The sequence below is a fragment of the Moschus berezovskii genome, chromosome 3 (genome assembly GCF_049115385.1).
Source record: "Moschus berezovskii isolate FMDL1 chromosome 3, NW_MosBer_1.0, whole genome shotgun sequence".
Lineage (NCBI taxonomy): Eukaryota > Metazoa > Chordata > Mammalia > Artiodactyla > Moschidae > Moschus > Moschus berezovskii.
The window spans coordinates 72,730,194-72,791,141 of NC_142462.1; the positions used below are offsets into that span (position 1 = coordinate 72,730,194).

The window sequence follows — 60,948 nt, forward strand, 5'->3', positions numbered from 1 at the left end:
GGTACTTTGTAAGGAACCTTGGTTTTAGCTCTCTCACAGTTACCTGAAGGAAGAAGTGATTCATACATTAAATAATCCAAGAGGCTTCAAAGCCAAAAGAAAAAAACAATTCAAAAACACATCTTTCAAGAAAGTGACCTATTTTTCATGATAAAATTCTATGCTGTTCTGTTGTTCCTGGTGGTAGAAATGATCACTTGGCAAAAACAGACAGTCCAGAAGAGAGCCTTCATTAGGAAAATTAAAATCTTGGCTGTGTAACCTGGGGTAAACTAAGGTTCCCATTAACTTTTTCACAGGAGGACTCAGTGAGACCTTCTTTCAGCTATGGCCAAAGGAGAAAGTGCTAAAAACTACTAAACTATATAGTACTGGGTCACAGTGAGGAGTTAATTTGTAACCAATGGTATTTCCCAAGACAGAAAAAAGATTCATACACACTCTGATGGGCAATGACATGACATGGGAATACAAAGGCAAATAAGACTGGGAAGACCAATGGTACCATAGTCGGTGTTTTAATTTAACTATTAATTTCAGTGTTACATATCACGAACAAGAGCTCACATTCTGGAGTTCACAAGATGCTGTCAGATGCGCATGAGGGGGTCCCTAAGCACAGTGGCCCAGGTCATTTCCTGCCACTTTATAAGCAAGGACTAACATCAAAGCCAGAAAACCCTGCACATATTGTAAAGGAACTCTGTTTTAAAAAAAATTTCCTCCAAATGATTAAGCATGAATCAAGTCAAGACAATAGCCAAGAATTTAAAACCTAACAATATACCCTGATTTGTAAATGGAAGTGGTAGGCTTAAATATTTCTTCAATCTAAAGGTTTGGGATTAAGCCTGGAATTTTGTAAACTTCCCTGGGGCCCTTATGCATTAAATTCTTCACTTACCTGCTTTGCTTCATTCTTTGCACCCCAGATGTAATCATCTCCCAAAGTGGTCCTTAGGGTCCTCCCCCGTCCCTACTCCTGCCACCTGTGCCCTCACCAGTCCTAGGACGGTTCAGACTCAAGCTTCAACCAGGTGTGGATGGGCTGCTAGTCCAGTCCCTCAATCTCACCATTTTACACTCCTTCCACCCACAACACACAGCAAAGCAAAACAACTTCTCTTCCCAAGGTTACTTTTCCATGGATTACCATTTTTTCCCCTATGTACTCATGGTCAAACTCCAACCTTTTAAAATTCAACTGTTAGTCCTCTCACCCATCTCTAATTACTCCCGTGTGAGTTAGGACCCTCACCACTTTGATTTTTTGAATTACGATACTTTTTATTGAATAAAACTGACTTTATACAAGGCTTTTATCCATACAGGTGTTCTCCAATCTAATTCCTACTATAAAATACTACTGGTTGAAGACAAAGATTTGTCTCATTTCTCTACTCAAGCTGAATTAGCCATTTATTGCCTGCAGGATAAAAATCTGTAAGTGAAGAGAAACACTCGGACTGTACCACATTCCCAGCCTCTTTCCCAATTCCTCACAATCCTCCATTCTGGCAAGAAGGTCTCAAGCAGAATCCTGCCCTGACTGCCTGTTTGAGCTCAGCCTGCTGTCTCCATTTCCCACTCCAAACTTTGTCCTCTTTTGTCTCCAAACCACAGAACATAAATCAGTGTGAAATCCTCTGCCTCCACCTATACTGCCTGTTTTCAGCCATCCATCTAGACCATGTCCTTCGGACTATCTCAGCCCACCACCACCCCGCTCTCCAGAGCACTTTGTTTCACATTACACTGAAATTTCCTAGAGTGCAGGAACTCTGACTTGGGATTCCCTTTGAACATGAATACCTGAAGCGAAAACACATTTTCAAAATAGAGAAATACTGATTTATGGCTGCCTTTATATCCTGGACCCAGTAGGAAACCAGCACAAACCACCAAACAGTATATGAATCCATTAGTCACTTACATTCCATTGATCTGTAAGAGGCTCTCCTGGACTGCAGTCCCTCCTTGTTGGCCATGGTGGGTCTGCTGCGGGGCCTGACACCAGTGCTTTCACAGCCATCCTGTCGTTTCCACTGATAAACTGCAGGGACACACTCACATTCACCATAAGCTTGTAATAACTTGCACTTATTTCTGGTGGGCCACACTGTAAGTTGGGGAGGGACAGAGCTCTCAGGTGGCACCCTGGTTATCCTTCCAGCCTCATGATAAGACCTTCCTTTGGAAGATGTCAGAGGACTCTGTGGACTCACTTCTTCAAGGAGGCATTCCACCTCATCCATGTCACCTTCCTCTTCCAACTCAGAGTCTTCTGAATCCTCAGGAAGCACAATGGTCAAGACGGCACTTTTCTTCAACAGATAGGCTGTCTTAACATTTGAGAAGCTGCTCAGCTCTCTCAGCTTCCTGCCTTTCACGGTCTTTTTAATCTTCACACATGTTTTCAAGTTCTCATTATACACCTCCCCAGTCTCATCGTTCATGAGCATGTCCTCTTTATCCGCACTTAATTTCCTATTGGTGATCGGCTGTTTCCACGATCCCTTGGTTTTGCTGTCTGATGCTGTCTCTTCACCCCTGGAGGGCATTTGCTGGGGGGATTTCTCTACCTGAGCTTCAGAGCAACCCATGTCGCACTGGATGCCCTCATCCACTTTGTTGACTTGGTCCAACCAGGTAGGGGAGGGAACGCAGCCGTTGTTCTCCACCTCATAGACTTCATCCCGGTTCCTGCTCCCCACTGACACCTGCTCTGCTCCCTTCCTAGCACTTCCTGGTGAAGACTCAGGGGAATTCCCAGACTGTACATCAGTCCACCAAGTCAAATCGCACTGGATGCCCTCATCTTCTTTGCTGACCTGAGCCAAGCAGGGAGGGGACGGGACAGCCCTCTCAGGGTAGCTGTTGCTCTCTAGCGCTTCATCCACAGACTCAGGGGAGCCATGGCTCCCACTGCTGTTGTCTGGCATACTTTCCCCTGCAGTAAAGCGCTTCTGAGATGATTCTGAACATAGGCTCAGGTCTTTACCTGCTTCCACGCTGGCGCAGAGCGCCCGTTTCTGATGAAGCTTGTTCATGTCTCCAGCAGACTGGTACAATTTTGAGTTCCGGGTATTCTGGATCTCATCTCCACCATTCGGAGATGGTGGGTTTGGGGAAAGAGCTGCATATCTCTTCTTTTCTTCATCCAAGTTCATGCAGTCTCTACTGTCATAAGAGTTACAAAGCATTTCTCTACTTTCACAGAAACTTTGTGAAATCCCATTTTGTGGCACCTCCTTCTGTGGCATATCTTTACCATAAACCACATCATACGATGGCATCATTTCGTTTGATGTACTTGCAGGAATACTGGTCACCTTTCCTACCTCAGGGCTGTGACCTTCTGAGTGCATGTCTTGTTTCTCATTCAAGTTTTCAGCCTGTTGAGGTTCAGCTTCTGTTTGCGTGTCCTTTGTTTTCATTTTTTCCCAATAGCCACCATACTGTCGGAACTGTGCCGTGTTATTAAACATAGGGACTATGGATCTTCGGTTGACAGTAGTGGGCAATGGGGATTGAGGGACGAGGAAGGCAGGATACTCACTGAGCACCACTGGAAAATACAGACTTCCATTTGTGAAAGCTAGAAGGAGAAGGGGATAGTTAGCCATTCTGTGTTCTGCCGCCAGTCACAACATTCAACCAGCACACACTGCACAGCACAGCTGCTCACACCCACCACGGGACTCCCATCTAGTCTTCTGTTACCAAAGCAAAGGACACAAAGTCCTCCCCCCGTTTTTACATGAGTAACTCCTAACGACTTTCTTAACCCATCTCCCACACTTCTCACAAGTCTGTAATCCTTTTTGCTTCCAGAACAATCTGTGATCCTCACTCCAGTTACAGTATTTGAATGGCTCATCATGGCCTATCAGATATGAGGGATAGTGACCACATTCCCTAGGGTGGCATAAAACACTTCGTTATGTAGTTTCTCACTGTATCATCTCATTGAGTCCTTCAAGATTACAGAGGCTCTAGCCATAGGTGAATTCCTTCACCAAGACAGCTTTGAAAACTTCTTTTTTCCTTTTCTGAAACACCCTCCTTCCCCTAATCATTTTAAAACATTTTCAGCAACTGCTGGAACTTGAGGCATTTTGCCAAATCAGTTGAACAGGGAAAGGCAAATACTATACGATCACTTTTATGTAAAATCTAGAAAAAAAATGGTATTAGATACAGTGCAATAGTGGTTGCCATGTGGTTGCTGAATGATGGCGAAATGGAGAGATGCTGGCCAATGGCAAAAAGAAACCTCTAATTCAGCTTATTATACAAGAGACAAAAATGGAGAAGTGAAACATTTACTCAAAATCAGCCTATTTATAAAAGCATAAATCAGCTATTTTAACTCTATAGCACTGCATATTGCATGTCCAATTAATATTGAAAAAATGATAGACTACATGATTATGGATATTCTATAGGCTTGGAAGCCACGCAATCCTACCCAAGTGAAAAAGCTGAACAAGAATCAAGAATTCTCAGGTCATTCACAGTAATGTTTGGTTACTGGGAAAAGTGCTACCACCAGTACTGGAAAGCCATGTGAATGCAATCACAACTTACAGCAGCACAGACCCAGGAGATCAAAACTCAATGGGAACTCACAGTGGGGTAGGAAAACCTGAACTGCTATTGACAGACTGCAAGATTAGGATGGAGAAGTCTGAGTTCAAATCCTCAGAGAAAACTCATCCATAAGGGAACCATCCCACACACTTTTTTAAGTTTTCCATGCAGTAGCTCAACCAGTTTCTCACAGTAAATTTAAGAGAAAAATCTGAGCTTCCCACAGGGAAAGAGGAAAAGGAATCACACATACCAGAAGCACTGTTCTAAACAAGGTTCATCCTCAGAAGACACTAAACAGAGCTTAACTGATGGACAGGAATGGAAATACTTTTCTCCAGTCCACTCTAGCCACCCTTCCCAACCCAATGGGAGAGGGAGGCGGAAGCATGTGTAGTTTTTTGTCCAAAGGCAAAACCACACTAAAAGACTAAAACCTAATCATAGTCCTTTCACAAACAGAACTGTGATCCCTTCTCTACCTCTACAAGGTAACACTCCATTACTAATGGCCTATTCAGATCAGTTCCTTTTATCCAGTACAAAATGGCTGACAAAAAAATTACAAGGCATAATAAAAAGTAAAAACCACTATTACAAAAAAACAAAACTCAGTTTAAATACAAAAACAGGGATTAAATGCAAACAGGAGAAAGACATACCATGCTAATCAGCTAATGCTAAGGTTGGCTTGAAGCTCAACATTCAGAAAACTAAGATCATGGCATCTGGTCCCATCACTTCATGGGAAATAGATGGGGAAACAGTGGAAGCAGTGTCAGACTTTATTTTGGGGGGCTCCAAAATCAATGCAGATGCTGACTGCAGCCATGAAATTAAAAGACGCTTGCTCCTTGGAAAGAAAGTTATGACCAACCTAGATAGCATATTAAAAAGCAGAGACATTACTTTGCCAACAAAGGTCCGTCTAGTCAAGGCTATGGTTTTTCCAGTGGTCATGTATGGATGTGAGAGTTGGACTGTGAAGAAAGCTGATCGCCGAAGAACTGATGCTTTTGAACTGTGGTGCTGGAGAAGACTCTTGAGAGTCCCTTGTACTGCAAGGAGATCCAACCAGTCCATTCTAAAGGAGACCAGTCCTGGGTGTTCATTGGAAGGACTGATGCTAAAGCTGAAACTCCAATACTTTGGCCACCTCACGTGATGAGTTCACTCACTGGAAAAGACTCTGATGCTGGGAGGGTTTGGGGGCGGGAGGAGACGGGGATGACAGAGGATGAGATGGCTGGATGGCATCACCGACTCTGTGGACGTGAGTTTGAGTGAACTCCAGGAGTTGGTGATGGACAGGGAGGCCTGGCGTGCTGTGATTCATGGGGTCGCAAAGAGTCGGACACGACTGAGCGACTGAACTGAACTGAATCATCAAAAGAAAGTGGGAGAAGCTGTATTTATTTCAGACATATTTCAGAGAAAGGAAAATAATCAGGGACATAAAGTGGAGCATCACAAGAAAAAGTCACTTCTTCATTGAGACACAACAATCCCTAATGTGTATGCCCTTAACAGCGGGTGAACTGCAAGGAAAACTAGATGAACCCATTGTCTGAAATTTTAACACGCCTACAGCAGACATGGATAGATGCAGTCAATATTAAAAAATCAATAAGAACCGATGAACTCCACAGCACTAACCAATTGTACATAACTAACCTCTACAGACCCCCTCAATCAACAGAATATTTTTCTCACACTCATATAGAACATTCACAAAGACAGACCACGTTGTGGGCCATAAAACACACTTACAAATTAAAAGGTATACTAATTATAAAATGTCTGCTTAGACCATAATTGAATGAACATAGAAAACAAAAAGATAAATGCCTAATATCAGAAATGAAAGAGGGTACATTACTACAGATCCCATGGGCATAAAAATATAAATGATTAATATGAACCCTATTTCCACAATATTTATTACATAGATTAAAAAAGGACAAGTTCCTTAAGAGACAATTTCCCAAAACTCAAGTAGAAACTGACAATCTGAATGGACCTCCATCTATTAGGTCCAAGATGTCTACCTTCCAAATATTTTCACATCTTGCTTGTCACCTTCCTCCAACATACTTTTCTGATGTCCCCATTATAGCTTTGAGAATCTTTAGACTCTGTAGAAAAATTACAAGAACTAGGAGCTCTAAGGTACCTCATCCAACAAGACTGGTCTCACAACATGAGACTTCGATTGTATTACGCTGTGAGCCTGGGCCAGTCACTGGGAGCCTCAGTTCCCTCACTTGGGAAACAAGGACAGCAACAACTTGGTCAAATGAATAGAGAATCCATTTCTAGTATTTGGGCTTTCCTGATGGCTCAGATGGTAAAGAATCCACCTGAAATGCGGGAGACCTAGGTTCAAACCCTGGGTTGGGAAGATCCCCTGGAAGAGGGCATGGCAACCCATTCCTATATTCTTGCCTGGAGAATTCCCATGGACAGAGGAGCCTGGCGGGCTACAGTCCATGGAGTCACAAAGAGTTGGAGATGACCAAGTGACTAAACACAGCAAACAACTTATATATAGCTAGAATTTGAATATTTTCTATTAACCTGAACCACAAACACTGCCCCATGGTTTGCCTCAATCTGTCTAGTGTGAGCACAGGGTGAGGAAAAGGAAGTCATGGACAAAGGAGTTAGAAAACCTTCAGGCTTTGGTTTGCAGGGAGGGCCCCTGATTCCACTGAACCTCCTTGGGGATTCAGATTCCTCACCTGCCCCAGAAATGGAGAGTGGATTACAGGCAGGATTCTGGTACCAGGGACCCAGGTGAGGCTGCTGGGCCATGGGGTGCACATAGAAGAAAGGTCTGGAGTTACTGCCCTCAAAATTTTCACTGTTTCCTGAAGAGTTCATTTTCCACTGAAAAACAGGTGTTCATAGTTAAGAAAGGACAGCTGTGCTTCACCCTGTAAAGTGCTGTAAAGGTAGAAAACCTCCTTGTCCCCCATCATGAATGGGATCCTGAGTGGCAGGTCCCTTACCTTGTCTTCTCACTTGCCTGGGATGCAGACATGGGGTACTGCCCTGCATGCATTAGGACCAGGGGAGCAGCGCCCAGAGGCCCAGCCCACGTCATACTGAGTGAGTCCGGCTTCCCAGGCAGCAGCACCTTGGGGAGATGAGGCCTTGGAGGCGTGGGGGGACTCAGTGCCCAGCACCAAATGCCAGGGCGCCCAGCCGCTGCACTGGAAAAGGGGTCTTAGGCCTAGATGCACCACCCTTGTCTGCAGCCTCTCCACCATGCTCCCTAGCCTCTGCCCCAGACTGAATCCCTGCCCAGCCCTGGACTCCAGGCCCCGGGCTCCGTCTCCTAACATCCCGCTTCCCGTAGGCCAGTCTATTCCCCACGACCCCCAAACCCTGTGCCCTCGCGCCCTGCACAACCCACGTTCCCATTAGGGACACTGACCTGCTCTAGCTCGACATCCGCGACCGACTGGGAATTTCTGAGGGGCACACACAACCCACACAGGGCCGACCTCGCCGTCAAGAGCCCCTACAGTGCCGGCTGCAGTGGCTCCTTTTTATGCTTGACTGGGCAGCACGTGCAGCTCTTCAGCAGGCCCCGCCCCCTGCACATGCGCCCTGTCGAAGCTCCCAGGCCAGACTGCCTGACAGAAGGCGCTGGAAGAAGCCGGTGCTGAGACGAGATGGAGGAGAGTGGCCATCTCCACCCACTCCCGCGTGAACCCCAGTCCTCCCTTTTTCACATTCTTGTGTGTGTGGGCATCCTGGCCTTGGTTTTTCTAGAGGACAGAGCCCTTCTGTCCCCCTCGGTTTCCCCGACTGTCCCTCTCTGAGTGTGTTGAGTTAGGATGGGTCACGGCCGCCCCTCTGAGCTCCTGGTCTCTCCTTCCTTCCTTGGGCCCAAAGGCGCTAACACTTAAGGAAGAGGAGCCTACCGAGAAGCAAGAGAGGAAGGAGGCCAACTTGCACGGAGGACAGACCTAAGAGGAGGAAGATTCCCACAGGTGGGGTGAGCAAGAGTGCTTCATGCTGCGGAGACCAACATCTCGGGGGAAGGGGCTCCGGCTAAGAGGACCCCAGTGATCGGGGGAAGTGGTGATACAGGAAGGTGTGGGCAATCGTCTCTGAGGTGATAGGTGGGCAGTGAGAAGGGGAAGCTGGCACGTACAGTATTCTTTGTACATGAGAGAAAGGAAAGACATAGGATAGTAGTGAAGGGGGCAGAAATAGTACTTCTAGGGCGCATCGACAGTTTGGAATGACTGCGTTATTGCACAGAAATTGGGTTTTTCCAGAAACTGCAGAGTTATAAAAAGTTATAATAGAAAACATGTGCAGCTTCAGGGTCTATCTCCTTGTTTACCCCTAACTGAAAGGATGTGTGTGAGCTCTTTGAGCTGGACATATTGCCACTTGGAAGAAACTGGGTTGCTGTGACTGAGAGTGGAGAATAGATATTAATTGGGCAGTTAACAGTTTCTCTTATAAGGGTTCAGGGTCATGAAAGAAACATTATTCTCCCACTTCCCATTGCTCTGTATTGTCCCCAGTCGTCATTCTCCTTTCCTCCCTTCACAGCTCTTTCCCTATAGAGGATCATAAGCACTCAGCCTTCTCCACCTCCTATTCCTTCACTCACTGCAAATCCAGATTCTCTTACCATTATGCCCACTCATCCACCCTCACCAAGGACACTAATGAACTACTTGCTGCTAAATGGCATGGGAACTTTTCAGTTCATATCACTAAACCTCATCTCCCAGGTACCAGCCTAACTGGGTGCCTCTGTACTGGCCCTTAAAGTCTTTTACTGTCTCCCAAACTTCTCTCTTTAATGTTCATATTCTCCAGGTTAGATTTTCTTTATCTTATTCCACTCTTTCTCTCTGCATTTTCACACATTCTCAGGACTTCCAGTATAACCAGCATACTGCTCACACCCAAATCTCTATGTCCAATCTCTCAACTGGATATTTATATATCAGCAGAATTGTGCTGTTGTTAGGACATGCTCAAATGATGTCATCTGTTATTCATAATAAGCCTCTTTCTACCACTGCAGAATTTGTACTAATAAGGTGACTAGGTGGATTCCCTGGATAACTCAAGGAAGGAAGTTAATTACCAGAAAAACCAAACTTGTGCTTGAAGGGTGGAAATTTTCAGTACCACACCTGAACCTGGGAGGGTGGGGAGACGGGGCGGGAGCTGAAGATTGAGTTCAATAAAACTCTTGAACCTGGCACTGTTTATTAAGTTTCCAAGAAATGTTAGTCATTGATGCTGTTTCCTTTTCATGCTTTTTCAAAAAGCAACATTCAAGGAAAAAATCAAATGTTCTTTAATGTATAATTGTAAAATGATTAAACAAACTGTTATATCCATATCATGGGAAACAATTCAGCAGTAGAAAAAATGAAGTATTGATGCACAAAATAACTTACATAAATCTCAAGGACATTATGTTGACTAGGTCAGTGGTTTCCAGTGGTTAAGTCTGGGGTGAGACTGTGACCATAAAGTGATCACACAAGGGAATTCCCTGGCAGTCCAGTGCTTAGAACTCTGCGCTTTCACTGCCGAAGGCATCAGTTCAGTCTCTGGTCAAGGAACTAAGATCTCACAAGTGGCATGGTCTGAATGTGTGTGTGTGTGTGTTTATGTGTGTATAAGGGCTTCCTTGGTGGCTCAGTCGGTAAAGAATCTGCCTGTAATGCAGGAGACCGGAGTTCTATCCGTGGGTTGTGAAGATCCCCTGGAGAAGGAAATGGCAACCCACTCCAGTATTCTTGCCTGGAAAATTCCATGGATTGAAGAGCCTGGTGGGCTACAAGAGCCATGGGGTCACAAGAGTCAGACACGATTTAGCGACTGAACCACTAGTATGTATATAATATCATTGTGACCTATTTTTTAAAAAAGTGTATCTAGAAAGAGGGAGTAACCTGCTATATCAAATGCTACTGACCCATCATAAAGAATGAAGACTTAGTGGCACAAGCTCCATTTGGAGACACAGCCAAGGACAGAAATCAGTAGGCTAACAACAAGTAAGTGATCCTTTGCACACAGTGTACATCAACCAAAAAGAGTTCATAAAGAGTCTCAAGGAGAGAAAAAGAAAGGGAATATTTGCTCAACATTTGAAGAGGTCTTATTGTCTCCTCAAGTAGACAGAAGAGAAAACCTCATGGGTTCTGCCTAGAGGACATATTAGACACCCAAGCAGTGGTGAAAGAGAATTTTTCTTCTTTAATCACTGCTATTGAATGATACATACAAAATCAAAATGCTTAAATAGGAGATATGGCATCTGTTTGAATTTAAACAACTTCAAACAAGAAGTAATTGAATCAGGTAAAAATAGGTGTAATGTGACAAAGGCCTTGATTACCTTTGTTAGTGAAAAAATTCTGTCAGATTGCTAAAATGAAGAGAAAAATATCACCAGTAAGCAAAACTAACCTTCCAAAATTATCTAGAAATGTTCTATACCAAACAATAATTTCCATGGACTTCAAACATAAAATTGAAGATCTACTTCTGTTGACAAAATAACATTGGCAAACTTTAATTCCTTCTTGTTTCTCCTGTTCTATCAATTCTATTTATCCACCCCTCCCTCCAATTGTTAACTCCTTAAAGAACTTCCCAGATGGCTCATTGGGTAAAGAATCTGCCTGCAGTGCAGGAAACACAGGAGATGTGGGTTTGATCCCTGGATTGGGACGATCCCCTAGAGAAGGAAGTGGCAGCTCACTCCAGTATTTTTTGCCTGGAAAATCCCATGGACAGAGGAGGGTGATGAGCTATAGTCCACAGTCACAAAGAGACTAAGAACAATAAAGTCTCTTACCCTCAGTCACCATTTAGTTCCTTTCTATTCAAAGTGTAGTTGTCTAGACCAGCAGCATCAGCAACACCTAAGAGTTTGTTAGAAATATGAACTCTTGGGACTTCCCTGATGGTCCAGTGGTTAAGGGGCTTGGGGAACTAGATCCCATATACCACAACAAAGATCAAAGATCCCGAGTGCCGCAACAAGACCTGGTGCAACCAAATAAATAAATATCTTTCAAAAAGAAATGTGGAGTCTTGGCCTCCCCCCAGACAACATCCCCAGGTGGTTCACATTCACCCTAACGTTTGAGAAGCACTGATTGAACTAACACTTGATTTCCTCAGTGGATGTTTCTTTATAGCAGGACTTCCCTCTTCTTTTTCCTAGGACCTCTGCCAAGTTATCTTCCAGGGCATGAAAAAGACCATTACTCTCTAATCAAAGAGCTTTAATAGCTAACTTTTTCCTAGGACCTCTGCCAAGTTATCTTCCAGGGCATGAAAAAGACCATTACTCTCTAATCAAAGAGCTTTAATAGATAAAAGGTGTCCAGAATCATTTGGCTTTTTCCTTTTGCAGGATAAGAAAGCAAAGCCCAGAGATATTACATGACTCCTCTAAGTCACAGCTAACGATAGAACCTTTCTTCTGCATACTTTCTTCCTGCTCTTTAGGTTCTTGCATACTGTCACTATCCCACGCCTTAATATGCAAAGAGATGAGAAAGCAAGTCTCAGTGGTGTGTTTTTAGTTTTGCTTTGCATTGTTTTAATTTTTAACAGCGTTAGTGGGCGAAGATCTTAAACCTACATCCACCAAATAGTTCTTCCTCACAAGAATACTACTTAACTACTTCAAGCCAAGACTATGCCAGACTATCAGAGCAGAGTGTAACATTGTGCATAGCAAAAATTCATAAATTTACATCAAATTCCTTCATGTATTCTTACCAACCCAAGTAACATCATATATCATATGGACAATAATTTACAGAAAAACAAAGATTTACGTACTTAAAGAGTTAAAAACAACAACAGAGAAATCAAACATATGGACTGATAGTAGCCAACATGTGTTTCCCAGTTCTACAAAAGGCATTCACACACCCAGTGGTTAATTCCAGACTTGTTTGCTCACCAGATGCCTGCTCGGCTAAGCTCTATCCCACCTTTCTAAGAACTCTCTTTCCACAAATTTCCCTTCAAGCAGAACAACTGCCAGGGTCCCAGCACTGGAATGACTAGAGCAAGAGTGGAGAGTGCAGAGAAAAGCAACCCTTACTGCTCCCTCTTGTTCTCCTGTTCCAACTTTTGCCATGTCCTGGGCAAAGAGAGAGCCTCACCGAGTAGCACCACCAGCTCCACAGAGATGGTGTGATTCCCCCAAGTAGCCCGTAGCCCCCGTGTATCCCCTTCCAGTAATCCCCAGAGCCAAGCAGGGGAAACTGCAGAAAGAGACCTTGAAAGAGACCAGGCAGGTGAGAACAAGTCATGCTACTCAGAAAGGAAAATGATGGAGGAGGCGATGATTGATTGGAATGCAGCAGAAAAGGAAAAAACACCTACCCGCTCCTGCCTAACTTCAAGCTGTCTCTGCTCTGTTGCCATAGCAACTTTTTTTAATGTGTGTGGTATAAAACATATAACATAAAATTTACCAATGTAATTTTTAAAGGTATAGTACAGTAGTGTTAACTGTAGGCACACAGTTCTGCAACAGATCTCTGGAATTTTTCATCTTGCAAAACTGACCCCATCATTTCCTCTTCCTCACACCCCACAACCACTATTATACTTTCTGTTTCTTAGAGTCTGACTACTCATATAAGTAGAATAATGCAGCACTTGTCTTTTTTATGTCTGGCTTATTTCACATATATGAGGTCTTCAAGATTCATTTGTGTTGTCAAATACTGCAGAATTTGCCTCTGTCTAAAGGTTGAATAGTATTACATTTGATGTATTTCCACATTTTCTTATCAGTTCATCTTTTGATGGACATTTCGGTGGCTTCCACATCTTGGCTATTGTGAATAGTGCTCCAGTGAATATGGGAGGGCTAAAATTGCTATCCTTTTCATTATAGGGGACTGGAATGCAAAAGTAGGAAGTCAAGAAACACCTGGAGTAACTGGCAAATTTGGCCTTGGAGCACGGAATGAAGCAGGGCAAAGGCTAATAGAGTTTTGTCAAGAGAATGCACTGGTCATAGCAAACACCCTCTTCCAACAACACAAGAGAAGACTCTACACATGGACATCACCAGATGGTCAACACCGAAATCAGATTGATTATATTCTTTGCAACCAAAGATGGAGAAGCTGTATACAGTTAGCGAAAACAAGACCAGGAGCTGACTGTGGCTCAGATCATGAACTCCTTATTGCGAAGTTCAGACTTAAATTGAAGAAAGTAGGGAAAACCACTAGACCATTCAGATATGACCTCAATCAAATTCCTTATGATTATACAGTGGAAGTGAGAAATAGATTTAAGGGACTAGATCTGATAGATAGAGTGCCTGATGAACTCTGGACGGAGGTTTGTGACATTGTACAGGAGACAGGGATCAAGACCATCCCCATGGAAAAGAAATGCAAAAGAGCGAAATGGCTGTCTGAGGAGGCCTTACAAATAGCTGTGAAAAGAAGAGAGGCGAAAAGCAAAGGAGAAAAGGAAAGATATAAGCATCTGAATGCAGAGTTCCAAAGAATAGCAAGGAGAGATAAGAAAGCCTTCCTCAGTGATCAATGCAAAGAAATAGAGGAAAACAACAGAATAGGAAAAACAAGAGACCTCTTCAAGAAAATTAGAGATTCCAAGGGAACATTTCATGCAAAGATGGGCTCGATAAAGGACAGAAATGGTATGGACCTAACAGAAGCAGAAGATATTAAAAAGAGGTGGCAGGAATACACAGAAGAACTGTACAAAAAAGATCTTCACGACCAAGATAGTCACGATAACGTGATCACTGACCTAGAGCCAGACATCTTGGAATGTGAAGTCAAGTGGGCCTTAGAAAGCATCACTAGGAACAAAGCTAGTGGAGGTGATGGAATTCCAGTTGAGCTATTTCAAGTCTTGAAAGATGATGCTGTGAAAGTGCTGCACTCAATATGCCAGCAGATTTGGAAAACTCAGCAGTGGCCTCAGGACTGGAAGAGGTCAGTCTTCATTCCAATCCCAAAGAAAGGCAATGCCAAAGAATGCTCAAACTACCGCACAATTGCACTCATCTCACACGCTAGTAAAGTCATGCTCAAAATTCTCCAAGCCAGGCTTCAGCAGTATATAAACCGTGAACTCCCAGATGTTCAAGCAGGTTTTAGAAAAGGCAGAGGCACCAGAGATCAAATTGCCAACATCCGCTGGATCATGGAGAAAGCAAGAGAGTTTGCAGCCATGAAATTAAAAGACGCTTGCTCCTTGGAAGGAAAGTTATGACCAACCTTGATAGTATATTAAAAAGCAGAGACATTACTTTGCCAACCAAGGTCCGTCTAGTCAAGGCAATGGTTTTTCCCGTGGTCATGTATGGATGTGAGAGTTGGACTGTGAAGAAGGCTGACCGCCGAAGAATCGATGCTTTTGAACTGTGGTGTTGGAGAAGACTCTTGAGAGTCCCTTATACTGCAAGGAGATCCAACCAGTCCATTCTAGAGGAGATCAATCCTGGATGTTCATTGGAGGGACTGATGCTAAAGCTGAAACTGCAATACTTTGGCCACCTCATGCGACGAGTTGACTCACTGGAAAAGACTCTGATGCTGGGAAAGGTTGGGGGCGGGAGGAGAAGGGGACGACCGAGAATGAGATGGCTGGATGGCATCACCGACTCTGTGGACATGAGTTTGAGTGTACTCCGGGAGTTGGTGATGGACAGGGAGGCCTGGCGTGCTGTGATTCATGGGGTCGCGGAGAGTCGGACACGACTGAGCGACTGAACTGAACTGAACTGAACTGAAAATTGCTATGAACGTCTACTTTCACTTCTTTTGGATATAGACTCTGACATAGGATTGCTGGATAATATGGTAATTCTATTTTTAATGTCTTGAGGAACTTCCACACTTTTCCCACAGTGGCTGCATAAATTTACATTTCCACTAACTGCACAAGGGTTCCAATTCTTCACATCCTCATCAACATTTTTAACTTTCTGGTCTTTTTGACAGTGGTTGCCTAACTTGTGTGAAGTGATATCTCATTGTAGTTTTTATTTTCATTTTCCTGATGATTAATGATATTGATAAGCTTTATAAGCTGCTTTACCAATTGTCTATTCAAGTCTTTTGTCTAATTTTTAATGGGTTTTGTTGTTGTTGACATTTTTAACATAAACTGGATATTAACCCCTTGTCAATTAAACGGTTTGCAAGTATTTTCTCATATTCTGTAGATGGCCTTTTACTCCCTTGTTTGCTTTGCTGCACCCTGCAGCTTGTCATAGCACTTTACAGCCAAGCTACTGCGCAAGTTAGATAGCAACGCCCCAGATGCCTTCTGGGGGTTGTAGTCCTGAGTATCAGACGAGGGTGGAAGGCCGAGGATTATTCTTGAGTGATGGTAGGCATCAGATTTCCAGTGGGCGGGGCTATAATGAACCACTGCCTGGTCCTCATTAGCAGAGAGAGAGATTTGGTTCAGTTCCCTTTTCCGTCTTTGAGCAGTTCCTCGGACCCGGGTTCTGAGAACACCCTCTTCCCCACCTGGGCCTCGGGTGCAAGTGAGCTCCTCCCGCTCCCTCCGGCTTCCCGCCGCTGGGCCCTGGTGGGTGGGGCCTCCCTGGGGGTGGGGCCTCCATGGGGGCGGGGCTCGTGGGGAAGGGGCGGGGCGTCCGGGCTGGTCCGCCGGCCGGCGTTTCTGAGGCCGGTGGCCATCCAGCGACCTCTTCCCGAACCGCGAGGCCAAGGAGGCCAGGTCCATGGATCGAGCGGCGGTGGCGAGGGTGGGCGCGGTAGCGAGCGCCAGCGTGTGCGCCCTGGTGGCGGGGGTGGTGCTGGCCCAGTACATATTCACCTTGAAGAGAAAGACAGGCCGGAAGACCAAGATCATCGAAATGGTGAGTGTGGGGGCTCGTCGTGCCGGGGCGCCTGAGGGGTCGGGGCGGTCCGTCCGGCCTCGCCTTCCCGCGCCGACCGCCGCTGCAATGCTGGGGGCCCACTGGGGACCCGTTCGTCCCGCCTGGGGCGACCCCGCGGGCCCGATGACCTGGTCTGGACCCTTGACGGCAGCGCTCGGCTTCCCGTGGGCTTAGTTATCTCTCTATTTGAAACAAGAAAGGCAGCAAATAGGTAATTCGGAAAAAAACTACCTCCCGCAGCAACACCCGTTTTATCAAGAAATGGAACTTCCTGGAGATGTTTCGCCCTCCTCCTGGCATCCCGGGTCAAACCGTTGTAACAGTCCAGTTCTGATGGTGCTTTTTGCATCATGGTTAGGATGAGCTCGGTTATGACAAGGTGTAACTTGTCAGTGGTTAATTAAAGAAATGACAGTTAACCCAGTTGGAGTTCAGAATAGTTTATTTTGTATTTGAAATGTTTCTCGTTCCTGTCTCAAACTGCTGGGAAGTATCTTTGTGTTCATTTCCCCCACCACCACCAAACCTCTTACATAACGTTTTAGAAATTTATTTCCAATTTTATTGTAAGACAGTATTTGAAGAATTCCATTCGAGGTGCCTTATAGGCAATATTTGCTCCAAAGTTGGGGATGTTTTATGTTTTCGTTAGATCCCACTCATCAAGACAATTTTCTCAGTGAGTTGCATTCTTTGGTACTTACTGGAGTGAATAATCCTGTGTATACTCCCAATAATGTACTACACAGGTGAACTTCTAGGACCTAGTATTGACAGATCAGTTGACAGTTTACCACTGTACTAAATAATATAGTTTTAGGTTCATGTACTGACTGAGAATACTTATCTTCAACTATATGTTCTAATTGAGCACAGAAACTATTTGTCCCAATCTTTGCTCTTGGGCCTGGGTTGAATACAAAAATATTCTTTCATAAATAAAAGTTTAAAAAACGTTAATTCCCCACGTGTTTCTTATGCCAATAGTTTTGCTTATTGCCAAGATTAAATTAGTCTTGGATTATTATTGCATAGTCTTTTCTCCATTTCTGTATTCATAAGAGCAAATGTTGTTAACCTCAAAATTTTCATTTTGTTTGTGTTGCTATCCTGCATAAGAAAACATTGGTGGCTTCCTTTTGTTCCAAACCAAAAATGTATAATCTATGTGTGGGGGAAAAAAAAACCCCACACTTCCATACCTTCTTGTATGTACTTGAACTGTGCATTGGTCTATCACTTCTCTTCTAAACCGAGTAGAGGTAAAAAAGTCAATGCTTTCACAAAATCCACAATGAAGCCACAATCTTTAAATATATATAATATGTAATATTAATTCAGGCATAAGGACAAGTAGTATTGTGGCTGCAGCATAATATACAGATGTGTATTTGGAAGTAAGAAATAGGGAATGTGGACAGGGAGACAAAATTGTAAAGGAATGTTATAAAGCCATTCCAGTTTGCCCTTTATTTTTTAGGCAATGGGGAGCCATGAAAGGTAGTTGGACAGGATAATTGCATGTTCAAAAGTTTATTTTATAAAGATCACTTAGGATAAGGTGAAAGGGGAGTGCCTGGAAAGAAGGAAATAATTTAGGAGGATGCTGGCAGTATTCCTTGTGAAAGATAATTAGAGCCTAGATTAGAAAATGAGAGCTCAGAGGATGAACATTTCAGAGATAAAATCAACAGGACTTGGCAGTACAAACTCTGGACTCATACAAACCTAGCTTTGAATCTAGGCTTTCTCATTTATCAAGCTATGTGATCTTGGGCCGGTTTTTTAACTTCTGTGACTCTGTTCACCTATTAATTGGAAGATAATAATACTACCTACTTCATGGGGTAGTTATGAAGTTACATGAAATAACACAGTGGGCATAATTGCTATCATTTGGGAGCTTATCATTATTTAGGATCATTAAAGAGATTAATTACATTGTGGGGATTGCAAACTAAATGGTAATAACGGTTACATTACTAGCCAAGATCAAAAGGGGGAGAGAGAGAGCAGACAGGGACAATGTGGAGCAAATTCACTTTGTCCTGTTTAGTCAAGTAGAAATGTCCATAAGTTAGTTACATTAAGTAAAGTGCTTTGAAAAGCAATTATTGCCATATAGTGTCCCACAGTAATATACAGTATATACATTACTTGTTGCTATCATTAGCAACAACAACTGAAAATGTAGTGCTTGAGTTGAGAAGATAGATTGGGATTAGCAACAGTATTTTCTGAAATGTCTAACTTCTTGGCAGTAATAGTGAAAATGGTTATGATTTCCCATCCATAAATTTGCAGCAGGATGAAAAGAGAAACCTTGAGAATATTGACAAATAATGGGTGTTCAGTGAAGAAAACAGAGATCTCAGATGTGGGAAAAGAGAACACGTTACCAAAAAGAAGGGGCAGAGTCAGCAGTATCAGTCTGAACAGTCACTTGATGAGCTGAAAGCCATGTGCGTTAGACAGCCACTAAAAGAACAATAAAGTGGAGAAGACCGGAAAGTGACTACTAAATGCAAAAATACTCGTGCCTTCAGTGTATGTTGTGTTTTGCTTTGGTTTTGAGTGGTTGGCAGCGTGAGCATTTTGGCAGGCAGAAGGACAGTGAGAATACTTAATGAAGTGAAAGGAGGAAAGGGAATAATCAATCAAACTGAGTTCTAAAGAAGATAGGAAGGCTGGGGATAGAGAACACAGGTGGACAGGTAACCCTTTAAAGAAATAAGGAATAGTTCTCTCTAAGAATGTACAATAGTCGCTTACTATCCTTGGGCGGCTGATTCCCACTCCCTTGGATACCAAACTCCAAGGATGCTCAAGGCCCTTTTATAAAATGGTAAATAGTTTTAATTATAACCAATGCACTACCTCCCATGTATTTTAAATAGTCTCTGGTTTACTTCTAATATCTAATACAGTGTAAATATTATGTAAACAGTTGTAAATACAATGTAAGTGGTGTGTAAACTGTTGCCAGGGAGCAGCAAATTCAAGTTTTGCTTTTTGAAACTTTCTGGAATTTTTTTCCCACATATTCTCAGTCCTTGGTTGATTGTGTCCCTGATGTGGAACATACAGATATGGATGGCTGACTGCTTATTTCAGCATATTTTAATTTATATTATGTCTTATTTTCAACCTTACACCACTGCGTCTACTTACTTCATTCTTTATTTCTGTCCAGTTGACTTAATTTCTCCTATTAAATGGCACCTCTTTCCAATTTTTATATATCAACTCTTTTCCTTTTTTCTTCATTAGCAGAGTATATTCTAGTTTTACTTTTTACCAACAGATTAATACTTATTTTTCTCTAATAGGAAACTAATTCCAAAAAAGAAAATGAGATGGTTTAGTCTCATTCAGGTTTTCTCATATCCTTTATTGAATTCTCCCAAAGTAATTGGAAGAGGGGGGGTCAGAGGTACAATCTTACAGTTATGAGACAAATAAGCACTAGAGTTGTAATGTACAACCCCAGCTAACACTATGACTGTAACTAACACTGCTGTAGGGTATTATAGGAAGGTTAAGAGATTAAATTCTAAAAGTTTTTATCAAAAAGAGAAACTTATTTTTCTTTTGCTTTCTTATTGTATGAGATGATGAATGCTGAGTAAACTGATTATGGTAATCATCTCACAGTGTACATATGTCAAACCATTATGCTGTGTACCTTAAATTTATAATGATGTATGTTATTTATATCTATGTAAATCTGGAGTGGGGAGATTCTCCCGAAGTAGGCGTATCTAACCAATGAAATAAAATGGAAACACAAAACCAGAATAAATGTATAGTCTTAACACTATTCCCTTGGAGAAGGCAATGGCAAGCCACTCCAGTACTGTTGCCTAGAAAATCCCATGGATGGAGGAGCCTGGTAGGCTGCAGTCCATGGGGTTGCTTAGGTTCGGACACGACTGAGCGACTTCACTATCACTTTTCACTTTCACACATTGGAGAAGGAAATGGCAACCCACTCCAGTGTTCTTGCCTGGAGAATCCCAGGGACGGGGGAGCCTGGTGGGCTTCCGTCTATGGGGTCACACAGAGTCGGACACGACTGAAGTGATTTAGCAGCAGCAACACTATTCCCTAAAGAACAACAGAGAAGGTGGAAATTATTTGTCAGCAGGAATAAGGGAGATGGAACTGCCACTTGAAGCTCCCCAACCAGTTTAAACTGTCATTTCTAATTTAAACACATCTCAAGTATTTATGGCTTCCTCGTGAACATCAGCAATTACTCCTTAAATAGCTGGTGCTGTTTTTGAAACCTTAGTGTGTTTCCTTCCTAGAGATAAATTTCTAACAAAATCTTCTTCCTTTCTTCTATCTTAAGATAATATCAGATGTTTTCTGAGTGCTAGTCTGTAAGTGGAAAGCCCACTACTGAATCTAAATTTAGACATATTTAGAAAAAGGGCAGGGAAAAACCAAGATTTAAACAACTGCTTCAGGGGGTTAACACTGTCACACAGGCTTTTAAAATATTTTGATAACTCAACTTTAATTTTTATCAGTACAGAAATTTATGACTTCTTAGCACGTTTTGAATTCTTGATTTGTTCTGTGAAGCGTATTCCCTGAATTCCTGTGGCATTTCCTGATGATTTCTCATAATTTAGCAATTTATACACTCTCTTATATTGTTTACTATAACGCGTGTTCTGGTATGTCTGGATTGGTGCATGGTTTTTTGTCATCCTTTTTTTTATTAATTGCACTTGACTAAGAGAAACAGAGACCCAAAATCAGTGGCTTTATTAAACAGTACAGATTTTATTTTTCTAGTGTAACAAGAAATCCAAAAGATAGGCAGTTGCAGGTGTTAACTAAGCTTGACTTTTTTCACAATCACAAGATACAGTAGTCCTGGCCAACATCTCCATCTTCCAGACAGCAAAAGTGAGGGAGCAAGGAGGAGAATACTTACTCCTTAAGCAAAACTTTTTCCTTACATGTGCGTGGAGGCAACAGTGTCATATGGCCACCATAACTGTAAGTAAAGCTGAGGAATTTTGTTTGATTGATCAACTTAACCACCCTCTGACAAAATGGAGATTCTGTTAGTAAGAAAGAAGAGGGCATGTATTAAGGTAATCAGCAGTCTACCAGGCTACACTGAAGTGCCTGTTCTTTTTTCATATCACTGACCGTTCAATAAGTATTCAATATTTGATCAAATGAAAGTACATATAATATTACAGGTGGTCAGTCAGCTGATAGAAAAATAGAGCATTCCAACTATTCCAAGTACTTGGTAATAATAGCAATGAAAGTGAAAGAAAGTGAAAGTCGCTCAGTCGTGTCCGACTCTTTGCGATTCATGTCCATGGAATTCTCCAGGCCAGAATACTGGAGTATTCTAATTCTGAATAGCTTTGATCTTCTGTCCACCCAAAGAGTAAAGATTTATTCATCCATACCTGAAGTAGCTAGATCTTAGTATTAATAGTTCCTGAGATATGGCCACTGCCTTCATAACATGCTAATGAGATTTGGAAGCTAACCACCTAAATAGGTGTCATTGATAAGTCGCTACAGTCGTGTCCAACTCTATGCGACCCCATAGACGGCAGCCCGCCAGGCTCCCCCGTCCCTGGGATTCTCCAGGCAAGAACACTGGAGGGGGTTGCCATTTCCTTCTCCAGTGCAGGAAAGTGAAAAGTGAAAGTGAAGTTGCTCAGTCATGTCTTGACTCTTAGCGACCCCATGGACTGCAGCCCACCAGGCTCCTCCATCCATGGGATTTTCCAGGCAAGAGTACTGGAGAGGGTTGACATTGCCTTCTCTGAAATAGGTGTCACTACTAGCTTAAAAGCTAAAGTTCTAACAGTATTTCTAGAATGAAAGAATATAAATGTTATGAGAGAGACATCAACAGAAGGCTTTGTGGCGTTCAAAGGAATAGGAGGTGACATTGGATGATGTTTGATAGACATGGTGATATTTGAGGGGGAGAAATCATGATGTGTCCAGTTTGAGTAAAATATATCTTCAAATAAGGAAAGTACATTAAACTTTTCACTTTGTCAAAGAAAATATCCAAGGTCATCTTGAATCTCCGAATTGGCAAGTCTGGAAATGTTTGCACAAGGCATATGATTTTTGTCTTCTCAAAGCACGTTTGTCATGTTTCCTTTGTGTTATCCTCATGTAGCAAGTTAACCACATTTTCAACTTCAGTGAAAAGTTTGATATCTTATCTAGTGAGCTATTTTCGTGTTAGCTAGAATAGTTCCTGAAAAAAGTTTTAGCTTTACAAATTGGATTTTTTGCTTATTCCTTTTGTTGGGAATTCATTTATAGGACAGATGAAGCCATTCTTGAACCAGATATTAGGTTGACCAAAAACTTTGTTCAGGTTTTCCATAAGGTCTTATATACTAATATTTTTAATTTATCCAATAATTTTGTTTTCTGGCTAAAAGGTATCATATCCTTAAATCCTTTTACTGTCTTCATTTAACAAGTCCCTCCCTCCTCACATGATTCTGAGGCTTACAAAAGTTTGAGAACCATTGAAGTAAACAGTTCAAATTCCTGCCACCAGCATAATCACGAATTTTACAAGTCACAAAACTTCCAGGTTAATTGCTCACAAATAGTGAAAATTGAGGCTGCCAGAATTTACTGTATGAAGAAGAGAAAAGCAGAGTGATGAGAAGGTAGGAAAATGAGCTCTTTCATTTACTCAGGAGGTGGTATACATACATTGGTTAAGTAAGTAATAGTGCATGGTTAAATTATGGCACACATATATAATAAAATATTGTGCAGCTTTGAAAAAGAAAGTATGAGTTAATGTTTTTAAAAGCTCAAAAGATAGTAATTAGGAGAAAAAAGCAAGTTGTAGGACAGTTGTAGTTCCAGATAAGATATACAAGTATGTGCTTGTTATTGGAGCTTCTTGAGAAACTATACCAGAAGCTGTTTATAGTTGTTGCTGGTGGTAGTCGAACTTGGGAGGGTGAGACTATGGAGGAAGCCTTCAACTTTATCATCCTCTAATGTTTCATAATGTTTGAAGTAACATGAGGGTGTATTGTATTTATTTTTTAAAAACTGGTTAGTGAATAACAATAACATTTTAAAAGGTGTGTGTTGGACTACATGGTAGAAACATCTCCATTATCAGGTGTTTGTAATTAATTTGCTAAAGATCCCTTGAGCTTGATTTTTTTTTAATTTTTTAAATAAATAAGACCTGGAATGTGTTTTAATATGAATAATCTGGCAGCTGAGATACACGAAATTAGCATTGCTAGAATCAGAAGGGGGCTTCCCTGGTGGCTCAGAGGTTAAAGCGTCTGCCTCCAATGCGGGAGACCCGGGTTCAATCCCTGGGTCGGGAAGATCCCCTGGAGAAGGAAACGGTAACCCACTCCAGTATTCTTGCCTGGAGAATCCCACGGACGGAAAAGCCTGGTAGGCTACAGTCCATGGGGTCGCAAAGAGTCGGACACGACTGAGCGACGGAACAGAACAGAACAGAACAGAACAGAATCAGAAGGAGAAGAGTGTAGGAGAAGAAAAAAATAATTTTCTCTCCACCTTTCTAAATTCTCCACTGGGGACCCCATAGCAAGACAAACTAACAAAAGAGAAACAAACAAGCTCATTAACATGTACAATACCAAGGGAAAGTGAGTAACTCCTGGATGGCTTAGAATTATACCATCGGAAGCTGAAGGCAAAAAGAAGGGTGTAGAAGAGCTGTGGAGGAAGCGAAGTTTGATAAACCTGACCTAGGATTGATACTCAGATTGAAGGGCATTCTCCATTAATAGATTTCTTGTGCTTTAACCATCTTCTCTTCTTCGTACAAAGGGAGATGCAGATGGAGATTTCTTTTATTAAAAAATGTAAATTTCTCTTGGTGGTTTAGTCGCTAAGTCGTGTCAGACTCTTGCAACCCCATGGACTGTATGTAGCCTGCCAGGCTCCTCTGTCCGTGGAGTCTCTAGGCAAGAATGCTGGAGTGGGTTGCCATTTCCTTCTCCAGGGAATCTTCTAGACTCAGGAATCGCCTCCTGCATTTCAGGCAACTGAGCTACGAGGGTAATGTCTACTCTGTTTTCTAAGCTTCTCTGTGTCTGCTGTTTCTCTGAAATAATCAGCTCAAAATAATCCTTATGCAAAAAAGGTACACCTTGGGGTGGCAAATCCGCCACCCAGGAGGAGCAGGAATTAAAATAAGCCTGGAGTAAAGAGAATGACTGTGCTCTCTAGACTGCCATGGGAGCTGCAGAAAGAGGAGGGCTGAAAGTTGACACATTGCAAAAGTGAAATATATAGGATCTGGAAGGGAGCGGAATTTGTAACCACAAAACACGCCTCTGTGGTATCAGGGTTATTTTAGGCTGTTTCTCTGTTTTTTTTTTTTTTAAGGAAAAAGAACAGCTCACCCAAGAGAAACTCTGAGAAATAAGCAGAAGTTACCCTTTGATAAGAGCAATTTACACTTCTAAGGGAAATTTCCATTTGTAGGGTTGTCTCCCTTTCTGTAGCAGGAAGAGGGCAATGACTGAGTCTGTAGAAACTCTTGGGCTTCCCAGGTGGCTAAGTAATTAAAAAAAAAAATCCACCTGTTGATGTAGGAGAGGGAAGAGATGGAGGTTCGTTCCCTGGAAGATCCCTGGAGGAGGAAATGGCAACCCACTCCTGTATTCTTGCCTGAAAATTCCATGAACAAAGGAGCCTGGAAGGCTGCAGTCCGTGAAGTTGAAAAGAGCTGGACACAACTGAGCACATAAACACATAGAAACTCTTAAAAATCTCAGGTCCACATAATAACCATCAGTTCAGTTCAGTTCAGTCTCTCGGTCATGTCTGACTCTTTGCGGCCCCATGAATCACAGCACGCCAGCCTCCCTGTCCATCACCAACTCCTGGAGTTCACTCAAACTCACCTCCGTCGAGTCAGTGATGCCATCCAGCCATCTCATTCTCTGTTGTCCCCTTCTCCTCCTGCCCCCAATCCCTCCCAGAATCAGAGTCTTTTCCAGTGAGTCAACTCTTCGCATGAGGTGGCCAAAGTATTGGAGTTTCAGCTTTAGCATTAGTCCTTCCAAAGAACATCCAGGACTGACCTCCTTTAGAATGGACTGGTTGGATCTCCTTGCAGTCCAAGGGACTCTCAAGAGTCTTCTCCAACACCACAGTTCAAAAGCATCAATTCTTTGGCGATCAGCTTTCTTCACAGTCCAATTCTCACATCCATACATGACCACTGGAAAAACCATAGCCTTGACTAGACAGACCTTTGTTGGCAAAGTAATTTCTCCTTTTAATTATCGGTTGTAATTTATGTCTTCACATAATAACTTATTTGAAATCTAATGTCATGAACCTTACCTGATAGATCAGTTCAGTTCAGTCACTCAGTCGTGTCCGACTCTTTGTGACCCCATGGACTGCAGCACACCAGGCCTCCCTGTCGATCACCAGCTCCTGGAGTTAACCCAAACTCATGTCCATTGAGTCAGTAATGCCATCCAACCATCTCATCCTCTGTTGTCCCCTTCTCCTTCCACCTTCAATCTTTCCCAGCATCAGGGTCTTTTCCAATGACTCAGCGCTTCGCATCAGGTGGCCAAAGTATTGGAGTTTCAGCTTCAACATCAGTCCTTCCAGTGAACACTCAAGGACTTGGATCTCCTTGCAGTCCAAGGGACTCTCAAGAGCCTTCTCCAACACCACAGTTCAAAAGCATCAATTCTTTGGCACTCAGCTTTCTTTATAGTCCAACTCTCACATCCATATATGACTACTGGAAAAACCGTAGCCTTGACTAGACAGACCTTTGTTGGCAAAGTAATGTCTCTGCTTTTTAATATGCTGTCTAGATGTTCCACCCTTAGAAAAACAGGGATCAGGGAACTCATGCAATACTGCTTTTCTGCCAGCAGGTGGCAGACTTCCCCTCTCATGGCACAGTGTTTCCTTTCTACTTTACCTTTCTTCTTAATGCACTTTTATGTTTATTCTTTGTTGCTTTAACCTGAAGTGAAGCAGAAGGTACCACCCCACAGTGTGCCATTTTGGCATGTGAATTATTTGGTGTTGAAGGCAGTCAAGATGCAGCCGACTCAACAAAAACTTTTTACCTCCTCCTTCAGTTCAGTTCAGTTCAGTTCAGTCGCTCAGTCGTGTCCGACTCTCCACGACCCCATGAATCACAGCACGCCAGGCCTCCCTGTCCATCACCAACTCCCGGAGTACACTCAAACTCATGTCCACAGAGTCGGTGATGCCATCCAGCCATCTCATTCTCCGTCGTCCCCTTCTCCTCCCGCCCCCATCCTTTCCCAGCATCAGAGTCTTTTCCAGTGAGTCAACTCGTCGCATGAGGTGGCCAAAGTATTGCAGTTTCAGCTTTAGCATCAGTCCCTCCAATGAACATCCAGGATTGATCTCCTTTAGAATGGACTGGTTGGATCTCCTTGCAGTCCAAGGGACTCTCAAGAGTCTTCTCCAACACCACCTCCTTACCTGCCTAAAAATTTAGAAACGGGTCCTGTACCATGAGAGAGCTATTACCAAAGATCACAGTTTTCATCTGGGACATTTCCCTACATAGAGGTACAAATGTTTGCTTACCAAACGTTTGATCTTCCCCTCTTCCTGGGAATTGCCTTCCTCCCCTCTGGAGCCCCAGACCCCTGCCTTTTTCTCCTTAGCTCAGCATTGTATAATATATAAGGCTTGAACAATTGCCTGGCTGTCTTTGGGGCTTATATCTTTGTGGGGGCTCTTGTAGCTACGAAATTAATTTTTTCCGTTAATCTTTCTTTCTAGTACAGGGGGATCTCGCAGGAACCTAGAAGGGTAGAGAGAAAATTATTTTTCCTCTCCTCCTAAAAACTATTAAGCTTTGAAATTTAAGCCAAGTAAGATAGTATTTTGCTATTACAGATGTAAATGCTATTTGTCTCCTTTTTTCGATATATGTTCTTCATTTTCAAGGTGCCAATAGGTTACAGAGTTGTTTAGCAGTTGATTGGAGAGTTGCTCAATGTGTTTGGCAAGTTCCTGCTTGTAATCAGGTGGAAGTAGATGATCACAGGTTTAACATGATGTGGGTTCCTGCAAGATCCTTCCTGCCTCTGTTATATCTCCTTTGAAGACTTGTCATGGTACAGCCTTCTCATTTACCTTACCTGAGATGTCCTACTCAGAGTCTGGGTTCAAAATAACACCATCAACAAAAATAATAATAGTTGTGTTGTTATACAGTCTTCCTCCATGAAGTTTGTCAGTTCATCTCAATTTCTCTCAGTCACACTTTTAGCTTTCAGAGGGAATGAGACACTTGATCAATTTTAATATAGGGAGACAGGAAAAACTTGAGAACCTAGCCTAGCTTTATAGCATAGTAAAATGTTACAAAGAAGAAACCCACTGAAGTTCCCTAAGATAAAAAGGGACTACAGCGACATTAGAACTAGGAATTAATTAGAAACTGAGTTGCATTTGGCTTAGTTTGGCACTGTCTTGTTATCTTGTATATCCAGATAATGCCAAACTATTTTTGCCACATGCTAGTTATTCAGTAAATGTTAATTCTTCTATCTTTTCCTTCTATAAATAAACAAAGCTTTTCTTTTCCCATCTTGATTTTAGACATGATGTTTTGTAGTATGTTCATACTAAGTAATGCATTTAAAAATTATCTCTAATTTTATTTGATAATAGTATTTTATTTGAGACCTCAGATTTGGAGATAAAAACTGAATGGTTTTATTATATCATACATCTTTCTCAGAGTTAAAAATATTAAAAAGAATGAGAGATATACAGCATTATGCCAAATTTTGAGCAACATTTTTTAATCTGCATTTCTGCTGTCATCTTTGTAGATGGTTCAGCTGGCCTGGGAAGCACACGTAGAGAATTGGCACATACCATCATGTCATTTTCAGTTAATTTCACTATAACTGTACAAGAAGCATGAGTTATTATAAAGGATAAAGCTCACTTTTGAGTCCCCTGTAGTATACTTACAGCAAGCACAGATCTTGATCATTATAGATTTAATTAACTCATGGGGTCTACACCATGTGTGGATTTCCAGTCATTTGATTCAGCTTTAGGGGAGTTTTGATGACTGACTCATGAATACCTGAATTACAATTAAGCTTTTTATAAGGAATTTCTCCATTTTTTAATTATTTGCCTATTTTATACTTAACCTCCCATTGATTTTTCCTCTTTTTATTTCTGAGATAGAATAAATTAGTAAATCTAGATGAGGGGGAAAAAAGTAATCTGCAATTTTCACCAACCAAAAAAACCCATATTTTAGGAAACATACTCCTTTCTCTTTCTATGCATATAACTGTTAAGTATTATTTTTCCCATGGGAAAATATATATCATACTATATAACATTGTTTTTAAAAAGATAATTCACTTGTTAATTTATTTCCTAATAACAAACTTACCCTTATTTTAATAACTATATTATGTTACTTCGGTCGTATATGAATATCATCAATTATTTAGCAAGTTCTTCATAGTTGAGCATTTAGCTTGTTTCTCATTTTCTATTATGATAAATAATGGATCAGTGAACATTCTTGTAGCATCTATGCATGTCCATGACTGTTTGTTTAAATGGAATTGCTGAAGCAAAGCCTTTTGAATATGCTGCCAGGTCACCCTCTGGAAAGGTTGTACCAATTTATATTTTCACCAACAGTATATCTGGATGGCATCACTGACTCTGTGGACATGAGTTTGAGTGAACTCCGGGAGTTGGTGATGGACAGGGAGGCCTGGCGTGCTGTGATTCATGGGGTCGCGGAGAGTCGGACACGACTGAGCGACTGAACTGAACTGAACTGAACAGTATATCTAAGTACCTACCTCCATGTTTTCCTGGAAGTAGGTATAATTTTTTTTCCTCATCTTTCCCAAATGATAGCTTTTTTAAAAAATTGTTTCTATTACTTTTGAAGTTGAACTTTTAAAATAATTGACCATTTATTTTCTTCTTTGCTGAATCATCAGTTCTTTGTTTTGATTTGCAAGAATTTTTATAAAATGCTTTTGGCCATGAGAGTATGTTAGAAATACATTTTTCCAGTTTTTTTTTTTTAATTTCACTTCCATTTTTGAGTAGCTAAATATGACCCTCCTTTTCATACCTTTGAACTAATTCTTTATAGAATGCTTTGCTGACCTTAATGTGTATATAACTCCTCATTTACACATTATGACTTCATTTTATAGCCAGGGTAGGAAAATACAGCATATTGTTTAGTTTATATAGCTTATTCACTAGTTTATCCTCCCACTCATAGAATGAGGAAGGCTACTGCAGAAAAAAATAGTAAAGTATTATGATTTTGTCCCAATGGATAATTTTCTTTTCACGTCATAAATATGACTTAACCTATACTGCCCTTTGCTTCTAAAGAGGTATATAGTAACAATATATACAGTTTCACTTTTATTTTGGAACATATAAGTTTTAAAAAATAATCTTTTTTAAATCTATAAGTTTTTTTTAAATCTATAAGTTTTAAAAAATTATCTTTCCTCTAAGTATTTTGTTCATTACAGAAAATTTAGAAAATACCGAGAGTATGAGAAGAAAATACAGTCATTTGTGATCCTGTCATTTCTCTTTGATAACTATTAATTGATTTTTGGAATATATTTGTCAGTCACGTTAGATGGTTATTAATTAAATTTAGTTTGTTACTGGTTTATTATTTAAACTTTTATATGTTTATTCAAAGTAAAATTAGGTATGTTTTCTCTTTTTGAGAGACTTTTGTCTTAGAGTTTTATACTAGTTAGTTCAGAAAAGAAATTGGATAGTTATTTCATGTGTTATAGTTTATCTAGCATGGAGCTATCTGTTAAAGTTTGAAAGAGCTTACAAATGCAAAACTGACCACAAAGCTTTTTAAAGGCTGTTTTCTACCAAACTATGAAAGGACTGATGCTAAAGCTGAAACTCCAATACTTTGGCCACCTCATGCGACGATTAACTCACTGGAAACGACTCTGATGCTGGGAAGGATTGGGGGTAGGAGGAGAAGGGGATGACAGAGAATGAGATGGCTGGATGGCATCACCGACTCTATGGACATGAGTTTGAGTGAACTCAGGGAATTGGTGATGGACAGGGAGGCCTGGCGTGCTGTGATTCATGGGGTCGCAAAGAGTCGGACATGACTGAGCGACTGAACTCAACTGAATGAGCAAGTGTTCCACTGTTGGTTTTGTTTTGGTTTGGTTTGGTTTGTTAAAGTATAGCTGACTTATAATGTGTTAGTTTCTGGTGTCCAGCAAGGTGATTCAGATATATTTTTATGGATATCCTTTTGCAGATTCTTTTCTATTATAGTTAATTACAAGATACCGAATATAGTTCCCTGTACTATACAGTAGGACCTTGTTTATTTTATACATAATGGCTTTAATGCTAATCCCAAACTTCTAATTTATCCCTTCTCCCACCCCTTTCCCCTTTGATAACCATAAGTTTGGTTTCTGTGTCACACATTTCATATTGAATGTAATATATGTTATCAAGAGGCTTCCCAGGTGGTGCAGTGGTAAAGAATTTGCCTGCCAACACAGGAGACGCAGGTTTGATCCCTGGGCTGGGAAGATCCCCTGGAGTAGGAAAAAGCAACCTGCTCCAGTATTCTTGCTTGGAAAATTCCATGGACAGAGGAGCCTGTGGGACAGTCCATGGCATTGCAAAAGTCAGGCATGACTGAGCGACTGAGCACACATATGTTATCAAAACTTTTCTAAGATTAAGTTATTTGGTTTGCTGTGTTGAGTTATTACTATTCAAAGAAGTTTTGAAGGGGTTATATTTTATGTTTTCTTCTACTTATACACTTTTAAAAACTCAAGTTATCAATCACTGATATCATCCATTTAATTTTAAATAATTCTTTGTTATATGTTATTAGTTTATAAACTTGAATCTCTTTCAATAATTTTCTTCATTGTTTTCTTACCTTATTATTTTTTAAATGAGTTTGTTTAGCATAGCTCAAAGAAGGGATAGTAAGTTCAGTCTTTGTACTCTCCTTTTAGGTATGCTGGATATAATACACCAATAATAAAAGCCATTAATAGCATAACTGTTTCTTACCATTTTTAATATAACCCATACCAAACTAGTAATCCCAAGCAATACTGTTTCCTTTCAACATATAGAATACCAACTGTGTGATGTGGAAAGAGACCAAAATTAAAACAAAAAGTTTTTCCTGCTGTTACATTTCAGGCACAGAAATTTAGACATAATGAGACGGGAACATCATTTTCAGTGCTGAGCATCTTGAATGTTTACTACTATTAATAGTACATTTGAGAGGATAGGAAGGAAGAAACACTTCCTTCATTTATGGTATTGTCTTACACCCAGTTTTCTTGAACTTGACCTACTTATTACAACATAGATGTCATTTCCTTAAAGGAGTTTACAGAATTTATTACTTTTTAAGTGAAAAAATAAAAAGATACAGACTATGTTCAAGAACTTCATTTGAGTTTCTGAAAATTAAGTTACTCAATCGTAGATTGTTGCATAGAGTTTTTAAGAAATGCATTGAGACCAGACCGATAGGTTTTCCTCAGTTTGTGTATATGTGTGTAAATTCATAAATGCAGCAATAAACTGTGCTAACAGTCACCAAATAGGATATGTTTTTCAAATTACTTTAAATGAGAAAAAAAACTTATAGGAAAATCTTTATTTACTGTTCATTTTCCCAGTATGTAATAGTTCATTATTTTCAGCTGTTTTTGCTCATTAAATATTTTAAACCATATTCATATAAACATTTATATCATTTATTTCAGTTTTATTTTGACAGTCACACTGTTGAAGTTAGTTGACTTGATTTTTTCAGAGAAGTTTTGATAGAAGTCAAATGCCTAGACAGGTATTTTGCTTGTTTAAAAACATGGTCTTGCTGTTTACATCATGCAGCAATTAGCAGGAACAAGTTTTGCAAGAGTCCTTATAGAGAGGATTACATGTCATCTATGAATTGTCTTCCTTCTATGACTTTATTGCTTGGTTTGGAATAACTTCCGAGTGTGTCAGTCAAGTTCAGGTTGAAATTTAAAAATATATTACATAGAGGAATGATAATTGGATTATGATAAACTATAGTTAAGTCATAGGCTAGATTATTGAGAAATAACTGTATACCACAGGTTTTGCGTGAGATTATGAAGCGGTTTTTTTCCTATACAACTGTTAATTAATGCAATACCTTTATTCTCTTTACTCCCTGACCGAAGATTAAAAGCAAAATCAATTAATAAGTTATTAAGATTTAAATGGACAGATTTTCTCTGGACTTTGTTTTTTTATTATTTCAAAACTTTTCATGGCAAAGTATGAAGTGATCATTTTTAGCTTTTCAAGTTAATTGAAAATTGACAACATCTAAACATCGTTAACAAGTTATTCAGAAATACAAATGAATATCCCTTTCTATAGTGATAAAGACAGCCAGTTTCAGTGTTATAATGGGAGAAAAATCTGCTCAGTATTTGACTTCTGCATGATTCTTTGCTCTTTGGTCTATCAGTTTCAGGTTTAGAGTTTCATTAGGAGTGGTGTGAGTAATTACTGTTTCTATGATAGTGAATAAAGAAACTCCCAGGCAACAAGGCCCAGTCGTCGTGTCCAGAGATGAAAGTCCACTGTGTGCCGATAAGAGTCTGCCTTTATGACTTCCTCCTGGATCTGTTAAATCTCCTCTCAAAAAAAAAAAAAGATTCTAGAGCTATTTGAAACAAAATTCATTTTCTTTCATTCAGTATTTTGCGTCTGTCCTTCCTTTTTTCTGGCAAGTTTCAAAACATTGTTCTTATTGATACACATCTTTAGTCCTCTCATGTAAGTGTTATGCTTATATTATTACCTAGAAACAGTGCTGATGTAGTAAGAAAAAGAAGGCTTCCAGCTCATCTGTGTAAATAATAAGTGACTTCTCCCAGATCTTAGATTCCTTATCTATAATGAAAAGGGAAGTATTATCTTTCTCTTAGGGTTTTACTTATTAAATTACACATGCATACCTTGTTTTACTGCACTTTACATATTGCAGTTTTACAAATGCAAGGTTTGTGACAGTTCTACATCAAGCAAGTCTGTTGGCACCATTTTCCCAACAGCATTTACTCACTTTGTGTCTCCCATGTTGGTAATTCTTGCAGTGTTTCAGACTTTTTCATTGTTACTGTATCTGTTATGGTGGTCTGTAATCAGTGATCTTTGATGTTCAGTTCGGTTCAGTCGCTCAGTCGTGTCTGACTCTCTGCGACCCCATGAATCACAGCACGCCAGGCCTCCCTGTCTATCACCAACTCCCGGAATTCACTTAAACTCATGTCCACAGAGTCGGTGATGCCATCCAGCCATCTCATTCTCTGTTGTCCCCTTCTCCTCCCGCCCCCAAACTTTCCCAGCATCAGTCTTTTCCAGTGAGTCAACTCGTCGCATGTGGTGGCCAAAGTATTGCAGTTTCAGCTTGATGTTACTATTGCAAAAAAATTCGGACTTGCTGGAGGCTCAGGTGATTAGCACTTTTTAGCAGTAAATTATTTTTAAGTTAAGGTATCAGTTCAGTTCAGTTCAGTCGCTCAGTTGTGTCCGACTCTTTGCGACCCCATGAATCACAGCATGCCCGGCCTCCCTGTCCATCACCAACTCCCGGAGTTCACTCAAACTCATGTCCATCGAGTCGGTGATGCCATCCAGCCATCTCATTCTCTGTTGTCCCCTTCTCCTCCCGCCCCCAGTCCTTCCAAGCATCAGAGTCTTTTCCAGTGAGTCAACTCATCGCATGAGGTGGCCAAAGTATTGGAGTTTCAGCTTTAGCATCAGTCCTTCCAATGAACACCCAGGATTGATCTCCTTTAGAATGGACTGGTTGGATCTCCTTGCAGTCCAAGGGACTCTCTTGTTTTTTTTAGACATAGAGGGACACCTCACCAGACATACAATCCCATCCCCATGGTGTATACTCACTTACTGGATGGAATTCAAAGGCAGACATTGTCTCCTACATATGATCAGGAAACAATACTCATATTTCGTCTCTTCTCTACTCTCCTTAGAGTAACAGGACAGAACACCATCAGAGCCAAAGCCATCTATCCCTTAGAGACCAAAATACCCCTCTTGATAAGAAACTAGCCATCTTGGTTCTCATGCTGTATTTTATTTTGTTTTAGGTTCAACTGGCTGAATTCTCTGCTTTAGAAATATTCTTCAAAATAATCCATCCATTTGATGTTGACTGGTTCTGATTATTTTTTTAACTTTCTTTTCTGATTATGGACATGATTAGTTTGACTACTATAACATGGTAATAAGCCGTTTTCCCCCAAGGAACTCATTTATTTTATAAAGCTCAGAAAATAAAAATGGCCCTTTACTCCCATTGCTGATACTGTCTTATGTGTTCTACTTTAGATTTTCCTGTGCTTATCTAAAGATTTTCCCCAAAAAATTGAACTCTGGCTATCAATACTCTCATAACTCCTTTCACTCGATAATAGATCATGTATATCTCAGTATATCTGTAAATATTGATCTCACAGAGCAGTACTGTGTATTGATTTACAGGCATGCATTCTGAAGTCACAGAAAACTGAGTTTGAATCCATTTCTGCCATTTGCCAGCTATGAGGATAATAGTAGCACACACCTTCTCGGGTTATGAGATGAGATGAGACGAGGTATGTCAAGTGCTTAAAAGTGTCTGGCACTCAGTAAACATACAGTAGACTGTAACTATTTATAGTAATCACTTTTGAGAACTGTATAATTTTTATGTGTATTCCACAATTCACCTCCCTTGTATCAATAAACATTTAGATACTGGGTGTTTAGGGTGTTTACAGTTTCCCAGTATTATAAAGTAACTCTGCCATATACATCCTTACAACTAACTCTTCATACACTGCCCTATTTCCTTAGGGTAAAGTTCTTAGGACATAAAGTTGGTCTGTTCAAAGGGAATGTGTATTTCTAAAGCTTTTAATAGTATTTCTAAATTCCCCTCCTAAAAGGTTGTGGAACTCCAACTCCACCATTTTTTGTTGTTTTCCTTGGAGAAGATTCATCTGGAGTGATCTTTTAAAAAGGTATCTTTAAAATTCTTGTCAGTGCTAACCATTTTAATATATTAAAGGACAGTGTAGTCAACGGATTCATACACAGTACAGAGGTGTTTTCAAAATGGATCACCTAGCTGCCCTTAAGCCTCCATTGTTGTTGTTTTGTCGCTTAAGTCGTGTCTGACTCCTGCAACCACTTGGACTGTAGGACCATTTGAACCACTAGGCTCCTGTGTCCATGGGAGTTCCCAGACAAGAATACTGGCATGGCTTGCCATTTCCTTCTCCAGGGGATCTTCCCAACCCAGGGATCAAACCTGTGTCTTCTGTATTGACAGGTGGGTTCTCTACCACTGAGCCACCAGGGAAGTCCTGAGCCTCCATTACTAAAATATAAAAGAGTTTCCTCTAAGAGGAATATTATGTTGTCAATCTTCTCATCTTATTAAAATGAGATAGTAATGCCAAATTTTTAACATTTGGTAGGTACCAAATTTGGGTAATTTGTTAGTGGCCTTTTTTAAAAACAACTTTTAAATTTTTTTGTATCATTTGTAGTACAGAGTGCTACTTCACAAAGTTTGGTTACTGAAATGTTTTGTTGGTTCAGTTTCCTTTGAGTATAGACGAGAAAAGGCTAGTATACAAATTTATTTACATGAGTGTAGCGTAGCCCTGTTCCTAATGATAAAGCTTTCTAGAGCCAGTACTGTAACTTATCTATCAGGCCCTGCCACATGGTATTAGCATATTTAATCCTATGACTCAGGTTAAAAACAAAGGTTAAAAACAAGACTGATTTCTCTTTAAAGGGTAAAAATATTTATCTTCACAATGGTTTGTTTTCATTTCCAGCAGGAAGGGAGCTTTTTCAATTTTTTAACCATAAAAATTAAGTTTCATTCTGTTCAGGTATTTTAGTAGGTCTGTGCATGGTCTTGTTGAAATTTACAGTGTAGGAAAACATGAAGGAAAACATAAAAATCACTTTAAATCCCATTACCCTGCAATGAAGATTGTTAACAACTTACCACACTTTAATGCAAATATTCTTTTTCACGTCTTACATGAGCTAATCTTTTTAAAACTGTAAAATACACATGACAGAGTTTACTATTTTAACTTTTTAAGTGTACAGTTCAGTGGCATTAAGTGTATTGACATTGTTATGAAACCACCACCACTGCTGCCATCCATCTCCAGAGCACTGTTCATCTTCCAAATTGAAACTCTCTACCTGTTGAGCAATAGCTCCCCGCTCTCCCCTCCCCCGGCCCTGGCAAACAAGACCTTGTCTTTTTCACTTTGTATTAAAGTATAATATTCGTACAGAGAAGTGCACATTTTACAAGCGCGCTGACAATTGAATTACATGATGAGGAAGAGGGTGTTTCAAGTGTTAAAACTGTTGCCGTTCCTCTTTCCTTTGCAGAGCAAGTTGGCAGTGCTCTAATAGTAAGATTTACCTTCTCTTTCTTAATTGCCACATTATTTTATTTGATCCTGTTCTGTAGACTGACTGGTGACTAGTGCCGAGCTAGCAAGCCTGTCACCCAGAGCATAATAAAGCACTGTGTAGTAGTGCGTCACAAGACTGATTTTGCATAGAGCATATTAGCCAAGGCTTCTGGGACCGCCCTCAGCTGCACCTTGTGCTATATTAGTACTCCTCAGACAGGAAGAATTTTCTTTTGCTGCTGTAGCTTGTCCGGTTACTTTCAGGGTAAGTTCATATAAACAGTGAGTTTCTCTTGTTGAACTTCATCTGATTCTTAACTTGATTCTGTATCTTGTTGAAATTTTAGGCATTTAAAAAGCCAAATTAAGTAAATTAAAATAGAATGATCCTGTGTAACGTAAAACTTCTTTATAGTTTGCAAAGATATGAATATGGAAAACTTTGCAGTGTCTTGGGTCTCAGAAATTCTGATTTGTAGGAGCTAATTTTAAGAGCTTCTTGTTTCACACGTTGATGTTAAGAAAAAGCCATGTAACCTCAGAAATCTCTTTTCAGGGGGAAGAAAAAATCCAATTTTGTTGTTGATTTAGTTGTTGTGTGACTCCATTTTGCTGATAGCTACATGATTTGTGTACCTAGGATTAGGAACTTTTTATTATTGCTAATAATAAAGATAATTTTTATTTTGTGCCTATAAGTTTTATCCAGGATATCATGGAATGGATTTATATTAGTTATGTTTTATAAATTAATAAAAGCTGGATTACTGTCTGTAAGGATTATAACACACTGTATGATGAAAATTAAGATTCAAGCATATACATTACCATCGATTCAAATATGTGTATAACAGCCTAGAATGATGTGGTTTTCTGAGATTCAAATAATTGAATTGCCTTATTTTTTATAGTTAGCTAATGCAGCAGACCATTTCTTAAATGTAGTTTACTTGGTTTTTATTGGCAGCCTGTATCAAGCCCCACATCTCTGGATATTGTATACTACCTGTGCTGCTGTTGTAGGACAAATTCAAGGACAGAGTAACTCAAGAGTATTCTGAGGGTAATCAGTATAAATTATCTATTTTCCCTGTGCTTTGGTTTTCTTATCTTGAAAAACACTGTTAGGTAGTAGGGCAGAGGAGGTGTGGAGGATAGATGAATAAACTCTAAGCTCTGAAATTGTGTATTTTCATAAGTATCTATAAAATTCTGAGAAGCCACGTTTTGCTATTTAAGAAAATTGGTATAAATTTCCAATTTTTAAATAACTAACCTTTGAAATCCATTTTCTTCTCTCACCTTCTCTTACTCTCCCACCTTCTGCTATTCAGTTTCGTTTTTGTTTTATGTTTGTATCAAGAGTCAGTTTCACTTTCCAGTTGGTACTTTTTGTTGTTGCTATTTTTTTACTGCTGCCTTGAAAATCTAATTAGGGAGAATTCTTTAAATGGCCCCCAGTAAAACTGATTTTATAATGTTTTACAAATAATGAATTTATAGTGCCATTTTCCATGTGCTGATCACCCTAAGTGTCATTATTAAAAACCCAAGCTTAGGACAAGTAATGTATGTTGCCAGAGATATGCAGTAAGATTTTTAGGACTGTTGCTGATACCCTGTCCATATTGTAGTAATACATACCTTTTCTTATATAAGTAGTATACAGTTTATCATTCAAAATTTCATTACTTTATCGTATAGTTTAACTTGCTGAAAGAAGCAAACTTAAAGCAGAATCCCAGCTTTTTAAGCTAATAATATCAATAAATTTTAATATTTTTCCACTTTCCTATAAGACAGTCAAGAGGGCCTTTAAAAGTATTCAATTTGCATTCAGATAGATACTTTAAAACTGTATAAAGGCAAGTCAGATATTTCACTTGATACAGAAATTTTCAGTCATTGATTTATAAATAACTTCAAGGGGTAAAGATGATCATCTGAGAATGAAATACCACAGTAGCTGAAACTTGTCAGTTCTCAAGCTTACGCTCAAGTGAAGTTCTTACCTCTCGCTCCAGTCTTTAGCCTTGTCCTACATATTTCTTGAAACGAACACTGTTACAGTAGAGACCTTAAAGTCATAGCAGAAGAACACAAAGTAACTATTTTTCCAGTTTCCACATTTCCAGTCCACATTTAAAGATTCCAAATACTTCAAAACTTTCTTAGGAGTTCATAGTTCAAGGGTAATATTTTCTATTTTTGAACAAGTCTTCTGTACTCGATTTGTTTTTTTTTTTCAGCAACTCTTCTCTTGAAGCATCTGCAACAGATGACTGCTGGCAAAGTAAGCCAGAACTTTATATACCAAGTATAGGTTTACAAGCCTATTGGTTTAAAAATACTCTGCCCTAATTTTCAGTGTCTTCCTTAGAATACTGCCAGAATGCTGACATTTATACCTTAGTCTGTACAGTTTTTTAATGATAGTGATTTTTTTTATTAGGACTATAGTATCACTTGTGTGAGATTATCTTTGAATAAGGATAAATTCTGGTCAGATTCCCACTGAGGACTAGGAAGAATGAAATATTGTCTCTTGAAATTTACATAGTATCTAATAAGCTATTAGGTTTGCTTAGTCCTAAAGTTGGCCTTTATTTATTATCAGATCAAATTTCTGATCACTTTTTGTTTACATTTGTTTTTGTTTAATGAAAATTAATTTGTTAAATTAATTTTGTTTGTAAAATTAATGAAGAGATCATGAGAAAGATGATTAACTCTTTTACCTACTAACACTGGCTTTTTTTTTCCCCTTTCCTTTTCTACTGAACATGAATGAAAGCTCCAAAAAGAGCCATAGTTGAGGATGGAGATTAGAGAGGAATTGGGTCTGCTGGGCTACATGTAACAAAATATTTTAGATGCCCAGATAGTAAAATGTATTCTTCACTGCTTGAACTGTTTTCTTTCAGGTTTTTCAAATGTGTCAGAATATGATTTTTTTTATAAGTTTTACTGTACTTTTTCACATTCTCCTTCCTCTTTTTCAAGCTAATAAAATGTTTTTATTTAAATAGTGCCTTCTGAGAAATCTAGAAACCCTTTTCAGATATTAAACATTGAAGAAAAGCCATAAGCATTTCATAGTTTATATTTTGGATTCCATAAATGAAGAAACAGATTTGCCAGGCAATTTCAATGACAGTACTTTTTTCACATGTGAAAAAATGGAGGTATCCTACTATTTAAATATTGTTTATCAACTCTAAGATGCCATCAATTATAAGATCATCGACTTACTAGCAGCCTTTCTGAGAGGGGTGGGAAATACTTTTTCAAGTAAGATATTTCCCAATTTTATGTACTTTAAGTGGAATAGGGGGTGGGTTTTAGAATCTGAGAATATTTTTTATATCTACTACACACACTTTAATTATAAAGAACATTCATCTAATGTTCAACTTATGTTACCAGAGTCTAAGAAAAAGTTTTTTCCTCTCAGCTAACTTACCCTTTTTAAATAGCACTATTTAAATAGTGCTTTCATTATAAAATTTTGCTTACCTAGAATAAAGTGAAAGTAGAGTCATTGAGGAGCAAAAATAAATAATTTTCCTTAAGATTTACACTGCAGAAATGAAACTTAGTATAATAAGATGTCTAACCCAAAACCCTTAAATGATCATTCAGTTAAACACTATCACTTGCCTATTTTGTGCTAGACACTATGCTAGATTCAAATACAAGTCAAATCTTAGTTACAGCATTTCACAAAATTAAAGATTTTAATATGAGAAAGTTGAAGAATAAATTTGACTTCTGTGGATTATGTTTCTCCTTACATTCTGTTTGTATATTTCTTCACTGATTCAGGATTAATAATGCTGAATTAATTAATAATTCAGGATTAATAATTTTCCCACAAACTTCATCCTTACATGTAGAGAAGATGTTGATAAAGTGCTCATGCAATAAAACATTTTTTTCCAAATATATACTTCACTTTAACTCTTTATTTAAATCTTACTAAACCGTGTAAGTTCTTATAGGAGAGCTGCAAGTTCTCCACACAAAATTTTTAGCCCAAAACTTTGTGAGATAGAGTAAAATCTTTGCTGAGCTTCTTAGGAAAGAAAAAAGCTGCCTTCAATAACTTAGTATTTCTGTCAAACCAAAAGTGTATGAACATACAGGAAGAGCCTGAAATGTATGTGTGTCACATGTACCTTTTTTCTCTCTCTTTTACTGTGACATCACCGGGGAAAATCCAGAAGATTGGATAATCAAGAAATGCTTAATCAAGATTCTGCTGTACATGCGAAAATGGTGGGTATTTGAATATTTCCAGTTCCATTTATTAATGGTGAATCTGCACCACTTTTACCTCTGTCTTTAACCAAATAATTAATTATGGGACTGTACGCTTACACAGATCTTTCTTCACAACGTTAGACACACAACAGAACTTCAAATACTTGTTGAATTAAACTTCCTTGGAATTTTTTTCTGCTTGAAATATAATGTGAATTAAAATGTTTTTCAGCAGATAAAATGATTACCCCGTTCCATTTTGTGCTAAATTTTCCTTGCTCAGTAACAGCACAGTTATATCATACAACATGAGATCTTTTATCTTAGGCCTCTGAATTAAAATGACAAGCATTTAACTAATTTTTTAAAACTTTTTGAACAGTAGTAGCTTTGATTGCATTATAGACATTAGGATGAGGTAGGGAAAATACAGGTTTTGGCTTCAGAACTGGCTTCAGATCATAACTCAGTCCTTATTAGCCGTGACACCCTTGAATGCAGGCAACCATCTCACCTTTAAGAAATGCGCATGAAACCACCAGCCTCCTGTTGTCCTTATTCATATCTTTCCCCAGCTTTATTAAGATGTAATTAACCAACAAAATTATAAGATATTTAAAGTGTCCACTGTGATTATTTGATATGCATATACATTGTGAAAGTTTACCCCCTTTAGTTACCATATCCATGACCTCACAAGCATACCTTTTTTTTTTTGGAGAATATTTGAGTTCTACCTTTGGGGTAAATTTCAAATATATAATAATAATAATCACCAGGTTATACATTATATCCTCAGACCTTATTCATCTTATAATTGAAATGTCCTTACACATATTTAATGAAAAACTATATATATAAAGTTCTTAAAAGCACTTTATAAGTACTTATAAGCACTCAGTGAATGTTAATCTCCTATATTATGTTCATGTTTTATATAAGTAGGATTTGTAAATGTGGGGGAAATTATGTCCATCCTTATTCAGTCACAAAATTTTAAAAATCACTATTTCTTTCTCTCTTTTAAAGAGGACAGCTGCTCCGTGATCTCTTTCTTATTTTCTCTTTCTGTTCTTTTTGTTCTTCCTTTTCTCTATTCTTTCATTCTTTTTCTTTCTAATTTTCTTTTTCTGGTTTGAACCCATAAACCAGAACTTAGCATGCAAGCAGCTTTGTATCACCATTAGTAAATCGCTTGTTTCATTTAACTTTCCTCATCCAATGTGTGATGGGAGGTTAAAATGTATTCAGAGTGCTGATTAAACTTGTTAGCAGTGTACTTAGAACTCTTCAGTTCAGTTCAGTTCAGTCACTCAGTCGTGTCCGACTCTTTGCGACCCCATGAATCACAGCACGCCAGGCCTCCCGGTCCATCACCAACTCCTGGAGTTCACTCAAACTCACGTCCATCGAGTCGGTGATGCCATCCAGCCATCTCATTCTCTGTCATCCCCTTCTCCTCCCGCCCCCAATCCTTCCCAGCATCAGAGTCTTTTCCAGTGAGTCAACTCTTCGCATGAGGTGGCCAAAGTATTGGAGTTTCAGCTTTAGCATCAGTCCTTCCAATGAACACCCAGGATTGATCTCCTTTAGAATGGACTGGTTGGATCTCCTTGCAGTCCAAGGGACTCTCAAGAGTCTTCTCCAGCACCACAGTTCAAAAGCATCAATTCTTCGGCGATCAGCTTTCTTCACAGTCCAGCTCTCACATCCATACATGACCACGGGAAAAACCTGACTTTTGTTGGCAAAGTAATGTCTCTGCTTTTTAATATACTATCTAGGTTGGTCATAACTTTCCTTCCAAGGAGTAATTGTCTTTTAATTTCATGGCTGCAATCAGCATCCGCAGTGATTTTGGAGCCCCAAAAAATAAAGTCTGACACTGTTTCCACTGTTACCCCATCTATTTCCCATGAAGTGATGGGACCAGGTGCCATGATCTTTGTTTTCTGAATGTTGAGCTTCAAGCCAACCTTTTCACTCTCCTCTTTCACTTTCATCAAGAGGCTTTTGAGTTCCTCTTCACTTTCTGCCATAAGGGTGGTATCATCTGCATATCTGAGGTTACTGATATTTCTCCCGGCAATCTTGATTCCAGCTCGTGCTTCTTCCAGCCCAGCGTTCCTCATGATGTATTCTGCATATAAGTTAAATAAGCAGGGTGACAATATACAGCCTTGATGTACTCCTTTTCCTATTTGGAACCATATGTTGTTCCATGTACAGTTCTGACTGTTGCTTCCTGACCTGCATACGGGGTTCTCAAGAGGCAGGTCAGGTGGTCTGGTATTCCCATCTCTTTCAGAATTTTCCACAGTTTATTGTGATCCATACAGTCAAAGGCTTTGGCATAGTCAATGAAGCAGGAATAGATGTTTTTCTGGAACTCTCTTGCTTTCTCCATGATCCAGCGGATGTTGGCAATTTGAACTCTTAGGATGAAGCATATGAAATTGCTGGTTCTTTAATACATGAAATAACAGTCCAATGTTGGCGGTTTTTTATGGTTCAGTCTAATACTTGAACATGATCTTTACATCCATTGCCTGATTGGCATTTGATTTATTGATACTGAGCATAAATATCTCTGAATTAAGTCAGTCTAAACTCATTTTCTTGCTTGAGTTGATTTTCTTTCTTTTTTTTTTTTTTTTACGAACATGAATACAAGTGATATAAAAAATCCTACCATATAATTTGTTGTTACCAGGATCCTAGAACCTTCTACCATGTGTCTCCTTTAGAAGCAAATGCAGTGTAGTTGGGGCTTCCCTGGTAGCTCAGCTGGTAAAGAATCCACCTGCAATGCCGGAGACCCCAGTTCGAATCCTGGGTCAGGAAGATCCCCTGGAAGAGGGCATGGCAGCCCACTCCAGTATTCTTGCCTGGAGAATCCCCACGGACAGAGGAGCCTGGGGGGCTACAGTCCACGGGGTTGCAGAGTGGAACACAACTGAGGCTCAGCACAGCACAGCAATGTAGTTAACTTACAAAAGCACTGTGGAAGGAAAACAATCCTTTTGAGATGACACATGTTTAAATAATTTTTATTATAGTCTGAATTTATATAATTTTTACCTTTGGTGTGCTCTTCTAAAAAATTGATAATATCTTTTTAAGTTGCCAGCTGTACCCTCAAGTTCTAGAAAAACAGAGCTATTTATCCTTTTCCCACATTAGACCCTATACTTTGACTCCTCCCCTGTCTCAGCACACCCAAATTCTGCTTCTCTCCAGAAGCCCAGCTCCGTGGGTCTCCCTCCTTTGACCCCAGCAGAAGTAATCTTAGTTTCTTCTGTTTATCTTGTATTGTATATGGACATCTTGACAATGTTTTATTATTTGGATTATTTATATTACAATCCATGTTAGAGAAGATGCATTTGAGTATAAGATGTATATCTTACTCAAACTTCTATATCTCTTACAAGGTTGCTTAACAGAGTGCCTTACATTTAATGACTATATGGTAAATGAAGGAAAGAATTTGGCCTACACTACTTTAATGTGGAGACAGGCCAGATGTGTGGTAGGCAGGAGAGATGTCTATCAGTCAAATTTAGCAGTGCTTAATCTTCAAAATAAAGCGAGAATCATCTAGGTGTGTGAGTGAATAAATGTACAAGTCTGCATAGGTGGCTTTAAAAATCTATACTTTTTATGTCATCACACAAAAATTGTATTGCCCACTCCTTTGTACCCATAATAAAGACTTCTGTTTGTACCATATTTGACCATTGGAAAATATTTTCACTGAGAGCTTCAGACAGAGATTCTTAAGTAATTCAAACTCATTTTTATGTGAGCTATGTTTAGAAATACACAGGTAGACATCATTAGGACAGTTTTATGACTACCAGGCAGTATATTGTCTCAGTGTAGCCACAAGATGGTATCAAATAATCTAATCAAATAATCACATTATTTGTTCACAAATGCTGTGAACAAAACTGTATAATTTTGATATCAATTTCTTTAGAAATCATACCTTCTGAATATGGAAATAGACTAATAATTAGGAGTTCATTTCATCTGTACAAGTACAGTATATTTAAGATTAGCCAGAATAAGTGTATTTTAGGTTTTCCTTAGTTGTCTTTAGTATTGATTCAGCTTAGGCTCTCGTCAGCCAGAATACTCTGATTCTTGTCAGGAAAGCTTTGCTCCTTCCCCAGCATTTTACATTATGACCTTATAAAATGAATGTTTTTTTTTGCTCATAAATGATGGAAACTTTTAGTCCCTTATTTATTTTTCATAGCATTGTATTATAATCAAACTAGGAAGTTTTCAAACAATTCAAAATAACTTGCCCTTCAAATTTCAAGTATCGTTATTTTATGTACCACCAAACAGGTAGGTGTATTGTGTCCAAGAGGACTATGAGGGAGGGATTTGAGGGGGTAACAGAAGCATGTGACATGTGATGAAGTGCATACTCCTGTAGTCTGCTTCACAATGTTCTGATATTCTGATATTCATTGATAACATTTCATACAGTAAATTCTGTTTCTTAGGCTGTATTCTAAAATATTTGAGTAAAATGTCTAAAAGTCTAACGTCTCAAGTTTTTGAGAAGTATTCATCATATACTTCAGTAATATATGTATACTGTGAAAAGGGAGATATGGTATTTTACCATATAATCCAAGGCAGATATAATTTTTATATTTCTTACACCTGTGTCCTCCGCCCTCTTGTGTTCTCTGGAAACAGCAGCTACCCTTTCATCTGTCTTCATCACTCTTATTTCACTGTGGTACTGTTTGGGTGTTCACTGCTCATTTATCTGAAAATGAATGGTTATATGTTGTGCAGAAGCAGGAATAGGAATGCCTCTAGACACTGGTTGTCTTTATTTTCACTGTAAAATAAACCAATCTAATAGTTGATAGCCTAGCAGAAACCAGCCTAATTAGAAGTCCTGTTTAAATATGGCTTTTTAAAATCAGATGTATTGTAGGATGTGATTTCCTTGAGGCAGGACACCTTCCTTAGTATGGACACACTGAAACGAAATTTCTCATTTTTTTGGTGAAAATAGAGTAAGTAACATATACCCTCTGTTGCTTTCAGTTAGTTATTGAATAAAGCGTATGCTGTTTATTATGCATCTTCCAGTTAAGGCACATGTAAGAGCAGAATTTGATTAGGGGATTAGTTTACTCGCTAAGGTATTTGTAAGGGAGCATCAGAAGTGACAGCAGTAATTCCTAAAATTCAACAGGAAAACAGTATCAGCATCATATCCCTAGCTTCTTATGTCTGACACAAAGTAGACACATGGTAAGTATTTATAAAACGAATGGGTGTTCAGTTCAGTTCAGTTCAGTCGCTCAGTCATGTCCGACTCTCCGCGACCCCATGAATCACAGCACACCAGGCCTCCCTGTCCATCACCAACTCCCGGAGTACACTCAAACTCATGTCCACAGAGTCGGTGATGCCATCCAGCCATCTCATTCTCTGTCGTCCCCTTCTCCTCCCGCCCCCAACCTTTCCCAGCATCAGAGTCTTTTCCAGTGAGTCAACTCGTCACATGAGGTGGCCAAAGTATTGCAGTTTCAGTGAATGAAAAAGAAAGGAATAGAGGAGCAAGTGCCTGTTGATTTTTCTCATCTGTTTAAAAAATCACAATGAAATAAATAGTGATTTATTTCAGTTTGGTTCAGTCGCTCAGTCGTGTCTGACTCTTTGAAACCTCATGAACTGCAGCACACCAGGCTTCCCTGTCCATCACCAACTCCTGGAGCTTGCTCAGACTCATGTCCATCAAGTCGGTGATGCCATCTAACCATTTCATCCTCTGTTGTCCCTTCTCCTCTTGCCTTCATTCTTTCCCAGCATCAGGGTCTTTTCCAAGGAGTCCGTTTTTCACATCAGGTGGCCAAATTTTTGGAGTTTCAGCTTCAGCATCAGTCCTTCCAATGAATATTCAGGACAGATTTCCTTTAGGATTGACTGGTTTGATCTTGCATTTATTTAGATGATTTAAATAACCTTTATTCTTTTGAAATATCAATAATCTCAGATATGCTGATGACACTACCCTTATGGCAGAAAGTGAAGAGGAACTCAAAAGCCTCTTGATGAAAGTGAAAGAGGAGAGTGAAAAGGTTGGCTTGAAGCTCAACATTCAGAAAACAAAGATCATGGCATCTGGTCCCATTACTTCATGGGAAATAGATGGAAAAACAGTGGAAACAGTGTCAGACTTTATTTTTTTGGGCTCCAAAAATCACTGCAGATGCTGATTGCAGCCATGAAATTAAAAGACGCTTACTCCTTGCAAGGAAAGTTATGACCAACCTTGATAATATATTAAAAAGCAGACATTACTTTGCCAACAAAGGTCCGTCTAGTCAAGGCTATGGTTTTTCCCGTGGTCATGTATGGATGTGAGAGTTGGACTGTGAAGAAAGCTGATCGCCAAAGAATTGATGCTTTTGAACTGTGGTGTTGGAGAAGACTCTTGAGAGTCCCTTGTACCGCAAGGAGATCCAACCAGTCCATTCTAAGGGAGATCGATCCTGGGTGTTCATTGGAAGGACTGATGCTAAAGCTGAAACTGCAATACTTTGGCCACCTCATGTGATGAGTTGACTCACTGGAAAAGACTCTGATGCTGGGAAAGGTTGGGGGCGGGAGGAGAAGGGGACGACGGAGAATGAGATGGCTGGATGGCATCACCGACTCTGTGGACACGAGTTTGAGTAAACTCCGGGAGTTGGTGATGGACAGGGAGGCCTGGCGTGCTGTGATTCATGGGGTCACGGAGAGTCGGACACGACTGAGTGACTGAACTGAACTGATTCTTTTGAAACACTTTAAAGTCCATTTAAGTTAAAAGGATCACTGTATGAAGGTTAATTGTATTGCAGGTTATCCTCCTACCCTATTTAAATATGACTTTTTGAAATTAAGTGTAGTATAAATTCAGATCTTTCATTCATGAAGAAAAATTTACTGTTCCTACTTCTGTTTCCTGTCCACTTCTGTATTCATCCTCCAATCTCAGGAAGACATGTTAACTTTTTTCTGATTTTCTGATTTTGACCATTATGTAGGAACAGTATGGGACCTAACAGATTTACCTGGTCAGATTCTTATAGCAGAGATACAAGGCCTGGGGAATTTTTCATAACCGTGTCCATAAAACACATGAAATATGTTAATATTGGAGATAACACACATATAATAATAGAATATAAAATAAAGTTCACTGGATACAAGCCACTGTAGAATCTTAATTTGAGGTTCAGTTATTGTCTTTTTATACTTGGAGCTGACTGTTAAATGGCTCGTAGTTTCCTCCCCCGAGTAGTCTTGTGCTATAAGAGTACCATGCTGGTGCTAATTTTACTCTGATCAGTTTCATTCTGTCTGTGATATGGTGGAAAAAATAAGCTATTTACATAACGTTAAACTGTTGAGCAAAACTAAAGCCTGCATAAACCAGTCTAAGTAGCAGCCTTAGCCCAGGTGGTCTAATAGTTAGTAGTAATCTTAATTTGGAATAAATCCATTGTAAAATTTATGTCAAGAACAATAAAGTTTTGGGGGGTATAGTACAATAAAGGAGTAAAGATCTTGAAGCCGCCTTTCAAATTAAATACATTGATATTAATTTCAGAAAGCCAGATGCAAAAGTATATAATGTGAATGAGATAAAGTATGTGCATATACATGCATGTTGCAATCATAGAAATGAGAATAATGGAAAACATTAAAACGCTTACTTGTTTAGCTTTGGGCAGTAAAATTACAGGCAATTTTTCTTTTTTATACTTCTGTTTTTTTCTGTTGTGAACATGCATGACTTATAATTAGAAAAATTGCATTTTCTGATAATGTATTTCAAATGTAGTTTTGTCTTAATTTTCTAGATGGAAATAACTGATGTGCTTTAAATTTTTTTGGCTAAATAAATGGCAATTTGTTATGGTGGTTTGCTTTTTTTAAAATAATGCCTCAACACTTTTACATTTTTAAATAATATAAGCTTTTTATATTACTCTGCTTGGTATCAAAGAAACCTGGGGAAAAAGAAATTTAAAATAGTTAATTCATTTCTTTGATTCTTAGATGCCAGAAATCCAGAAAAGTTCAGTTCACATCAAGAACCCTACAAGAGTAGAAGAAATTATCTGTGGTCTTATCAAAGGAGGAGCTGCTAAACTTCAGGTGAATCATTATCAAGAAGCCTTTAGAATTAAACCTCTTTTTCATGTTCAAGCAGACTCATTCATTTTATGTCTTGCTACAATCTGAATAAAGAAAGCTTAGATGGACAAGCTTTGCCTGTCCTCTTGGAATGTAAAATCTAAGAGATGTATCTGGAATTGGTCTAAAATATGCAGAATACCCCGCTGGAAACAAACAAAAGTTAATAACCTTGAAATAATTTTAGCTTTTCTTTAATATTAAGTGCTTAGCTAACTAGTGCTATGTATTAAGTATTAAACCATCTTAAGTAAATTGATTAACAATATGATTAATAATCTTTAAAATGTGGACAGTTTCAAGGTGTTCTTTTAATATAATAAATCATAGTAGTCAAAGTAATGTGTAACTATTAGGAGATAGCTAATTTTTCTAATTCTTTTTTTAAAGGAATGTTTTACATGTAAGTTAAATAATCTGGATATTCACTAAAAACTTATTCCCTTTTTTAAACATTTCTGAAAAAAATATTTAACCCAGTCTCCTAAGTTTCAAGAGCTGGTAAACTATTGCTGTGTATCATTCATTCATTCATTGGTTTAGTTTATTTAAATAGACAAATTAAATCAAGAATCTACAGTTTCAAGAACTAGAAGCATGGCATAGTTTATTTCCACTGCACTTTTGTACATTGACCAAGTAGGTTGAAATTGTGCAATGTTTTATTGCTATCGGAAATAGTAACCGTATTATCTGCAGTTTCAAATTCCTATACTGATTAGTCAGATTTTATTTGGTGACTGTGCTGGGGTACTTAAGGTTCACCCTGTAGTTAAGGAAATTCTCAAGACTTGACATATGAACTACTTTAGAAAACTCAGTGTAGACAGAATAACCTCCAGTGGAGGGCAGGGACCGAACACTCTAGAGGAGTCTCATTCTTCTAGAAAATGTGCATTAAATAAATGTCTGGCCTTGGTGGCTGTGATTTCATAATGCCTTTTCCCCTTTTCTTGTAGATAATAACAGACTTTGATATGACCCTGAGTCGATTTTCTTACAAAGGAAAAAGATGCCCATCATGTCATAGTAAGTATGGCATTCATAAATAGATTCACAAAAGTAATCATCAAGTTCCTTTCTTAACCTGTGTTATCTGAAATTTTGTTTTTTTCTTCTTTACGGACATTGAAAGTGAGAGGGGCCTTCTTTTTTTATTATACTTTGAGGATTTGTTTTCCCCATGTTACATGAATGGCTATTTTCCTGTACGATTTTGGTTGCAAGAGGAATGAAGACTTCTGAAATTTTCTCTCCAAATGTGGTCTATTTATTTGGGAAATATTTAAATGAATTTAAACTTTGAAGTAGCCTAAAGAAACAGGTTTATCAAATACTTTGTTTTCTAGGAATGTTACTAAATTTTTGTGTCATTGATAAGTTAAGTAAAAAAGTGCGTTACTAAATAAATAGCAACTTAAAATGTGTTGCTGGAATAATATACCTTTTTTGTTTTCCAAACTTGGCAGTGAATTTTTAAAATAATACTCCTCAACCTGACAACCAGGGATATTAGCCCTCTCTTACTTACTGTTGCAACATGTGTAACTTGAGAAATCATTGATAAATTTATTTTTAAAACCACTAAAAATTACACCCTTTGGCCCAATAATTTTTCTCTGGAAAATTTCTAACTAAGTAATCCCAAATGTCGGGAAAAAGCTTTCGATCTAAGGTTTAGATTTTAAAATCATTAGATTTTCTAGGAATGCCATGTGGATTATAACACTAAGACCAGAAGTTGTAATGATCATGCTTCTTGACCTGGCATTTAAGTTAACAATAGTAAGTTATTTATATTACTGATAGCATCAACCAGAGTATTTCTTTTCTTTTTTTAATCTTTTAATTGAAGTACAGTTGATTTACAGTGTTATGTTAATATGTACTGAGTACTTTGCTCAGTTATACACATATATACTCAGTTATACACATATATATATTCTTTTTAGTATTATTTTCCATTATGGTTTACCCCTGAATATTGCATATAGTTCAGAGTATTTTTTAATGCCTAGTTTGCTTTCTTTCTTTAGATGTCATTGACAACTGTAAGCTAATCACAGATGAATGTCGAGAAAAGGTAAAGACTATAATCCAGGGTTACTCAGAGACATCATTACCCTTTTTGCTGAGAATTTTTTCAGGTTCATTCACACAAACAAGAATAGATGCAAAAGTTCTTATAGCCATATCTGGCACAGAGTAAACACTCAATCGATCTTAGGCTTATTGTATGGATTATATGCTCCCAACTTATTTTAACAAAAAAAAAATTAATGATAACTTTTTAATAATAAAACTTTCATGAGAAACTTTTAAATTGATTACCAAATTAGTCTGATGTCCTTACATTAACTGGGGAATTAAAACAAAAATATTGTGATGGAAATTCCCTGGTGGTCCAATGGTTAGGATTCTGTGCTTCCAATGGAAGGGGCAAAAGTTTAGTCCTTGGTCGGAGAACTAAGATTCACGAGTCTTGCAAGCAAAAAAAGGAAAAAGTACTGTGGTTTTATGTATTTTGTTCCCTTAAATTGATAGGAAATTGCCTCAGTTCTCTGTTTTCCTTGAGTAGGTATCTACCTATGTCTATTTTAACAAATAAGATTCCAAATATGAATCAAATTTAATACCTTCATAGGAGAACAAAAGATTTTTTTGTAGTAATAATTTGATTATCGGTTTCACTGAATTACTGACCTGAAAGTACTGAAAGAAAGGTAACTTCTTGTAGATATGTGTGAAAGTGAAGTCGCTCAGTCGTGACCTACTCTTTGCGAACCCATGGACTGTAGCCTACCACACTCCTCTTGTCCATGGGATTTTCCAGGCAAGAGTACTGGAGTGGGTTGCCATTTAGTTACATGTAAACTAAGATCAACAGAGATCACTTCAGTGGATATATGCATTGGCTAGGCATGATCTTCACCATATAAAGCAGTGTGCGGAAAACATTTGCTTACATTGTTTTGTTTTCTATTAGACTAAGCATCTTAATGACAACTCTGTAATCTTAATGATTAAATTATTTACTTATTTCTAGTTATTGCAACTAAAGGAAAAATATTATGCTATTGAAGTTGATCCTGTCCTTACTATAGAAGAGAAGTACCCTTATATCGTAGAATGGTAAGTGTGGGTGATGGGAGGGTTAAAAATATAAAATAACATTACAGTTACAACTAATGGTTTATTTTTCCCCTGAACTGTACATAAATAGATTCATAAATTAGCCATGAGTTAGTACAGTGATTAAATATGACAGCATGAACTGTGATTCTCTAATCACTGCAGCAATCTAGAATTTGTTTTGTTAAGATGAAGATCGGTGGGAATAAATTTAAAATCATACCCTCAAGCCTTAAAAACAAAATTTTTTTAAGTATAGGTGGCTGAATGTGCGAAGAAAAACAATTAGGATTTAAGTTAACTCTGAACTCAGTTGGAGCCAGCAGGTGACACAGTTACTAAGAAATGTACCTCTGATGTTGGCCGTATTAATTGAAATTGTAGCATTCCACGCAAATCACAGGGAAAACATTGTGTTGAGTCCGGGGAGAATGCTATTAAAAGAAATTTGACAAATTTAGTCTGTGTCATAGGAGTCCACTAAGATAGTCACAGGAATTAAGGCCACCCCATTTGAGGAAGATTTCAAGGAATAGAGATGATGCTTTGATTTGAGAGGCAACAATTTATGGTTTTGGAGTCTTAGAGAACAGGAATGATGTTACTGGTCTTCATAATCCTATTACCTAACCTGAATACCTTGCACACTTAATCAGTGTCTATGGTATGAAGCACTGAAAAGAGATTAGACTTAGTTTACTTGCCTGTCCACAAAAAGAACTGAATCTAGACTTGGAAGGCTTATACCAACTTATTTCAGCATGATGAAAGAAAGGACTGTTCAGCAATTAGACTTTTCTAGCAATGGTATAAGCGTCCTTGGGAGAATGAGCTCACTAAAAAATGGGAGCTGATGCAGAGAAGAGGGTCACCTAGGAATATTATAGATGGATTTTTAGATATCAGCTAGAGAGGTTCTGAAGGCTTATTATACTGAGATGCTGTAATTATAGGTGGTTTTATGTAATTACAGAGCACCTATATATAAAACTTTCCATAGTAAGAATTTTCTCCTTCACAATTTAGGCTACTCATGAAAATTTAAATCACAAACAGGTGGGAAAAAACGGCTTTGCTGTTCATTCTTACTGTTGTCAGAGAAGTGATTATGCCTCCCTAGCTTCAATTCAGTTCTTCTCTGTAGACTAAAGATTTACAACTAGTATCCTTTCATTATCTAATTATCATATTAAAACTAAACCAGAGTTTGAGAACCGGGAAATATGATAAGAACATGCGTAGCACATTTTGAGACACATGGGGTATACATTCATTAGTGATGAACTTAAATCTCTAAAATTTAAATTCAAGATTACAATGAATGAAGTACTTATTTTCTCATGCAGAAGAACATTTTTAATAAAGATAATAGTCTTCAGTTCAGTTCAGTTCAGTCACTCAGTCGTGTCCGACTGTTTGCAACCCCATGGACTGCAGCACGCCAGGCCTCCCTTTTCATCACCAACTCCCAGAGTTTACCCAAACTCATGTCCATTGAGTTGGTGATGCCATTCAACCATCTCATCCTCTGTTGTCCCCGTCTTCTCCTGCCCTCAACCCTTCCCAGCATCAGGGGCTTTTCCAATGAGTCAGCTCTTCACATCAAGTATTGGAGTTTCAGCTTCAACATCAGTCCTTCCAATGAACTCCCAGGACTGTTCTCCTTTAGAATGAACTGGTTGGATCTCCTTGTAGTCCAAGGGACTCTCAAGAGTCTTCTCCAACACCACAGTTCAAAAGCATCAATTCTTCGGCACTCAGCTTTCTTTATAGTCCAACTCTTACATGCATACATGACCACTGGAAAAACCATAGCCTTGACTAGACCCACCTTTGTTGACAAAGTAATGTCTCTGCTTTTTAATATGCTGTCTAGGTTGGTCATAACTTTCCTTTTCAAGGAGTAAGTTTCTTTTAATTTCATGGCTGCAATCGCCAATGCAGTGATTTTGAAGCCCCAAGAAATAAAGTCAGCCACTGTTTCCAGTGTTTCCCCATCTATTTGCCATGAAGTGATGGGATCGGATGCCATGATCTTAGTTTTCTGAATGTTGAGCTTTTAGCCAACTTTTTCACTCTCCTCTTTCACTTTCATCAAGAGGCTCTTTAGTTCTTCACTTTTTGCTATAAGGGTGGTATCATCTGCATATCTGTGGTTATTGATATTTCTCCCGGCAATCTTGATTCCAGCTTGTGCTTCTTCCAGCCCAGCGTTCCTCATGATGTACTCTGCATAGAAGTTAAATAAGCAGGGTGACAATATACAGCCTTGACTTACTCCTTTTCCTATTTGGAACCAGTATGTTGTTCCATGTTCAGTTCTAACTGTTGCTTCCTGACCTGCATACAGGTTTCTCAAGAGGCAGGTCAGGTGGTCTGGTATTCCCATCTCTTTAAGAATTTTCCACAGTTTATTGTGATCCACATAGTCAAAGGCTTTGGCATAGTCAATAAAGCAGAAGTAGATGTTTTTCTGGAACTCTCTTGCTTTTTCGATGATCCAATAATAGTCTTAATTTTCCTTAATTGATATTCTCCTTTTCTTTGATAATTTGACATTCTCTTTATACTTTCCAGGTATACCAAATCACATAGTTTGCTTGTTGAACAGGCTTTACCGAAAGCCAAACTTAAAGAAATTGTGGAAGAATCTGACATTATGCTCAAGTAAGTTTTTCAGATGTTTTGTTGTTAATTGTCTACAGACTTGAACTACTGTCATACATTTATTCACGTGTGTTTTTTAATTAAGATAATCTATAACAACGTTATATATAAAAACATATCCAAAATATGCCACTTGGTGAGATAAGGAATTTAGAATAACAGATAATTTCAAGACTAAAAAATTTAGGAAACCAAGATCATTTTGAAATATTTTAGCAAAATACTTTTAAAAGACATGATTATGAAAGGAAAGTTTATAAATCAACTTGGAAAGGATTTTAAGCTTATAATTGTTTCTGTTACATGATCTGTTTTCTGAATTCTCAGACTCCCTTGAAAACTACTATTTCCAGGAAGGGTGAATATGTTTTAGCAGATAATAAAAACATTTGTAATCATGAATTATATAAACATTTTAAAGCTAATTTCAGTACTCTTTACCACCTCTTAAGTTTTTCAACTTGATAGGCAAATATGATGATGCTATTTTTTTCTTTTTTTTGATGATACTACATTTGAAGATGAACTTCTTCTAAGGAGGAAAGCATTAAATTGTCAGAAAGAGTGTGAGGACAGCTAGTAAGTATTCCTTTGTAGGCAGCTTAATCTATAGTCCATTAAGAGTGAAATGAGTTTTGATTTTAAGATCAAGACGTTACCTGGAGCTGCCAGATCTTAGGTAAGAGAGATGCCAGATGTAAAGAGAATACAGCTGAGTTCCTGCCATTCTGCTTTTCCTATAATAGGGAATAGATGAACAAGATGACAAGCAGGAGGTCTTCTAGCTCACCGTTTGTGGGTTTTTCAAGGTGTGGTTCGTCTATTTGCTGTTAAATGGTATACATAATGAACTGTATATTTATGTCCATATTCCAAGCAAGTCTAAAATCATCTACTTAGAATTTATTGAAAGTAGGATAAAAAGTTAACCAGATTGAAAAACTTGTATTAATATCATCATAGACATCAATAACAGCCCTCTTGGGTAGTATTTTGAAATAAGAATACAAATGAGCCATAGAACCAAGTAGAACTATTTCACTTTTTTAACGTCTAGGTGAAACGGAGATATATCTTGCTCTTTAACACTCAATTCCCACCTCCATCTTCCAGGGAAGGATATGAGAATTTCTTTGATAAGCTGCAACAATATGGTATTCCTGTGTTCATATTTTCGGCTGGTATCGGTGATGTGCTGGAAGAGGTTATCCGTCAAGCTGGTGTATATTACCCAAATGTCAAAGTAGTGTCCAACTTCATGGATTTTGATGACAATGTAAGAATATCAAATCATTCTTCATACTTGTAATATCAGAAAATATTTTAATCATGTAAATACATTTTAATTTACTCTTTAGTGTATTATATATTCGTTAAATTAGACCAAGTTGGTGGGCCTTCTGTGGACTTATCTCTCCACGGGTATGTCTGTGTCCGTGTTTTAAAAGTAATATACCCTTCTTAAACTTTGTTCCTGAAGCTGCAATCTAATAAGTAGTAAAACTTCTTTAAATTTAATGCAGCAATTCTGAACATTTAATATCCATAGATAAGAGAAAAAGTGAATTAGAACTGATGTTATTGAATGAGTTCTAAGAAAGACAAGATATTATGATAAACCTAAAATGAAACCGTTTGGGTAGGAAACAAATGAAAAGTAAAAACTGGGTTTTCGGCACATTGTGTTTAACATTTAAAGTCGTCTCTAGAAAGTCATTAACTTCTCAGAGCCCTTCTTACCTATCATGAATGTGAAAATATAAAAAGTAGAACTTGCAGAACCTATTCTCAAAGGATTTATATTTTTAACAGGGGCTGCTCAAAGGATTTAAAGGAGAACTAATTCATGTGTTTAACAAACATGATGGTTCCTTGAAGAATACAGAATATTTCAATCAACTAAAAAACAATAGCAACATAATTCTCCTGGGAGACTCCCAAGGGGACTTAAAAATGGCAGATGGAGTAGCCAATGTGGAACACATCCTGAAAATTGGGTATCTAAATGATAGAGTAAGTATACAGATCTGTCATTTAATTTTAAGAAAAAAAAAATTAGGATGAAACTTGTAGAGAATTGTTACCACAGGTACCTGAGAAAGTAGTTATTTTAAAGACATTTCAGTTGCTCTTTATCCCTTCACTTTGATGATGATTCAAGGACTTGACATACACATATGCATGCTGCAGGTTTTGGTGGGGAGGGAGAGTATACCTTCTCAGTGAGGCATCTCTGGCCTTTCTCCACTGGAAACTGGTATCATTCCCTAATCAGGAGAATCAAAAATGTCTCTAGATATTGCCAAATATTCCTCTGGCACTCTCTCCCCAGTTGAGAACTATTGGACTAGAGAGAAATCATTTTTGAAAAAAAAACCACTGTATGGAAACTTTCTATGTCAATGAATTAAAAAAATATTTTTAAGTATTCATATCAAAGCTTTTACAAAAATAAATTAAGTTACTACATTTTACCCAAAAGATTTGATGTAATAGTGAGATTTATACTGAGATTATGTACTTCTCCCTACATATTAATTTTTGTGATTTTTTTTGATTGTTGATTAGGTGGATGAGCTTTTAGAAAAGTACATGGACTCTTATGATATTGTTCTAGTAAAAGATGAATCACTGGATGTAGCCAATTCTATCTTACAGAAGATTCTATAAACAACCATTCTTCAAGAAGACCTCTCACCCATGGGTGCAATTGATGAAAGAGCTGCTCATCTGTTCATCTGGCTAAAAGACTTTTTTTATTTATAATATATTCTTGCTCTTGAAGTTTTTCCTCTATATTACTGAAGTATTTTCAGATTTGTTGAATCCATCAACTGGAAGTTCCTATTTCTCCACCTTTCTCAAAACACTCCTCACTATATATTTTTTAACAGATTTTTTAAAATTCTTAGAGCTAAAATTGGAAAAATAACCCCCTTCATTTCCAGAGTGACTTTTGTAGCATAATGTTATGACATTTTCGAGGAATCTTTTTACATTGGGAAAGTTTGTAGAAGTTTTAAAAGTCTTATGAAATGATGAAATAATGTGCATGATTTTAAGTGTTGTCATTTTTATAATTTGGGTGAATTACACTGATGGTATTAATCACCTCCTAAAACTTACATTTAGTTCTTTTGTTTGGTGAAAATCAGTATTTACCAAAAAAAATTGGCACTTGATGTTTGAAAAATATCCATTGGTATTGACATGTCACTAATCATTACAGAATGTTCAGTATCAAAGCACTGACGATAAACATGAAATGAAAAGCCTTTGTAATTCTGTCAAGACTATTATTATTCATTAGCAAAGCCTGCCATGATTTTCTTGCATGTATGTGTGATGTATGAATCCTAATGTCTTTGCCATAGTGCCTACTTAGGTTATTTTCAGATTTATACACTATAAGAATAAAAAAGACTTTTACAGAGAAAATTTCATTTGCCCTTCAGAAAATAGCGGGGCCTGGGAAAATTGTTTTCCCCCTGTGAAAATATTAGTAAAAGAGGTACTTTATTGTATGTCTAAGTGTTTCAGAAACAGCCATAGGCAGAAAACAAAATGTTGCTGGGTCTCATGGTTACTAAAATAGCATACTTCAGCATTAGGAACCAGTATGCTTCTCTGGAGCCTGACGTCCCATTCCAAATTTTGGCTGCCCTGTAATTGGTTTACATAAGGCTAAGTCTTGCCGTTGTGATAAATTTGATCCTGACTCTAGCCCTTGAACTGCAGTCTGTGAGCAACTAGCTGGTGTTCTTAGCATCTGAGCCGTGATACAGACAATGTCCAGCTAGTTCTGATAGCCAGTATGGGCAGTAATGTCTAGTCCAGTCATATGTGGTAGAGAGGCACGGTCTTGTGATGCAAACCTTTTTCTTGCATTCCATCTGTATTCTCCATCACTGCTTCTCTCTTTTTTATAACAATGAAACAGAGCACACAGTGGCAGAAAGTAGACTGTCCCCACTTAGGTATTTCCAGAATGGAACTCAAAACCAAGCTTCTTGCTTTAAAGCAGATAGCATGGCATGTGCGTGCATGCTAAGTCGCTTCAGTCGTGTCCTACTCTGTGACTCCATGGACTGTAGCCCACCAGACTCCTTCATCCATGCGATTCTCCAGGCAGGAATACTGGAATGGGTTACCATACCCTCCTCCGGGGGGTCTTCCCTGCCCAGGGATCGAATCCCAGTCTCCTATGTCTCCTGCATTGGCAGGCAAGTTCTTTACCACTCGCGCCACCTGGGAAGCCCATGGCATGGAGGTGGGGTGTCAATTACCTGAAGGACTTTTTCACATAGAAAAAATTGGGACTCCCTTATCAAATGATAGCTCTTTACTCTTGTGTTTGCTATTAGAGCTTGCCATACTGGCTGTTTTCCAAAGGAGTTTATAATATGCGTCCACAAACAAGCACACTGTGTGGTGTTAAGTGTAAAGAATACTAAAGTTCTGACCTGCTTTCTTGTCACTGCTCAGTCAGTCACCTCCCTGTAAAATAAAAGCCGTGAGAACAGTCTCTACAGCCTCTTCTAGCCACTACCAACTTAGAAATGTCAAGACCTGCTGTGGGATTAAATGTGTAGGATGAGAGAATAGGGCGCTCCCAAGTATCTGGTTTGAGCAGATGGGTACAAGAGAATGAGAGAGGAGCACAGGCTTGGATGGAAGGTGCTGGGAAGGGAGTGGGAATATACACTCTATTTTGGACACAGAGTTTGGGATGCCTATGAAATGTACAGATGATACCATAAGTGGACTAGAGCTCAGAGAAGAAAATTTGAGTACTGTAAATCTTGTCTGCATTTAAATGATATTTAAATAGGGCCACTGTAAACACCCAGGATCGATCTCCCTCAGAATGGACTGGTTGGATCTCCTTGTAGTACAAGGGACTCTCAAGAGTCTTCTCCAACACCACAGTTCAAAAGCATCAATTCTTTGGCGATCAGCTTTCTTCACAGTCCAACTCTCACATCCATACATGGCCACGGGAAAAACCATAGCCTTGACTAGACGGACCTTTGTTGGCAAAGTAATGTCTCTGCTTTTTAATATAGTATCAAGGTTGGTCATAACTTTCCTTGCAAGGAGTAAGCGTCTTTTAATTTCATGGCTGCAATCAGCATCTGCAGTGATTTTGGAGCCCAAAAAATAAAGTCTGACACTGTTTCCACTGTTTTTCCATCTATTTCCCATGAAGTGATGGGACCAGATGCCATGATCTTTGTTTTCTGAATGTTGAGCTTCAAGCCAAACTTTTCACTCTCCTCTTTAACTTTCATCAAGAGGCTTTTGAGTTCCTCTGTTGGAGAAGACTCATGAGAGTCCCTTGTACTGCAAGGAGATCCAGCCAGTCCATTCTGAGGGAGATCGATCCTGGGTGTTCATTGGAAGGACTGATGCTAAAGCTGAAACTGCAATACTTTGGCCACCTCATGTGACGAGTTGACTCACTGGAAAAGACTCTGATGCTGGGAAAGGTTGAGGGTGGGAGGAGAAGGGGACGACGGAGAATGAGATGGCTGGAGGGCATCACTGACTCTG

At 38.8% G+C, this 60,948-nt stretch overlaps 2 protein-coding genes across 9 annotated transcripts in view; one reads left to right on the plus strand and one right to left on the minus strand.

Moving 5' to 3' along the window:
- The window catches only part of LOC148778350 (uncharacterized), a 7,524-nt gene extending 10 nt beyond the window's left edge, over positions 1-7,514 (minus strand). The window contains exons 1-3 of the mRNA XM_088832325.1: positions 7,335-7,514; positions 1,934-3,598; positions 1-43 (exon numbers count right to left, since the gene is read on the minus strand). The exon at positions 1-43 is cut by the window's left edge and continues 10 nt beyond it. Of these exons, the coding sequence (XP_088688451.1) occupies positions 1-43; positions 1,934-3,598; positions 7,335-7,476 (1,850 nt within the window). The 5' untranslated portion in view covers positions 7,477-7,514. The remainder of the gene's footprint in view (positions 44-1,933; positions 3,599-7,334) is intronic.
- Positions 7,515-16,267: 8,753 nt separating this feature from the next.
- On the plus strand, positions 16,268-58,672 carry NT5C3A (5'-nucleotidase, cytosolic IIIA). 8 transcript variants are annotated; one of them, XM_055420905.2, is made up of 11 exons: positions 37,313-37,372; positions 38,075-38,170; positions 41,331-41,385; positions 49,459-49,557; positions 50,556-50,625; positions 51,633-51,679; positions 52,643-52,728; positions 55,306-55,395; positions 56,509-56,671; positions 57,208-57,408; positions 57,964-58,672. In XM_055420905.2, the coding sequence occupies exons 3-11, from the start codon at positions 41,350-41,352 to the stop codon at positions 58,063-58,065; spliced, it is 894 nt and encodes a 297-aa protein (XP_055276880.1). In that variant the 5' UTR covers positions 37,313-37,372; positions 38,075-38,170; positions 41,331-41,349; the 3' UTR covers positions 58,066-58,672. The 8 variants fall into 8 exon arrangements, with proteins under 8 accessions (XP_055276879.1, XP_055276882.1, XP_088690713.1 ...); XM_055420908.2 differs by lacking the exon at positions 37,313-37,372 and adding an exon at positions 39,357-39,400 and having other exon boundaries at positions 38,079-38,170; XM_055420907.2 differs by lacking the exons at positions 37,313-37,372; positions 38,075-38,170 and adding an exon at positions 16,356-16,495.
- Positions 58,673-60,948: the final 2,276 nt, after the last annotated feature.

Excerpts from the sequence above, each read along its gene's own strand:
- NT5C3A (XM_055420904.2), top strand. The coding sequence starts at position 16,358 with ATGGATCGAGCGGCGGTGGCGAGGGTGGGCGCGGTAGCGAGCGCCAGC. Across the intron at positions 49,558-50,555 it reads GAGGAGCTGCTAAACTTCAG|ATAATAACAGACTTTGATAT; the intron begins GTGAATCATTAT and ends CTTTTCTTGTAG. Across the intron at positions 52,729-55,305 it reads TACCCTTATATCGTAGAATG|GTATACCAAATCACATAGTT; the intron begins GTAAGTGTGGGT and ends TATACTTTCCAG.